At 39.1% G+C, this 66,158-nt stretch overlaps 2 protein-coding genes across 4 annotated transcripts; both read right to left on the bottom strand.

Moving 5' to 3' along the window:
• Positions 1-28,842: 28,842 nt before the first annotated feature.
• Positions 28,843-35,810, bottom strand: atf2 (activating transcription factor 2). 2 transcript variants are annotated; one of them, XR_008321956.1, is made up of 7 exons: positions 35,774-35,810; positions 35,081-35,153; positions 33,377-33,473; positions 33,172-33,290; positions 32,932-33,057; positions 30,972-31,086; positions 28,843-28,935 (listed from the first exon to the last, which is right to left on the bottom strand). XR_008321956.1 is itself a non-coding variant. In XM_053328996.1 (6 exons), exons 2-6 carry the CDS (start codon positions 35,126-35,128, stop codon positions 32,279-32,281), a joined length of 573 nt encoding a protein of 190 aa, XP_053184971.1. In that variant the 5' UTR covers positions 35,129-35,153; positions 35,774-35,810. The 2 variants fall into 2 exon arrangements, 1 of the variants encoding a protein (XP_053184971.1); XM_053328996.1 differs by lacking the exons at positions 28,843-28,935; positions 30,972-31,086 and adding an exon at positions 32,279-32,461.
• Positions 35,811-37,561: 1,751 nt separating this feature from the next.
• atp5mc3a (ATP synthase membrane subunit c locus 3a) lies at positions 37,562-40,247 on the bottom strand. Of its 2 annotated transcripts, none has more exons than XM_053328997.1 (5): positions 40,197-40,247; positions 39,910-40,008; positions 38,839-38,913; positions 38,247-38,437; positions 37,562-38,122 (listed from the first exon to the last, which is right to left on the bottom strand). In XM_053328997.1, the coding sequence occupies exons 2-5, from the start codon at positions 39,946-39,948 to the stop codon at positions 38,008-38,010; spliced, it is 420 nt and encodes a 139-aa protein (XP_053184972.1). In that variant the 5' UTR covers positions 39,949-40,008; positions 40,197-40,247; the 3' UTR covers positions 37,562-38,007. The 2 variants fall into 2 exon arrangements, with proteins under 2 accessions (XP_053184972.1, XP_053184973.1); XM_053328998.1 differs by having other exon boundaries at positions 40,125-40,219.
• Between the last annotated feature and the right edge of the window lie 25,911 nt (positions 40,248-66,158).

Below are 66,158 nucleotides of genomic sequence, written 5' to 3'. Positions count from 1 at the left end.
CCATGTGTGAAACTTTCTGAGGCAAAGGCAGTTTTTTAAATATCACCACTGATTTTCTCCAAACACTGCAAAAGGTAAATAAATAACAATTCTGTATATAAATGACGAGATCTGCAAGCACACTTGTGAAGGTGTGCTAATGCTTTATAGAGCATGGAAAGCTCCCTGTGTGGAATAAGAGCACAGAATACCACACACTGTTCTCATAATCGTAGATGGATAGAGGTCAGCTATATTTTTTCTCTCTTATATAACTGTACCTCCTCTGCATATCTGCATGTCCCTGTAGCATTCTGAAGGGGAGAGGTTTAATGATCAGCTTTAACATCATCTACTATCCTTAAGCACACTTTGAAAAAAATGGGGGGAGGGGGTTCTCCTGGAAAAAAATCAGTATATACATATATGTCCTCTAGTCATATACTGGATTACATAATACATCTCCTTCTCCTCTTTCATTATGGTTGAATAAACACAGAAGGTACCAGTTTCAAGAATTTCAACATATGGTTCAGATCTAGAGAAGTATCATGTGGACTTGACAAATGACCCATTTGGGGAAGGTGTCACCATTTCAATGCCCCTTTGCAGAAAGAAACGGTTATCTGGGTGTGGTGTGGATTGACTGACTTGCACAGAGCCCTGATCTCAACCCCATCTTGCACCTTTGTGATTAATCTCTATTTCTTGACCACCCCCCCCACGTCACAATAGTGGAGCAGGTGGACCCAAATGCAAAGACCAAAGCGTGTGCACACAAACAAAATAAATAAATGAATGAATGAATAAAAGCAGAAACACAGAGACAAGTAGAACAAGACAACTTGATAAAGAAAAAGAAAACTGAACTTAAATACGCAAGGGATAATTACAAACGTGGCCCAAGTGAGTTGAAACAAGACACAGGTGAAACACATGAGGTAATCAACCAAGGAAGTAAGGATGAGAGAAACTCAGGCCCTGTTTATACGTACAGTACCTGGTTATTTTTAAAAATGGAGACATTAACCATTGTTTGCACCCTCTGTTTAGACGCAAACGGAGAATTCACCGCTGAAAACGATGCTTTTTAAAAACTCCGGCCAGAGTTGAGATTTTTGAAAACTCAGTTTGCACGTTTGCATGTAAATTGTAAACAGAGAAAAACGGTACTACGAAGCTGGATTTTCTCTTATCGAGGTAACTTCAGGATTAACCCTGGGTTTTCCGTACTACGACACTGGTTCACTTCTTACCGGGGTAAATCACCATGGCAACTTATGCTGAACGGCTAACCTGCTCCGGAGCAGGTTATGTTCTGGATAATGTTCTGGATCCAGCTTCGTAGTACAGGCCTCTGCTTCGTAGTACCGTTTATCATGATTGCGAATGTCTGGGCAAATCAACCCAGGTAACGGAGAGATATCCCGGGTATGTTAATCCAGTTTCGTAGTACAGGCCTCTGGGGAGCCGGAAACTGCTCCTGGGTTAAATGCGACATTGTTTACAATCTACAGTCTATGTTTACAATCTATGGTGATCATGGACGCATGCAGAATAGCAGTCGCAATCCCTTTGTATTTGTTTGGATTTGCAAATACAAGTGCTGTACTATGTGGAGGAATGAAGTGACGTTGTTGCTGCTATGTTGTTGTTGCTATGCAGGATTCTGATTGGCTAACGAGGGCTTGAGCTGCTCTTGACGGCATATATACACGTGTTAGTGTAAACGGAAACTTTTCTGAAAACAGACTGGTGTGCACGCAGTTTTTTTTTTTGTAAACGGAGAGGATGAAATGTCCGTTTATGAAAATAGCAGAGCACGTGTGAACGTAGTCCTAATGAGAAAATTTCAAAATAGAAACAGGAACTAAACAAACACAAACATATTGTCCTGACAGGATGTAACACACCATGTTTACAGAATCAAACAGTATGCATGGAGACCTCATTATATGCTTCTTACAGTACATAAAGAATATGTTTGTACTGTATGTACTTTTTAGTAGAAAAATGTCCTGCTCCTCTACTTCTATTTTTCTGTGTTTGGGGACAGGTGGCCCAGAGTCACATTTTGGCAGCAGGGCATGACTCTCTGATCAGTAATCTGCTCACTGTCTGCTCTGGCTGAAGAGGACACAAACCTGTGGAGTGTTGGCCATATTGCATCTGATTATGTTTCACTCGCTGCAGAAGAACATCTGTTTAGAGTGCCAGGTTCCCATGAGAACAATGTTTCTGAGTCGGTGGACTTCCTTTATACGCTGATGGTTGTCTCACCAGCTGAAATTAGCTGACGGTTCCCATGAGGAGGCAATGTTAATAGATATTTTAGAGGTGCTGATGTATGAATAATTTGATTAGTGTGCTTCATACTAGACTACACTGAAACATACTGTACTATAAAGCAACAGGGTGAGAGCCATACAACAGAAAAATGTATCTCACCTTTGTAAATAATGTCAAGAAGAAATAATAAAACTCAATACTGGAATAACAAAATGAGACATGATAATGTAATCACAAGAGGGTTCTTCAAAACTGTGGCACAGTAGCTTCAAGCCATAATCATCCATGAAAATATGCAGGGCTCTGCTTGTGCGACAGATTTAGAAATGGCAATGTGAACACCTCTGCACTAAATGACAGACTAAGTTAAAGAAACAGGGAGACAGTTGAGTAAAAATAGCAGCTCATTCTAGTCATAGAAATGCGTCATGCTCCCCCAAAACCTTTTGAGTGCTAATGACTCATCTCCTGTCAGACTGAGATAGCCCTGCAGCAAATTTCAGCAAAGTGCATCCTCAGTATGTTCAGTGCAATAATTGTTTTGCCTACTTCTGTATAATGTAGCTTTCCTCCTCAATGTTTGGTAAGAGGACCACTAAAATGAGTTAAATATTTCAGATTGGTTTGTCAGTTCTGGTTAAAAATAAGAATTAAAACAGTTCTGTGGTTCTGGCAGTATTAGGTCCTTCTTTTATGACTATTTTCAGTTTCTGGCTATTGTCAAATTAGTCAGTGTTATTGTAAAAAAACTGTCTGATGTTAAATACAAGTTTTGTATTTCCCTCTTTTCCTCTCTATTCAAAGTCATGCATGGATACTGAACCTTTCTGATCCTGAGCCGAGATCTTTAGCTTTGAGTATCTGCTTATACAAAGTCTTATACATATTTCCACTAGCATTTTGTGTATTTTCTTCAACATAATGCAGCTGTAAACTGTGCAAATACAAAACATCAGAAAAAAATAAGCTTGACTTTCACACATCTGTCTCATGATCTGTCTCGTGTTGAGAGGTACACAACAGTATGTTGAATGTGTATGTTTCTTCAGATTTCCTGAAAAGGATATTGAAAGCAACAACAAAAAAGTAGATGGATAGATACAGTAGATAACAAAATAAGATCATTATGGTTCAGAATGGATTATTGCTTTAGAAACCTGTACTTTTAAAGCATTATATTAACATCCAAACCAGATATAATTGGCACACAGCTAAACAGCTTGCTTCACTAAATATACAGCACGACTCTTTGCTAAGCTCACAGCTGTAAATTGAAGCCTGTATGTGTGATTCTTATGATCAGTTTATAGTTTTCACACTTTCCATTTAATTACAGACCAAAACAGCTCAGTTTTTCATCCTCCAATCATTTAATACAAGACATTTTTAGTTTCCACGCTTGATTGTGTGCTGCATGTGGGAGTTACAGTATGAACTGTAAAAAGAAAATCAGATTGGTCCCTTGCCTCGAGTTACTTCGAGCTCAGTTTATCACAACTTGGATCTTATTTTTATAACATTATTACACTCAACATTTATTTGAGCTCTGAGAACATCGCTAAAAAATAATCAGCAGATAGATAATCATCCCGGTCATAAACAAGCTTATTTTAAACTGTAAAATTATTACTCAAATGGTTGTAAACTTCCATCCAAGTTTATAGACTGGCCTCCTGGTTAAACTTTGACTCACAATACTTAACATAATGGATGTGCTCCCTTTTTAGTTTTCCCTCCAAATGCAGTGGCTAAACTGTTGGCTTGTGTAAAACCAGCCTGCCATTCTCCCTAATTGACTCTGTTTTAATGTTGATGCCGTGTTTCCAGATCCCAGCAATTAACTCTGTGATTACAATGATTTTGTAACAGATAGCAAAAGAAGACACATTGTTAGTGGTAACAAAGTCAAGATAACTGCAGGATTGTATATGTTGGCAGCTGGCATAAGGCAAAATGACTGACACTGATTGCCGCATTAACAGCAAAACAGCAGATAGAAATGTATGTATATGTATTTGTCTGTCCAATCCAAAGCATTTGGCTCGGGGCAGTTTTCAAATCAGCAGGCCATGAATATCAAATAATTCAAAATTACGCAGAACACGGCGCCTGGTGGACATCTGGTCGACCAGTGTCTGCTGCCTGCTGGTTAGCATATCAAAGACAGACAGTGACAGAGGACAATTTTAAAGGAGAAACTGAAAAACAGGAGCAAAAATTTAGAATTATTGTCTTGTATTCTCTGTGGTCCATATAAAACCACATTCACCTTACATAATATCCAGAATAAGACATTACACAAGCAGTGGGCTAATGAATGTAAGCTGCCAGGATTTTCAAACAGAGTTGTTCTTTGTTTGCTGAGGTTGAACCCCCCCCCACCACCACCACCACCACCACTATTATCCAACCTTGTTTATGAGTTCTCTGCGCTGTAAGATATAACACACACAGCAGAAGAGAGGGAAAGTTTGCTGCAGAGGTAATTCAGCTGCAAAGATCGCCCTGAACCATTCTCTGTTCTTTGAATTTATTTCAAAGCGATGTGAAATGGTCACTTTCTACCTAATCTCTTCCTGCGCCGTTAAGCAAGGACAATCTCGCTCATTGTGACACGCTGGCTTGCTTGCCTCTGGCTGGTTGTACGCTACATTTTCCTCCAGAGGCCTGTTCCTTTGAGAGTCAGAGCTCATTTACCATCCTTTGTATGATCAGACAAGTACACAACCTGAGTTCAAACTCATGATGGATCAGTGTTAAAGGTCTGTGTACATAAGCCTGAGTCTCTGAGTAAATGAACAAGTTTGACCCCAACTATCTTTATCTCATAGTTCTGTACAGTGCCTCTTTCAAGTGGATTAATGCCTTCATTATATGAATCCAAAAAAATAACTCAGCTCAAAGTTTACATAAGCAGACAAAAACACCAGCATTCATTTGAGAAAACAACAAAAACAAAATCTCAACAGAAGATCCTATAGGAGCTTTCGATCATATCACATGATTTCCATCAGAAGAAGGATTTTGCCCCGTTGTCATACTTACAGATATTGGAACTCTCATCCATATTGGATTAAAAAGTCATGGGCTGTGTCAAAAATCACTCCCTTATTCACTAATTCACTACTCTTTATATAATAGACACTAAATAGTTTGCTCAATAGTGAGGAGTTAATCAAGATTTCAGACACTAATTGTGCATCATCAGCTGTAGAGTCGTGTGTTTTCACATCTTTAAAATGTGGAGCACTGCATTGTGGGATTGTAGCAGAAAGTATTACACATGTCATGGAGACTGCTTTTTTTGTTCCATTGTTGAATATTTGAGGGCTCTATATATTGGATATATTTACACACTCAGCATTCGAACACTCAAATGGCGGAGGGTAAATATAGTGCACTATGTAGTAAATGGAGGTTGTTTTCGGACACAGCCAACGTCCAGGCTTTTTAGAGCTCAAAACAGCTTCTGCTGGTGTAAATATTTATGTGATATGTCTGAAATCTCCAGGACAGCTACTTAATGGACCTTGTGTTAAAATTGTTTCCTGTTTCCAAGATTAAGAATCAAATTTGAGCCTCAACTATAAGGTAATGCATGTTCAAACATACAGCCAGTAACGGCTAAGAAAGGCACAATTTCTGTCCAACGCACAAACTTACAAGTGAGGCAGTCCTGGTCCTGGTGGAGAGCTACTGACTTGGAAGCAGTGATGTGGAAACCACTTTTCATTTTGCATCTCAGTGCCTCCTCTTTCTGATCGTTCAGGCGAGCCTCTTCTCATATCCTCATGATGAGCAGAATAGACCAACACTGATCGCATTCAGATTATTTACCAACCAGCCAGTCGGAGAGCTCAGGATCCTGAACTGATTATTAATAGGTCAAATGAATAAAACAGGATTACAGTAGATAAAAAAACAAGTGTGTGTATGTGTGCCAAATAAAGATATAACAGATATTGTTTTTTCATCTACTGCTGTGTGAAGTGTTCAGACCTTATTACACCATGTATCAGGAGAGCTGCGGCACACAATGCACAGTTCACCGAGCAGGAAGGCTTATAATTTGGATTGAATGATTGTGGATAAAGTCGCCCTAATTCCACATTATTGCCTCCCTGACCAGGGAATAGTGGAGAGCTGCAATTTTAGATTCTGGTTTATTTGCACAGAGACATTTAGTCCAAAGTACGTTTTTGTCTGTATTGAACTATGGTGATGTCATTTATATGTTTGCATCTCTTTTCATCTTCCATCTTTTTTTGAAAAAACTGGATCTAGTTTATCATGCATTTAACTAGTTTTTTTGTTTGTTTTTCTTTTCTTTTGGATTGTTTTGTGTTTTGTTTTGAATGTGTGTATGGTCTTGTATTATATGTTTGTTTGGTTTTTTGGGGTTTTTTTTGTGACAGCAGAAAGTTGTGATCATATGTTGCTCTCTTGATGAGTATTTGTTTTGTTGTCTCAAAATGAAAATTAAAAAGAAAGTTAAACAAAAAAACTGTACATGCACGTCATGCTAACTTATATGAAACTTACATAAGGGTTCAATGGACTTCATTGTGTTTGAGGAGAAAAACTCATGTGTTTATTTTTATTGCAAAAGCTTTACTGGGTGAACTACCACACTACATATCCAGTTTAGTGAAACAGTTCTCAGTAGTTACAACAGTAGATCATCAGGAAAAATTCCCCTTATGATCCCAGAGGTGTGTAAATCTGTCTTCTGATTTTACACCCCACAAGCTTGGAATTAGCTGCAAGGAAAAATGTGCCTCAAATCTGTACCCTCTCTTGATATGTTTAAAAATATGACAAGATCTTTTGTTACAGAACAATGTTATTGCTTTGAACAAGCACCATTATTTAACATGGATATTTTAAGCTCCTGATCCCTGTATAATTTTGTGTGTTTGTTTTGTTATGGTATGTTTTTTGTGACGTTATTTGCCCTCATATGTACTGATATATAACACCATTTTTTCTGCAGCCATCTTGACAAGGACCTGCCTGGCAGAAAATATATTAAATATGACCATTCTGCTCAAATAAAGGGCAAGCAAACATGCAATAAAATGGGGATATAACCACGTCTGAACCGATCAATATGTCATGGCTTACATGTGCCAGAGCTGCATGTTTACACACGTGCAGTAGGAACACATGCTAACAGGAGCCTAGGATATTATATATCCTAGAACATCTCAAGATTTATGTCACATTTTCTGATTATTATAAATTAAATTAGTCATCAGTACACACACTACACACCAATAGGAACTGATCACAACACAACCCCCCACCCGCACCTTCAGATCCGCCAGCAGCTCACTCCTCTGGGCCACCAGTACAAAGCTCCACACCTTGGGGGGATCAAACCTTCTGCTCTGCTGCACCACACACATGAAACTCCACCCACCTCTTTTGTATTGGTGTGGTGGCAGAAACTGACATATTTATCTCAAAACTAAGAAAAATAAAGTCTGTATAGTGAGGTACTTCTGGAGATAAGTGGGGAAATACTGTATGTTTAGAAGTGGGAAACACATATGGATTTATAGCATCAAAAAAATGCTAACATTGGTATAAGGTGACTTCAAAGCAGTTTAGAAATTCCTGAAAGCCTGTCTTAAAGCACAAACAGTAATTAGCCGTCACTTCATTTAATGGGGAGAATGCTAAAACAGTGATTAGCTTGTCTTTGTTGTCTTGATTAATTCATCTGCTGGTGTGAAAGCAAGCAGCTGCAAGTCTGCTAATCAGTGGCAACAATCATCACAACACAATCTTCACGACTGTCTGGTGTGAGAAAGAAAATATCACTATGCGCAACACTATCGATCATGATTTCAGGGCGTTCAAAGATTTAATTTTATACATATATATATGGCACTAAACTGTGATCATCTGTTTGTTGCATGCACATTTTAATTTGGGGTTTTATGCCAGGGTTTATGTTGTGCTTTAAGTACATTGCATTTCCCACAGAGAAAATGACTGGAGCACATATTCAGAATTCACTTCCTATTCAAAAATAAATGTTTGTGGAAAAAAAAGAACAGTGATGAAAATGGAAGATGTGCAGTGGGAATCACATCCATGTTTTCCCTGAAATCACTTGATACACTTCAAAGCTTAAGATGGGAGATTTCCTCAGAAAAGTGACATCTCTCTTTGGTGTCTACTGACAACAAAGAGACTGCTCATTTCACAGACTGTGAGAACTGTCTGAGGGTCCAACTGGTAAGCATCACTTAAATAAAACAAAAATGTGGCTTCTTGAATGTAATTTTGCATGTGAAATGCATGATTTTAGACTCTTTATAGTGGCCAATTGAATTAACAAAGCTGAGACAATTAGCACAGTTACTGTCACCATCCTGAAAGAATCAATAAATGCAATCTCCATAACATGATGTCAAGTTGCGGTTCATAATTTAATAATTTAATACAACTGACATTTTCTGTGAATGCAGACATTTTGACATGCCACTGCAGGGAGAGCACATCTGTAATTAATAACAATGATAATGACTGCTTTCCCTTGAGATTTATCAGTTCTAAGGTCCTGGTTTTGTGTATTGAGACTCCCTGTCATGGATTACTGAGGCACTTAAATGGAACACAGTTGATGTTAATGTTATTAGCTACACCTGTGCTTGTGATGACAAATAAAAATGCCTGCTGTGAGTCAGATAACCACCAACCTTTAGAAAAATGATTAACATTAATTTCTCAATTAAACTCACCGTGTAACAAACCTCTGTAATAGAACAAAACGTCTCTAGTCCCCAAACAATATAAATCTTCTCGTCTGTGCTGTTGTTCTGTAAAATGTTGTGACTTTGAGGATCTGTGTGGTTGCTAATGCAGTGTGCTCAAGTCACGTTTTTAATTTACAGGAAGTCAGTTGGTAATGTAAGTACAACCCACAGTTGTAGTGAATCTGTTCTTATTTAAAGGCCCGATTCAACAAAATAGCAGCCAAAAAACACAAACATTTTTAATTTGTGCTCAGTAAAGCATTGATAAATAACACCTGGAAAGCTCTAAATTTTTCCAGAAACAGTTTTCCGTGCACAGAAATCACAATTGACAACTTCATCTATTTTGTTCTTTTTGTAGAACACAATTCTCAGTTTTTCTTGAGTCCTCTATGGGTAAGAGGGAAAATATTTTTATTTATTTATATACTTCATTGAACATTATTTGAACCCCAATTCACATCCCCACATGTTTCAAGTGTTTTATATCAAATATATAAATGCTCTAAGTATGATTAAGTGAGAAAATATCTTTCATTGTGATTTAGGGGAGGTGACACACCATTCATAGGTTTATATGAAACCTAGAAACAGATGATCAAATTATGTCTGCAAAAAACGATTTTCTTAAAAGTACAGAACCTCCTACACATGTTTCCAGATCCAACACTGACACCACTGACATCACCTTACTTATTAAGTGTTACTGGTGTGATTATGTCTTCTTCAAAACACCAACACAACAATGTGTTAGTCTATCTTTAAATGCTTTTTGACCCTGATCTCATTCCAAAGCATATTTTTTCTTAGACCACCAGACACAAATATTTAATTCCATGTGTTAAATACGCTGAGTGATGTCCTAAAACAATTGGGTATTGTAAACAGTGGATGTTTGTCATATGAAGACATTGAAATTGAGACTGTTCTCCTCACAGCTCGGTTTTTAGCTCCACGGGTTTGTCAACAGCTGGCACAGCAAAGCAGAGGGGTTTACATGTCTCTATAGGCCTGTCAGACACACAGGACCCTCGTTTCACCTCCATAATACAAGTTATGAGCATGAAGTAAGACAGACTCTAATAAAGCCAATAAAAGCGGTGACCTCACAGTCCCTGGTGTCATCTGATAAACCACAGTAATCACGCTCCCCTTCATGTGTGATGAGAAGTGCCCTCATTAGCTTGGCGCTGCTCTTAAACATTTGCTAGTTAAATCCTGGGTTAGCAGCCTCGTCTGTAATCCCATTAACTTCATCAAGCTCAGCTCAGACTTAACTGTTGGAGAAAATGGGAGTGAGACCATTCAGGGGCTCATGGAGACAGAACTAATTCTGTCAAATTGTGTGCATCTTGAACACATTTTCAAAGTACACATAAGGATTTAAAAAATCCACATCAGGGTGAAGCTGTTTTTAAACCCATTTAGTAGATTTATGGAAATCCCATTAAAGGGTGACTGACTTGAGAGGGTGACTGAGTTGAGTTAGTGCTGAAGAAACTAGAAGATACAGCTGTTGTGACAAAAAGGACATTTTTCCTGTCTCACAGAGGCACAATCATAGACTTTGAGAGGAGGATGTATAGATAGATTTCTGTTCATCTGATTTATTATAGTGATTGATGAAAAGAAAAAGATGTATTAGCCTCAAAAATACAAAAAATGAAAAATAAAAAAAGCAGAGGATATCTTGATTGATAACTCAGACTGACAGAAGAAAATGGGCGCTTTGCATATTGTATTTATTGGCATGGCGTGATATTCTCAATCCTACAAGGTCATTTCAGTGGAGGACTCTGAACAGCATTATGCTGAATCAAATTGGAGACGGCGGTCTCATACATTTATGGAGACTAAAGCATCATTTAGATCTCAGTGGCTTTCTGTTTGCAGTGAATCACTATTTTCTCTGAAACATGCAAAGCAGAGAGGAAAACAGTTTTGTCTTCCATTTAACCTTGAATTTTGTGTGCAGTGCGCTTTGATAATGAATAATCGAGTGAACAGAGCTGCTGGGTTATTTGTGGATGATTTTAAAGCTGCTTACTTTGCTCATCACATTAAAATTAGAAACTAAAACCTTACCTTTCTCCATATAATGCCAAAACAATTAATTGAATGAATACTGAGAAGAATTTATTTAACACTTCCTAAACAAAACCTTTATTTTGATCCAAAATCCACCACATGCGATAGCCATAGATACCCTATAATATAAGAAGGATAAAACATGTTCTGGTGCTTGAACTATTTTTACTTATTTTTTAACAACAAAGTCAATAAAAACTGAAGATTACATGTGAGAAAAATAAGGAATCTATCATGATTACCACAAGAGTGTTCTCAGGGCTGGCTCAATAAAACTCATTGTACAATATGGGCCACCATGAAATGATCGACGGGGTAATGAAGAAGCTAATGAGGGGGATCAAGATGGCTACAGAGCCAATAAATCAGCACAACTGTGCCTACAATGATACCGGAGCAATCAGCAACACTGGTCAGTGCACGGGAAGCTGAGGGGGGAGGGGTGGGATGAGGGACTCAAGGGGGGGAGGGGGACAGATGAGGGGGTCGACACTGTGCTGCAAGTCAATGTCAAGAGCATGTTGATGATGTTTTATGGCTTCTGAAAGAGCACCGCTTCATTTTGTATGCACAATGTGAAAAAAAGACCTTTCTTAAATACCATTATGGCATACTATTAATGAAAAACGTATTAATGAATGCACATAAATATGATAATTATTGCAATTAATAAGAATCCCTGTTGACATCACTCCAGATAAAATCAATCCTCAGATCCCAGCTGAAGTGTCTGACAATCAATAAGGCTTTGCACTGATCAGCAGTTACTGAAGAAGATTCCCGCATGTAAGCATGTTGAAGTGAAAGGTCAATCAACACTCCAGTTCAGAGACGCCTTAAGAGGCACTTTGACAGCACGTACTGAAATCATTTCAAAAGAAATCATCTCCACACTGCGATCAGAAGACAATTTCACTGCTGTTGTCGTCTGTGAATCAATGTTCATGCATTATGAAACAGAGACAAACATCAAGACAGTTTTACCTCCAAATACTCAACTGTCATGATCAAGCAAAGTAAAAAGACATCAGCTTTGGTCTCTCATCTTGAGCAAAAGAATAAAAGCAAGAGCACTGTAGGATAAGGCTTGTGATATTCTACATTGTTGTTATTGTCAATATATCTCATGAAAGGCCCAGAAATCAGTAATACATCAGTCTGTCTCTCAGTACTTTATGAATTCCTGATCCTAGCTGTGTCCCTCAGCCCAAAGCCCCTTGTTGGTATTGAAGATATAAATCTTTAACAATCTTATACTGTAGTTGCAAGTACTTCCCTAAAACAGCTTGGCACTTAAGTTTATCACAAACATTACTCAAACAAGAGTAAAGAACCGATCAATACACATTTGGTGCCTTGGTGCAGTGGTTCCCTCAGGGTTTTCATACCCACAAAGGATCACAAGATGAATCAAATGTGTCACAACATGATTTTCAGGTTTGGAAATATGAGACAACAAATTCTGCAACAAAAAGTTATTGTTATTTTTCAGACTGTCTCTAATCTTTTATTTCTTCTTGTGAAATACTTAAATAATAATAATAATAAAGTGAGCTTTAATGTACCCTGCAAATCCAGTTTAGGGCAAACCTGTAAGGCAAAAGCTGAAGTGTGACTGAGTCATTACATGCATGTACACAGTTAGACAATGAAAACTTCACCATATTGACAATATTTTAAACATGTGTTTAAAAAGTAAATCTTTTGAAGTTATCTACAATTTTTAGTTTTTCTTCATTTACTAGCACATCAGGTTCACAGGAGTCAGTCTTCTTAGAGAGATAGAGTCACCCAGTCAGTTTCCTAGTACTGTGATCATAACAAACAGCATCATCTGCATACATTCATGTTTGAACTTCAGGACCAGCTAAAGGCATGTCATTTATATAGGCAACAGCAAGGAGCCTAATATGGAACCTTATTTGCAAAGTTTCAAGCATTTTCTTGAATTACAGGGAATGTGTTCGAAAGACTTATATATATATATATATATAAGTATATATATATATATATAAGTATATATATATATTATCAATATTTCTGTATTATGTATAAAATTAAATGTATAGTGTGACAGTCATGAATCTACAAGAGAAAATATATTCCGACTGCAGCTCCCATCATGTCTAGCAAGTTTCAGCTCATTGTGTAGCTGCCTGGCTGCATCTTTACTTTCACGCTCTCATGGTGCCATTTTCAGCCACAGTAGGCAGCTGTTTTCAGAGAAAAAGCTCACAAAATTCCAGTAATCTACCTGCTCTGCACTAAACAGAAAACAGACACAGTTAGCAACTAGATTGTGAACGTAGTGGTGCATTTAGCAGCTAAAGCCAGATATTTCCCGTGGGAGTTAACAGACACAAAATCAGAGCTAAAAGAGAATAAATATTGGACAAATGACAAATAAATGATAATGTATATAAGACTGATGAGATGATAATGATAAGACTTTCAACTTAAAGATGATATGATGATATGTAAATGTTCATACAACTTGTTTTCTCTGCCCTGAAGTGGCCAAAAAAACGGAAATAACTCCCAGCCCATGATGGCGGGTCAGTGTTTTCATGGAAGCTCCCTCCAGTTCCCCCCATGTCACCCAGTGAGTAAGCCTCTCAAGGTTGAGCTGCTACCCCCTCTGAAGCCCACTGAAAGCCACCACTATTACTACTCACCACTAATACTACCTCGCCACTTCCATGTTTACATGTGATGTTGGAGGTGGGACCTGTGTGCCTTATTTGTGCATCCCTCTTGTACAGTATGTCTATCAGTGACAAGGGGGTTGGTGGAACTGCATCTGAATCCATCCTTCCAGTGGAAGGTCATCACCTCCTCATTCAAGTCAAGGGTCATTTGCCTGAGGGCTTTCCTCCCCCTCCTCACACTGACAGAGAGAAATGCCTTCATAGTTCTCAGGAAGTCTGACTGGTTAGTCGTCTGCCATGGCGGTCGGACTCAGGGGGCCACTCTGTCTGTGCAGTGGCTCACTCACTGGATTTGTTATACAACCTGCATAAGTTATGAGGTGGTGAATCTCCTCTTCAGGGTGCACTCCACTAAGGGCATTGCATCCTGTACGGCACTTTTTAGGGGTGTCTCAGGAGTCATACCTCAGGGATATGACTGCTAGTTCAGTGTCTGATTCAGTATGTGGTACAGTGTCTGGAGATGCCTCGTCTGCACAAGACTGAGGGGTTAGTAAGAGTCCAGCTTACTGGTACAAATATCTTTTCTCAGGTACCAAGGCGGACACTCATGGGGTAAACCAACAGCGAACCCTATGAGAGGGCTCCGCATGTACTCATAACTTGAGTTATATCCAGGTGACTACTATTTGTTACAGGTTTAGGCACATTTAACAAAAGTTTGTACATTTACCCAAGAACTGTACTTTCATATTTTATAATTTTCATCATCATCTTTTATTTTTTCCTACTTAATACTTGCACTGTGCTGTATTTCAGAGAGAAATATTTAACTTTTTACTTTTCAGTATACTAACTTGACGATTGCAGTTAGTCTTTGCAGATTTTATACACAAAATTATGAACTTAATAGGTATGGTCCATTAATATAGATTATAATATAAAGACTGTCCAGCACTATGTCATATTGCATGAATTGTCCACATTTTGGCAAAAAAAAAAAAAAATCTAATGTTTTGTTATGTTGATGAATGTGTAATGATAATCAAATCATTTAATATACAGTTCTGCAAACTGAGACTTTTTACTTTTGACAATAAATGCACATTTTAACGATATTCCTGCTGTAAGGACTTTTACTTGTAGAAGAGTTTATTTATGATGTGGTACTGCTACCTTTACTTAAGAGAATAATCTGGCCATTTTTCCCACCACCAGCAAACAGTAAATGCCTACTAGAGACTACTGCTGACTTTCACCAGCAAGTGTATCATCAGTAAATAGAGAGGAATGGGCCACAGTATTAATATCAATAAAAGAAAATTCACATGGAAAACAGAATTGATCTGCACATACAGTAATAGGCGTACTGGTCTGAATAGACCTTCATGAATACTAATGTCAGCAAGCACTAATGGAGGAGACGTCCTGGAGCCTCCAGACGCAGCGGGGAGAGCTCAGGGGAGGGATTGGCAGAGCTGAGCTTGCTCGATGCATGTGCACATGCCCACTGGGGATTTGCCTCCACCAGTGCACTTGGCGATAGCTGAGTTGATACACCCCTATAATGCTATTAAATAGATGCACATCCCTGGTGTCAGGGCCAGATGCCATGCCCAGTCACCCTCCAATCAAGACCAAAAGCAAACAGACAAAGTATGATAGTATGTGGAGGCTGCCAACTGAAAATAATTAGTGCTTATCAGTATTTGTAGAAAGAACATGTTATATCTCATCAAGAGTACAACGAATACCCAGACCATTTATGAAAGAAATATCCTTTTCCCTAAAATTTGAATAACAATAGAGGCTATCTTTGCTGGGTGCTGCAGGCAGCTTGCATTGTGTCCTGTGTTTGATTTGGGACACAACCTGTGTATTTACATAATCTGAATTAAATGTAAATCAAGCTGTTTCATCTCTGTCTCCCTGGATTTGAGGGGTTAAAGCGTGTGCTCGAAAACAGCACCCCTCAGCAGGGGGAAACAGTCTTCATTGTTGAAAAATCTGGAGTTAAAGGCCTGGAGCATCTTCTTTTCAGCAACCTCTGCATTTTTCAAATTTAACCCTGATGCCCCCTGAAGGTAAAAAGGAGTAGCCAGTTTGTATTTACGATACAATTCACGTAAATGAGGCAGTTTGGCATTAATCCTTGCCTAATTAAATGCCAGTCTGCTGAGGCAGACTGCTAAGGGCCAAAGCGTAATACCTGTCGAATTATGGGAACAGCTGGAGCAGCCTGCCTGTCAGCAGATCAGCCACACATTATTATCCTGCTCATTTACAGAGAGGCTAAAAGGAGACTCCCAACTATTACATTAGCCGTCTTTATTTCTGTTGCTATTCTTTCCCAATTAAGCTCTGCCGTATGTGAGGACTCCACATCCGTGTGTGACTCATAATTTTGTGACATATGAAGTCTGTTGCTTGGTGTTGTAATTGGAAACAGCAAGTTCACTGATGATGCTTGTCATTTCTTAAACAGTGTGGATCATGTTCAGCACACAGGACACTGCAGTCTGTCTGAAAGCCTCTCATCCTGCCGCAGCAGCCAGAAAATGGGGATACCTCGCTATGCATTCATTAAAGAAAACCTCATCAAATTAACATTAAAACCATTATGGAATGAATAATGAATAATGCAGAGCTGTTTGCCAGGGGGAATTTTATTAATCAAACAATCAAAATGAAAAGGCTATATGTGGAGGTGAAAAAGAATGGAAAAATATCACTGTGATGCTTTGCTTATTTTCTCCCCTTTGATTTAACTTCAAATATGCAGAGCCATACTGTAGCATCATTCAGTTTCCAGCTTTGTAAATATGCAGCAGCAAGCCAAAAGTGTTGTTATTCGTGAATGCTGTGACCTACATAGGAACATTTACAATTCTCCCCTCTGTGATCAGCAGCTAATCAAGCTTGCCCTAGTTAGGTCCTATTGGGGAGCGCGAGTGTGTTGGCAGGGAAAAATTCAGCCTCTGTAAAAAAAAATGTAAAAATTAATTTAAGAGGGAGAATATTATTGACATTGATAACTTCTTATAGAAAACATGTCAACTCAAAACAACTCTTTGTGGTTTCTTCTTTTTGAAACACTTGTTTGTGTTCCTCAATAAACCTAAATTGCTTCTTCTATGTGATTCCTCTTAATTCTTCTATATTTTCAATTATGTTAGTGTGAATAGAGTCAGTCATCGCCATTTTAGACTTAGGTTTGCATGTAACGCCACCTGGTGGATAATTTGAGCTGGTGCATTTCGGCTGTGGGTCATATTTAGATTAAATGACTTCTGTACAGGCTGATGTAATGGTGCATCTTCTATCAATCAAATGTTGGAGCAGCATTTGGGTTGTTGTTTTTTTTTAAGAATTAAATCTTTGAGCAGTTTATCCTTAAGAATTATTAATGTCCTCTAATAATCCTCTAACTCAGTAGTAATCCACATAAACACAATTTCCAGTTATAACATAATACACAGTACCGCTGTATGATAAACAGCCACTGAGTGATAAACACAGTTGGAGCATGAAAATGGCAGCACAGAGGATCTGTCAGTCTGTTGCTCCACTCATAATACTGTGAGTGGATAGATTTTGAAGCATTTCCAGGCTTCATATTCAAATCGGTTCATTTGAATGAATGACCTGAAACCTGAGACTAATGCAGACTCAACAAGTCACTTTCAGTCAGTGACTATTAAAGACAGCAATTGTTAAGAATGACCACACATCATCACATGGTGCACTCAGGTATCAGTTGAAACACTGACAGCTAAGAGGTTTGCAGACTGATGTTTTACCAGCAGGATCAAAGGTGATCCATTTCATCTATGCTTTGTGTGGATACGAGCAAACAAATGGCAGCTCAGAGAGAGTCATACAAGGCGATATATGAAAGAAACACAAGGCAATATAAAAAAAGAAACATAAACAGGATTGTCAGAGGAATAAAAATACATAAGATTACAGTTAAAGTACACGATATGAATGCAGAGACCCAAATTTAATTTAATAAACAAACAGTGGTCTTGGGTTTCATCCTTTGCAGCCTGCACAGTGTCTGCCAATTTGTACATACATACATTCATACAGTCTTTTCTAGGTTACTTTCATAACACAAAAACATGTAGGCCTATATTTAATTTTGAAATGAAAAAACAGTCATTACTTGTACTTGTTAAACTGGATACACTGATATTTCATTGGCAATGTGATCAACTCTTCCACAAGGTGGCAGAATACACCACAAAAAATGTTTTGTTCACCAGCAGCAGCAAAATCTCATTAGATGACGTATCATGGCCTCAGTGCCTACATTCATATATATATACATGAGTTTTAGGTCAAATGTTTCATATGGAAGCTAAACTAAAGCACTGTCCTGTCCAAATAGCTGGTATAACATAGTGAAGACTTGAACTCATTTCGATAAATGCAACATAATAAAATATTGCATTGTTGTTTTCACTTAATATTCTTCACAGATTTGTGTTCATTTTCTGGTGAGGTCAGACTGGAGAATCAAAAGGAAGCAAAGATGGATTTTAAAGAGATATTAAAAGGTTTATTACAACAACTTATCAATTCAAATTTTATACAGAACTTTCACAAGTTACAAGTACACATTCAACACAATATCACGCCCCTTTTAGCAATTAAGCCAAGGAAAACAAATAACCAAAGCTTTCATAAACTTAGAGCCACCACTCAAGTTGAAACAACTTGTTTAATGATATTTATCTGACTGAGACATTATCGAATTAACAGTTAAATTCTCGCAGAGAATTATTATCTCATGCAGATAGCACATAACAGTAAATAAATAAAAATATTTCAAGAAAACAATGTTAGCATCTTGTAAAACTACACAGTAGTAAGCCAGTACGGACTAAGAGAAAAGGCAAAATTGACTTCATGGCATGATTTGCTTCCTATGATTATTTCAATGAAGAAATGCTCACAATTCTTACAAGTAGTAGTGTTTCCTCTAATATACAACCTCTTCAGGTTACTTGCTGAACAGCGGAGCAGCATGTGTCACATCTGAATGCTTTAATTTTACATGACATGTCACTGAGAGGCCTATCGTAATGATTGAAAGAATCAGTTTGTAACTGCTAACAGAGTTCGTGTGATCAACAGGGCTCAGCTACAGGATCCAGACTATCCTATAAAAAACCAAAGTACATAACACCTAGAAAGATCACATACAATGTATCATTTTTGTTATTTACAATCTTTTCTAAAAATGTCATCTAGAATTGCAATTGATGAAAACAGCATTATGTCCCTAAGTGTTCTGCATAAAGCCATAAACAGTCACGTATAAAAGCAAAGACAGTACACAAAGCAAGATATTTCATCTACTGAGCAATTATGTTCATGAGACCCCTTAATCTGAGTAAACCGCCATCAAATCAAGCTAATTGGCTTTAAAAATGTACGGAAGTAATTCATAGAAAAACATTAATGGCACTGAATTAAGTCAACGTCACCATGATTGAGTAATGTAAAAAGTACTGCAATCACTGCTTCAGAAACAATCAGACTACAGATGGAATGTTAATGAAATAACACACATTTCTAAAAGACTATTTTACAGGCAGAGGTAAGCTCAAACATTCAAACTGCACGATGCAACTACAGCTGATCTCAATCACAGAAAAGTTGTCAAATTTAAAATCAGACTCAGCCATTTACATTTGTGTAATGTGACAGTATTCAAATCTACTTCTAAAAAGCTGCCAGTACTTTAACGTGTGGACTGTCGAACTCTAAACAGATAAATCAGTCATCTCTCAAAAAATGTGCAAAATTGAAAATGCAAATTATTAAAAAAAGTAACAGCTCTTTATGTCACGTCATCATAAAGATAGTGCTTCTTAAAAGTCATGAAAACAGAAACAAGCAAAACAAATCACAAAATGCGCCACAACACACTTTGGTAAGATCTCTAAACAATTCACGGATCAACCTGCAGGCTGATCGCTGTCAAATAAAAAAATATATAAGATTAATAAATAAGTCACACATAAATACAAAAACATTTTGTGTTTTACATCTTCACGTCACACTTAAAGTGCCTGTTCTTTTGTCTTCATCAATTCCAGAGAAAACATTGCATTTTTAAAAAGCATTGCCTATGGAGGACAAAATGGACCAAACAAATGAAGCAATAAAGAATAAATTAAAAAACGGTCCAAAGTGAAGCTGAGAGAGAATCCCTTTCCTCTGTCTGTGAGAGAGATTGAAGAGGCAACGGCGCTCCAGTGATGAAACCCGGCACAGTTTGGGATGATCAACTCCCCGAAGGCTGGGTGGCGCCCCTCCGTGGCAGGCTCTCCTCTGTGCTCTCGTTTGATGTGGTGGTGGCTGCTGCTGCGGCGCTGGACGGGGCGGAGACGGCCGGGGTTGTGGAGGAGGAGCTGACCCCGTTGGAGGTGCTGATGGAGCTGTGCTGGATGGCCTCGCTCTGGGGGCTGCCGGGGACAGACATCTCCTCGCAGCTCTCCTCTTTGTCAGAAACTGTATCGGAAAAGAAGAGAAAAAAGCAGCTGTAACGTTTTCTGTTTCCTGCTGTTGTTTTAATTACCAGCATTTACCTGCTGTAATCCAGAAAGGCTCAGGAAATGGTTCGTCACGTAATCGAATGTAAAACAGCTATTTGCATGTGGTGTGTGCAAATCATTTCATTAATCCCCATAATGCCACTTCTGCACCCCTTCCTTTAATTAAAGCTCCAATGTCAATTTAAACCCACATCATAAGGATACATTACATTCTGGGGCATGTGGCAGTGTTTCCCATCCCTAACTGCATTCTCATTTGTTTTTTGTTACCTTGCCAACTACTGCAGCGACAGATGATTACAGCACCTGATTTTAATGATGCTCACACTGGAGAGTAGGGAAGACTTGGAGTCGAAATGCCACCAGCTGTTAGGCAGTTGCATTGAATTAATTGGATCCTGATGGAAAAAAAAAAGACTCTACTCTCATGCTCTGTTTCATAAAGGAATAAGGAGCACAATGATAATTAATATTGCTAATGATATGAAGTCACTTGTTACGGCACTTTGTAATTAATGGTTGGGTTTTTGAGAAGGTAAAATATGGATTCCATAGCAATAAGATAAAACTGAAGTGTAATACAAATGTCTTCTTGACGAGATTTTGACCGTGTGATTTAGTGTAAGTGAATGTCAAAGCGCTAAACTCCCTTGCTGCTTTACTATGTAGAAGGTCAACCTCTGAATAAATCAGCTTGGTGGTTTTGTTCCATTTTCAAGTAAGCATTATTACTCCTAACGACATTAGGGGCTGGCTGGCTTGTACATCACAATACTCAAAAATTCTGCTTCCCCGGGGCTGCCGGAGCTTCTTTCTGCTCTCATGGTTTCTGAATTCGGCGTTCGCTGCAAGCAGATGGACAGCTCAGTGTGCCAACTGAAAGCATGTCCTGGCTTGTTTGCGGGGCAGTCTGGATAATGTCCTCCCACCTGCCATGGCTACGCCTGGGCAGGACGATGAAGGGTATTACCAGGTCTGGAGGGCAGTGTAGCCTTACGGGACATGTTAACACTGAGAAGCTTGATGAGACCGTTAGAAGAGTGAGGGCTGTGGATCAGTCAGAGTTAAATAGTGTGCTTTACTAATTAGTAAAACAGATCATTTCGTTCTCTTTTCACACCCACATTACCCATAACTTTGCTTTCCTACCAAACCTGTCCTCATGAGCTGAACTGATGTACTGGGGTATTTGGATGAGGTTATTTTTTTTTTTTCAAACAGGGTAAAAATGCTGCCAATGTCATCTTTTACAAAAGGTCCAGAAACACCAGAACAGAAATGAGAAAGATGACCAAATTCATCCACAGATCCTGCTAAAAACAATCCAGAAGACACCAAATGAGACTGGGCTCTGACAGCCCACTCTAGCCTGGAAACCATCAGTCCCATAATGCACATGACGCGTGTCAGTGGGCTGGTTAGTTATAAGGGATGCATAATGAACAGCCAAGCTTGGTGGACACCCCACAACGAGACCGCTCCAGAGTCTTGTCAAGCTTGCTGCTTTTATGAACTCATTTCAGAGGCAATCACTGTCAATACAAGTCAGTGGAGGCATTTAGAAACACAGTGGAGAAGTGGCTTGGAGCGCACTCGTTCTCATAACATACCGGCTCATCTGTGAGGGAAGGTGAGTTATGACCAGAAAATCAAAATGACAGAACCTCAGTCTTTGGAAACGAAGAAATATGGGTGATATAATTCTAAACGAGATCATGTGACCAACAAGCAGCAGCATGGAGATGACACCAAACAGGCTGACAAGAGAAAATTTAAATAAAGTGGATGCAAATGGTTTCCTCTATTATATTAAAATATTCATAAAGACTACATTTTTGTATGTATGCGTTACAAAATAACCCAAACATTTGGTTTCTGAGAATCCTTCCTGCAGCAAACACCTGACATTTAGCATCATCTAACAAATGTTCATTTCGGTGTCAAATGAGGAGAAAACAATTCGCTTGTTCGTGGATACCACCTGTGGCCCCTTGAAAAGATTCGGACATCACATCACACTGCCAGTGAGAATTTGTCTCAAACAACACCTGCTCATAAATATCTGAACTTTTGCAAAGTTTCTCAAAAACAAAGAAAAACAAAAAATGAAATCTCATATGTCAAAGGCTCTTTCTGTTTGGCCATAAGTAAGACGTGCTTCTGGTGGTTAGCTGGAGCTCATTTCCGAAGCGTTTCACTGGAAGCCTCGGGCTGAGAATAATGGAGCATTACTCACTGTGATAGCCAGATTTCTTCTGCATGGCGGTTACAGGGCAATCTTTATGAGCCAGAAGAAGCTGCTTCAGCTGAGCCACTTCGTTTCTCAGCAGGGTGACTTCATTCTTTGGGAGAGAGGAGACATACAGCAGCACTCAATAAAATGGTCACTCTGAAGCATGCAGTTGTGTCAGATAGGAGGACAAAGAGACAGCATGTGTATATGGTTCAAATCTGACAAAATGATGTTCTCCAAGTCAGATTTCAGTTAATTACAATAGGATTTAAATTATACTAAAATCTTATTGTTTAAAACTAGAGCCTGACGGATAGTCGGTTTTTAAAGGGGACATTGGTTTCAATATTTGAGAGTTACAAAAATACAATAACGATATAATGGCCAGTATAATTCATTTTTTTAAAATAACATATAAACATACATGTGCAAACATTTCTGTTAAGCATCCCCCTTTTTTCTTTAAAAGAAGTGGAACCAAAATATTACCTAAATGGGACACTTAACAGTTGAAATTAAATGTGTCAGCGCTCTCTGGTGGACAAACTGTGCAAAGGCAATATCTCAAAAACATCTTTACAATTTAAGCTTAAATCTGCAAGTGTCAGCTTCCTGATTTAATGGTCTAGCCCTAGCTTGAAGCCACAATTATAAATGTCCACATGTCAGCACAACATCCCAAAAACCTGCATGTATACAGTAAATTCTCATTAACGTATATACATCCAAAGTGCTTGAATGTGGCCCTCTCTACATGTACAGCTGTATCTTTTATCCAAAATGGGATTTCAAAGGTAATTATTAATGGTAAATAAGTAAGCCCACTTAGTGCAGAAAACCTCATATTTCCTCGCTGAAGAGTATCAACATAATGGATGAATTCAGAATAAAGAATGATGCACTTCATTTATTTACTTCATTTATGTTTTTCCTGCACAATAATTATAGACCTTCACCAGCTACTGACCAGCACATTTGTCAGAGGTGAGCTGTTCGGATTGTCACTGCAACTTTGTAGATGCTACTGAGATTTACAATATCGTGCCGTTACAGCTCCCAGGGGAGCTGAAGATTTCTGCATGTCGTAAAAGAGAGCCACATTACGCTGAAGGTGACTTTAACTGGATTTAGAGCGGCCAGGGGCCCGCGGAACACCCAATGGCAGATTTAAGCTCCTTCTCTTCTCCTTTAAAAGGACTATGGGTGGCATAATCTATTAGTCTAAAAGCAGCCAATTTATTTGATTCCATCTGTTTAGTCTTGCTGGTGTTGGCAGGGCTGAGCAATTGTGAGACAGATTTAAACACAGCTGGAAGAAGCGTATGTATGTAGCCAACGCGATTTTCACTGCACTTCCGCCATGACTGCTGCCATTTAAAGCAGATATAAACACAGGCGTTCCTTTAATACCGTCTCTCCAATACACAGTTTCACTGATTAGATGTGAAAAAATAGGTAACGACATCTTGGTTGACTTTTAACCCCAACCCACAGAGGGAAAAAAATGCATTCTCCTTTTTACTATACTGTATGTCAGTGCGGTTACTGATACAAAAACATTTACTCATCAGTAACAGTTCCAACAGTAACATTAAACTGCATCACACCTGGGATTTTATAGAGGGTCAAAACTGGACTTTTGAGAATTAAACTTGTTTGTAACTTTGTGAATTAATCGAAATTGAGCAAATGGGCCATGGGTGATGCTGGGAGCCCTGTGAGCTGCTTGGTCTGACACCTCATTAAAAAGCCAGTTAAGGATATGATGTTAAAATAATTGTGCATCATTAGAAGCAGTTTCACTGATCAGCTGGGCCATGTCAGCATGGGGCTTTTTACAAAAACTACACTGCTGATTAATGCCTTCATATAAAGCGTCCCTTTTATTCTCTGCCACATGTTGTTCCCTTCTTTGTAGTTAACTGCGATGCTCTTACTGTTTATAACCCCATTCACTCACCTATCCTTCCCCTTTCATCTACCTACATTTAAATAAAATCACAGACAGCGCACCTGTGACAAGTGGTGATAACTTGTTTTTGAACCCAATATTAACGACATGAACCCATTTTCTTCCACCGCTGTCTATCCCCTCCTCCAGCCTCCACATCTTACTCTGCTTTCATAGAAAAATAAGACAGTGAGCAAATAAACACCACATCTCATTTAATTGTCTGGAACACCGATGTGCCGCACCCCCGGCTCACACTTATCAACAGAGACAGCAGATACATGAACTGTTTCGAACTTGTCAGCATCAGATCCTAATTGCTTCCAGCTAAATGAAGGTTCAAAAAGACACCTTTCCCTAGGAGATTTTTGAGGCCATTCAGTAAACTGCTGAGACAGAAGCGAAGACACGCTTGTGTGCGGCTGACATCTGGAGGATACATCTTTATTGACAGGGACATATCGATGTAAGGGGCTCACACACCGCTGCTGTCACACGGCATCTCTTCTTAATGGGCTTTAATGACTTCATCACCACAGAAGGGAAAAGTCTGCATACACAAGCTTACACCCACAGCACACGATGATAAACAGACACAGTCATGCATACATACACAAACTGACACATATGAGCACAAAACCAGAGATAGATGAAGTTATGGTTGTCACATGCAGCGGATGAGGGAAAGAGGTAAAGAGCACCTGAAGCTGTCCGTTCATGGAGTTGAGGTCCTCAGCCTTTTTCTCCAAGGACTGGACCCACACTTTCCTCTTCTGCCTACAGCGAGATGCTGCAGCCCTGTTACGCTCCAGGAACTTGCGCCGCTTCTCATCAGGGTCTTCACTTGTGGTTCTGCGCCGCCGACCCCCTGTGCTTGGAGGGTTTGGGGCAGGGGGCACAGGGGAAGCCTGTAAGGCATAATAATAATAATACAGAAAAATAACTAGCAGAACTAAAACCACCACTGCATCTGTAATCTACTGCTGACATCACTGTGCAGCACTGAGTTGTTGTGGTTACATACACACAATACTCCAGCTACAGTCACTAATCCCATTATTTTCTCAGTTTAGTTCCATTTACATGCAGAGCAGGAAAATACTTTCACCTACTGACCCATTTTTAAGTGTTTGTTTACACTTAACGTGAGGTCATCTTAATGTGCTAAAAACAACTCCACATTATGCTGCTTTGCTTAAATTGTTCAGCTATTACTGAAAAAGCTAACTAGCACACTGATGTATCTACTCTATCCGACATTGTTTGAAAAGTTTTATACAGCATAGTGCTGAAATTATACATACGTTTTTATGATACCTTTCCTAGAAACAAAAACATTGTTTTTCTATGGAATCCTTTTTTCATTTTAATCAGATATATAAATGTATCCAAACAAAAGGAGTCAAACTTTATTATCTGATGATGAAGTATCTGATCTGATGATTAGCAATCATTATCATCTCACCATTCAATGAAAGCTTTTTAGGACTTGATAGTTTTTGATACTTGACATTGGTATAGCTACGAAAAGAGTACTAATGTTCAATACTGCTGTAAATAGAACACCTACATGCACAGTGAATGTGGTGCTTTGATCTTGATAACATGTTCTGATAAGCAAAAAATAAATAAAATTCTTCATGCACATGTAGCCACAGATTACAAACAAAAAAACATCTCTTCCATGGATGGCTGGTGGAATACTTGTCCTAACACTGTATGTGTGAATACTTACAGGTGTCTCTGTGGTGGAGGTGGCTGGCTGCTGGAGGGAATGGGGAGAAGGTTCCTCAGTTGTGGGCAGGTGAGGAATGGGACCTGGAGTCAGGGCCGCAGCCACAGCTGGGGCTGGAGTTGGGGTCGGGGGTGGGGCTGGAGAAGCAGGAGCTGCAGTGTGAGTTACAGCGCTGCTCTGGACTTCACCACCATCTCCATTGGTTACCTGAGGAAGCTGCTGGCTTAACGTGGCTTTCAGTTTCTGGGAAGAAAATCACCATGAGGGAAAACAGTTGGAAAAATTAGATTCAAAATTCACATAGCACATGCTTTACACTGTACTGTCAATTTTAAATGTTATTATGATATTGGAAGTAATAGTTGATGTCATTAACTGACACTAAAATCACAATAAAAGAACCTAAATAGTTTATTTACATTGATTACTAAAAACTCAAAATAGTACAAATAATCTAAAATTGAAACCAGGTCATCCAAAACTAATTTAAACAACACTTAAATTAGACACATGCCTACTCAGCCTAGCTCTAGCATGTGCAACACAAGTATTACAGATTGTAAATGAGCAAGCAGTGTTTGACTTCATTTTACAAACAAATCATCAAGTAGCAGAAGTGCTTAGCATCTTTAAACAGCTGTGGGAATTTTAAATGAAATGAGAAACCCAACACATTTCAAAACACAACTCTACTGCCTATAAGAATACAAAGGAAGAGGAAGAAAGAGGTGCCTAAAGATGGCTGACAACACCATACCTACTATGAGTATTTAGCAGTTAGTGAACAGACTGTAACATCTTGCTTCAATGAAACTACTGTTTAGCACAGCAGCAGATTACAAGAAAAGAGAAGCAGTAATACTGATGTTTGCTAAGGACATATCCACCCTCTACGTGTACTGTGGCATTCCTTTTGTCCCACAATTTGAAACAATAAAACTCAAATACAATAGGATTCTAAAGTTTAAAAAATAAATTACCTGGAAAAAAAGAAATCCTGAAACAGCAAAGAAAGTTAAACATTTTTTTACAAATAGAATTAAAATAAACAGGGCAAAAAAAGAACAGTCAACACACTCCTCTGATTTATTTTGCATAAACTTAGGCTGAAATCTTATCTGATACCAAAGCCGAGGGACATCCACAGCACATGATGGAACCTAAACCATCCAAAAATGGTTTAGGTTCACACTATGAACACTATGGCTCCATATGATATACAAATCCATTCAAAGAAACTACTTCTTTACAGATTGGTGTCCATGATTCACAGGCCAATTCCTCTAGCATCAAACACTGAGCAAACAAGGTTAAAGTGAATGAGCCTTTTCGAAGCAATAACAAAGTGACAGGGAATACATTTACATGAGGAAACTGAGGACCGCGTTATTCTAACAACTACCTTTGCCAGACCAATCTATCTACCAAATTAGTTTATCGTGTAATACCCTTCCAGAAGCTCTTCTGGCAGAAACAAGATATTATTCTCTTGGAATGGCCCATAGAAAGAGGGAAAAGCCAGTCAGATTCATATTTCATCTCTGCCATGGAAACCTCATCAGTGTAATAACCCTCCATCTCATGGGTGTTATTCAACCATCTGCTACTATATTACTTATCTTTATTTTGCAACTAATTAACAGCATAATCTTCTAAATTCAGCAAGTTAATTATCATTATTGTGGTCTTTGCAGCATCATCAGTCCTTGTAAAGTGCCGTCTCTGTGCCCCCTGAGATCCAGGGTGGGGGCGGGGAGGAGGCAGGTTGAGTGGGGGTCTGTTTTCTTGACGCGGGCTCATTAGGTGTTTGCTGATGAGCTGAGTGCAGTGGGAGGCACCGGGAGTAAGAGGGGGGATGCAGGTCAGGCAGGATTCTGCTGAACAAAAGGTTCCATGCAGGGTGAGGCCGACTTAATGTGCCTCGCTGAGCGTGTGCCAGGATGCCCCCAGCTGGCTCTCGCTGGTAGCCCCCCTCTGGTTGGCCCCGGTGACGGCGTGCTGAGCACGGTGCTGTCTCCGTGTTTGTCATCTCCGTACCCCATGATCCCCAACAACCAACCCCCTCTCCCTCCTCCTTCTCCTCCTCCTCGCCAGTCAGGATCAATCCTTCCCTCCCAACACACACACCTCCTGTCCGCAGTTTATCTGTTAATTTCCTCAGGCGTAGCATGCTGCGAACACTTACAGGTTCTGTGGTCTGTGCTTCATCACGTTGCCACTGATCTCCCTCACAACACTTCATATCCCTGCCCTTCAACTATTTCTTTTTACACTGAAGGAATTTCTTACACGACTGCTGTGATTATGTTCTCGCCACAGAAAATATTTTGGTTCGTTTTGACCACCCAGATGCAAAATTCTGCCTTAATAGCAGTAGGATTATTCTAAATAATCAAAAACTAATAGCCTTTCAGTCCTTTATATGGGAAAATATGGATATAAAGTCCATTGATGAAGGGGTGATTAGTAATTAAAATCTAAGAACACACTATACCGAATACTATATAGCCAGTCTTTCTGTAGCGCCCTCATCTGATCAAAGAAATCAGACAACATTTTATGAAAAGAAGAGTTAATAAATACCAGCTTTGCCTCTGATTGGGCGGGCTGTGGCTGTGGGGAAGGAGGTCCTGGGATCCCGGGGACATTAGGCACTACGGTGACGGGTCTGACAAGCTGACGGCAGAGACATAGAGACAGATCAGCACAGAGAAAATTAGTCGTCACCAGTAAAAAGGCAGGCAATACTCTCTGTAACACAAACACACACCCACCCATGGCAGGCTCTCAGAGTCTCCTCATATCTCAGTCTCATTAGGCTGGATGGCCTGTTATTTTGTGGAAGCAGCACCACATGGAGATGCAGTGTGCACGCTAATGAACCTCTGCCTGCCTGCGTGAGAGCATATGGGAAGCTGAAGAGAGGATGGAGAGACACGAGTCTCAAGGCCAGAGCCAGGCCTCCTCTCACAGCCGACAATGAGACAGAGGGAGGTGGGGAGAGCTAGAGAGGGAGGAAAAGGGGGGGGGGTGAAAGGGATGCCCACCGGTGGCTTATGTTCTCATCTACTTTTGCCCTCCTTTACTTGTCAACGGCTTTCCCAATCCCCACAGACTGGGAAGATAGAGGCTTTCTCCCTGCTGTGTCGCTATCAGGAGATGATCATCGCCTGTTCAGTGTTCCACACAGACAATCAGGACTACAGTGAACAAGACAAGCTTCCACATCGGGGAGTTCAAAAGATATTAACAAGACCTTCACATATGTATTTACAATATGAGTCACTGTCATGAGTTGCATTTATAATTAGAAAGCAAAACACTTTAGTACTGTCATCTGTCTGCTCTGCCAGAAATCAAGAGTGTTGATTGTAGCTGTACAAGGACAGATATGTTTTCTTTCCTTTTTTTCCTTCTTTAAAAAAACAAAAAAAAAATTCTTTATTGCCAATTTTCAGCATACACAGACACTGAAATGAAATTGCATTTGATCTGCAGTTGACCCATCCTATACACTAGGAGCAGTGGGCAGCCGCGGTGCAGCACACAGGGTACAAACCCCAGTTCTTCTGGTCAGAGGCACTAACAGGGGTATTAACTCTAACAAACATGACTACGATGGTGGGAGGAACCCGGAGCATCCGGCAGAATCCAACACAAACAGAAGGAGAACATGCAATCTGCACACAGAAAGGAGACCTGGGACAGTCAGGGTTTGAACCCAGGCAACAGTGCTCAACACTGAGCGTCCTTGATGCCCCTGATAGCAGTCAAGTATCCTGGACCAGTGCCTGCTGTGCTTCAGCCAACTCCTGTGTCTTTGCCACAGAGACACACAGTTGGTCTCTAAAGTCTATTATTTCACTCAAGCTCTACAGATTTGAACTGACTGCCAAATCTGCAGTGCCAAAGTTGTAAATACTCCCTCTGTCCAAGTAGAGCAAAGAGAATATGTGGCATTAATGTATCACTATCGCCCGAATGTTACTTGAAAGGAACATACCGATGTAAACAGCTGTGTGTAAACTTGCATAATGCAAGTAAACAGCGTTCTTTCCATGGAAATGATGCACTGAGTGTTAAATGCATCATCTGTATGCATAGAGGCGATATTTCACACAAAATTCACATGTAATTTTTCTACACAGCAGATTAAAAAAGTCATCTAAAATTACTCACCTTGAGAAAACAACTGCTTTAGTTTCTTCAAATCTTTGAAAACAGCAGTTCAAACAAACAATTCCATGTCAAGGTCCATTTAATAGTTGTTCTGGAGCTTTTTGGCATGATTGAAAGCTCCAGAACAACTGTTAAATGGACCTTGAGATTATTTTGTCAACTGCAGTTTTCAAGGTTAAGAACAAACCCTTAACGAACAAACTCTGATGTCAACATGGACAATATAAATCATTAAAGTACTAAAATAAAAAGGAAATCTAAACATTCATAAGAAGATCATGTGCTATGATCAAAAGCCACAGAACAACTAATGAAGTGACATTAAGGTGAGAAATACTTTGTTACTAATTTTGTTATCAATGACATCCCACATTTGTTAGGACAGTTAAATGTGGCTGCATGTAATAATTCTCTGATCGTATCAATCAGTCACCAACATATTAGAAGAAGCAACAATAAAAGGCTGATTCAAAAAATGTAAATGTATTTAAATTACAGATACACTGATAACAACATACAACCAGAACACTCACAGGGATTGTAGTTGGAATATGTACACTTGAGCTTGTAATAGACGCAGGTATTGTGACTGGCATGGTCTGACCGTTAGGCAGCTGTAAGAGCACAGGGAAGGTGCCAGACACTGGGCTGAAGGAGGAAAGAAAGAAAACCAAGTAAGTAAAATATTGATCAATTGATTTGAATTGATATGATAAAACACACAAAACAGAATCTGTTACAAACTGATGACAATGGTGGCAACTAATAAACAATATTTGGTCATTTTCAGGCAACAACTGATGGAAGAAAAGCATTGAACCAAACAGATGCAACTCAAAAAAGACTTAAATAATACCCCAACAGGTCCAAGCAACATTATAAGGAGAACATGTTTCATTGTCACAGACCCCATAAGTGACATCAGTTTTGTCCACATATGAACCTTTGCTTCCCATATGATTCCTTCATTGGTTAAACACACCAAATCATCTCTGTCAGGCTTCTAAAACAATTATTTAAAACACTGGTTGTCTTTACTTACAGTGAGTGAACTTCTATTTCAAGTTGTGGTGGGTACATAACTTCTTCTAATTGTTTTCAAATTCAATCAGTATTATTACTACTACAAAGTCTTTCTTATCATACTTTTGACTGTAATTATCAATTAACCAGCTTAACTGCTCCTGGACGCCACACAACATAGATTAAGAATTATAACATTATGATGCAAGTCCATGACTCACTGCATAGATAATTATTTAGACAGATCTCAAATCCAATTTAACTCCCCTTTAATTTATGAAACTTTTATTGCTGAGATAAGCACAGAGATGAGAAGTTTTTTTTTTCTGACCCATGATCATTTCACGATAATACAATTATTTAATTAGAATTCAACAACTACAGCTTCCATGAGGTTTTCATTTTGTGCCTCAATGGAAAATGTAGATGTTGTACTTTAAAATAATAACTGTTGTATCTGTTAAAATGACAAGGAGCTCAGGACTAAATATATTACAGTGTAAAGGCTCAATACAGCCTTTATACTTACTGAACACACTATGACAGGGATGATTATGTGTAAATATTCATTGGTTTTTTCCACCACTCAGAAACGTATTAGGAACTGTTTGAGCAATGCTGATGTCGTTTTTGAAGACGGGACTCATGAGATCTACAGCCAGAAACAAAAAAATCCCACAGAAAGCAAATCAATCAAAAACAAAACAAGCGCATGCCTCACGAAGACAAAACTGCACACAAATAATAAGAATAATACTAAAAAAGAAACTATGACTTGATAAAACTATGATTCTCAAAAATTGATGTTTTGAGTTACTTACACTATAGGCCTATTAGTGGATGGGACTTGGGTAATAACAGAGCTAGATGTTGGCGATGGGAGAGCTTGCTGTATTACAACATTAGCCTCTGAGGTTGCTAGAAGTACATTGGGAACTTGGAGGGATGCAGGATGGACTATAGTGGATGCTGGCAGTGAGGCTGGCTGCAAAGATAAGTCCTGAAAACATCATACAAGGTCTTAGCTGCATGAAGTGTTTAATGAACACCAGACTCTTAAGTAAATTACTTTGAATGATAAAATGTACCGAGATTTCACTCTTTATTTCCTTAATAGGAGAAATTAAAGAGTTACAGAAATAAAGACAATTGGATTAGTTCAAATCTATTTAATATCACTCACAAATTTCTTTGGATAATCATTTTGTGCAGTACTCATAATATTTTTCACAGAATAAGACACAAGTATCATCTTTGGAAGTTGAGACAAAGTCAAACTGAAACAACCAAAGTAATCCAACCAGTTATTAAATGAATATTACATGTAATGGATTTACATATTCAAGTTGTAATTAGAGTAAATTACCAATCCTAGAAGCAGAAGAACACACTTTATTCATTTTGATAACAACCCTGTGACCTCTGTGATAAGCACAAATACCAGAAACCAGTTTATTTCTAGGAGTTTACCTTGTCGTCGTTTGTAGTTGATTCAGGATGAGGCAGCGGGCTATCTCGATGCGCCTCCAGAGGTGTGGGTTCTTCCGTTTTGTTGCGTATGATAGGTGTGGCGAGAGGTGACAAATCCAGTGGTAACTGCAGAAAAATAAGAATAAATCAGCTTGTTAGAAGAAGTCAGAGAGAGAATAGCAGAAGTGAGATGATCTGCTAAAGAGTTTAGTTTAGAGAGAGTTTACCAACAGGAACAACCTTTTTAATGTCATCTTCTGTCGCTTTTTTGAAGTCATGGTCAAACGGGCTCGCAAGTTCATTGAAGAGTCCGACCTCCTCGCAGTTCTTCAAAAAGCGGGTGGGTGTAGGGGTTTGGTCTGCAATGGACGAAAAAACCTTTAGCACACACACTGGTTGAAGAGTATCAATTATATCAAAATTTCTCAACTTCAAGTGCTCTTACCAGCGATAATGACACTGTCATTCCTCGCTGGGCCAAACTTCAGGGTCATCTCATGTTTGTGTTTGTGGACAGCCAAGTGGTCTTCATTTGTAAATCTCTATGGAAGGTCAAAAAAGAACACAGACATGATAATGGGAAAGTTTAAACATCTACACAGCTCCATTTATTCAATGAGAGTAGAGTAAATATTAGAAACACGTCTTGGTGTAACACAATATACCGGTACTTTAACAGTGCCACAATCTACAGCCCTCTAAATAACATACAATGTTAGCAAACACCTTTACACTATTTAGGGCAAGGAAAATGAATTAATACAATATGTCTTCACCAAAGTGCAATTACTGGTAGAGAGGAGATAAAGCTTTTAGAGCACCATGTTGGGAAACCCTGAGGCACACAACTGTTTTAAATAAATTATAAAATTGTCAAAAAAATATACTGGATGTATATTGAGCAGTAAAAATGGTAAAATATGAAAATTAACTCTTTGCTTTCAAAAATTAACTCCTTGCCTTCAAATTTATCTTAGATGGTTGAGGGGTGGCTGCTTGGACGTATGCACTTCAATATATATCAAATCTGGGTTTTGGGCTTGTCTGCAACTCTCCAGACCCCCAAAAAGGTCCAATGTCTCAGTTGCTTTTTAGTAATGTGATCATTTGTATATTTGTTTGGGAATCTGCAACACCAAAATACAATATCAAATGGTGACGACATTATTACAATTAATCTTATGGTAAATGGTAAATGGACTGTACTTATATAGCACCTTTCTAGTCTTTATGACCACTCAAAGCGCTTTACATTACATCTCATTCACCCATTCACACACATTCATACACTGATGGCAGGGGCTACCACGCAGGGTGCCAACCTGCTCATCAGGGGAAAGTTAACTGTTCATTGTCATTCATACACCGTTGGCGTAGCAACGGGAGCAATTTAGGGTTAAGTGTCTTGCCCTAGGACACATCGACATGTGGACTGGAGGAGCCGGGAATCGAACTGCTAATCTTCCAATTGGAGGACAAAATGTAGTTAACAAACGCACAGTTTTAGTTTATATTGTGCCCACATGGTGCATTTTCCTATATAAAGTTGTTTCATCACTTCATCATTTACATACTATGACACACTGAGAGCCAGGAGCTACGTAGTAAGGCTGGGCAATATATTGATATTATATTGATATATTGATGACACTAGATATCGTCTTAAATTTTGGTTATCACAATATTATGATGTGGCATAAGTGTTGTCTTTATCTGGTTTTAAAGTCTGCATTACAGTAAAGTGATGTCATTTTCTGTAGTTAGCAGACAATTGTACTTCTTCTATTATTTGCCTTTACCCACTTAGCCATTAGATCCACATTGCTGTTGATTATTTATCAAAAAGCTCATTGTGTAAATATTTTGCGAAAGCACCTACAGTCATCTCAACAATATTGCCAAAATATCAATATCGAGTTATTTTGTCAAAAATATTGTAACATTTGATTTTTTCCATATCGCCCAGCCCCACCAGTACAGGGGTACTGGCTGGTAGAATACAATGCAGCTGCACTGGACTTCAGGGTAGACTTGGATGCAACAGGGGACCCAAAACATGATCATCCATCCATCGGCCTGTGTGTGCAGCTTTACATAGTGAAATAATGGCATAACAAAGTGACATTTTTGGAGAGCAGAGTTGACTTACCTGTCCACACCCAGGAGCAGTGCATTGGAAAGGTTTATCATCACTCATATTAAGAAATTCCAGTAATGTCTCCCTGAAATGAAACAGAGAAAAGAGATTAACAGTTGTACAAATAATGTCTTTTTAAGATGTACAGTCAACATTGTGGCTATGGGTAAACTACATGTTAGGAAATGGACAGAGGTGTTGTCTAAAAATGTAAATATCTCTTAAGGTGAAAGTTCTGAAGAAAGACAACAAGAAATGTGGACAAAGCTTGTGGATGATGGGCGGCTGCTTTGGTTGTTTACACCTCAGTCCCCTCATAAAAGACGCTCAATTCTCTACTTACTTCTGTCCAAATACGCGACTGAAGTGAATATATCCCAAGGTATTAACTTCTACTGACTCTCTATGTTGTCAAGATAACCTCTCGTGAATAAAGAAGCGTATCACACAAAACCTAATAATGGTTTAAATTGCGGAGGGAGCTATCATCTGTTCCAGTCGTTTCCATGAAATAGCCTTAGCCCTGCGTTAACATACAACCCGTCGCCATGTTTGGACCTAAATATCACTGTCAACAGAGGGCAATTCAACATTTATTTCGAGTCCGTTTAATGGTAAAGGAGCACTAGTCCCTCACAGTGCCAGAAATGATGTCTTTTGCAGAAGCTTTGTACCCATTCGCACTCAGTTTAGGTGGACACTTACCCCTCAGCCACAACCCTTAGTCCAAAATCTCACGTACGTAGCAAAGTGTCGCGAGGGTAGCGTTGACTCTTCCGTAAACGTCTAATTGTGACGCTCCTCTTGTTTATTTTAATACATCTTTTTTTAATTGAAAGTCACTCATTCACAAGCAGTGTTGGGGAGTAACTAGTTGCATGTAAATTAATGTAACTGAAAAAAAAATGTGCAATTAAATTATAGTTATGAAAATGTTTACAATAATTACAAAGACAACAGATGTTTTTAAAATTTTGCTCAGGAGGGTTTTTTTTAAACATGTTACATACATACATATATTGCTGTTTTTAATTATTTGAAATCATTCTTTTAATAGTTTGTAAATAAATGATGCTTTGGGTTTAAATGTTGTCACAGTACCAATTAAGCCCATGCCAAACTTAAATATCTACCTACCAAAATCTACATGAATGAATGAATACATTTTCAAATGAGGGATAAATCTTGCTTTATAAGAAATTATCTCCTCCTACATCATGTCAGTATCCATGAAAAATACCTAAATAATTTTAAAAAAGTGATCAAATGTTAAGTTAAATTACTTTGATTAAGCGATTGAAATAGTTACAATAGTTATATTTTCCTCCATTTAGAGTTCATTCATGTTAATACCAAACATATGTACTTACTTTAGTGAGAGGAGCTTGCTCTCTCATTTATTAACAATATGGATGTATGGACGTATACGAAATAGCCCTTTATTCTTTTAAAGATGTTTGTCAAAAGGAAGGCAAAGATTTTTTAAATAAATCTTATTGTCTTTTTTTTGGCTAAGTCTTACATATATATATAAAGGTAAACATAATACTTCCAGGCTGAGTTGAGGAGGTACTTTGTCTCTAGTAGTGCTCTAGAATTATCTTTGTTTGGCTCTGTTATCCTTGTTTTGACTGCATCTTCCTGTTTATCTTCCTGAAGAGTTTTGTTTGTAAGCACATTGCGAGCCACTGGAATAATATAAGTGATGGGGGCCAAAATCCAGTGTCCATAGACTCATTTCGTGCAAAAATGCATTTAACTGTTTATTTCTGCACATATAGATGCTTGTGGATTTCGCCTATCACTTTCATAGTAAAATCATTATGAAGGCATCTTCTAATGACAAGTATGAACAAGAGGAATGATTACAAGATAAACCTGTTTCAATGTTCATTTTGGCACCCAACTGTTGTTTTAAGACAGACTTGAAAAACTGTGAACCCATCCTTTGAGACAAACCACAAAAACATACATAGCTAATTTTATGAAAAGTCCCCATTTTTAAAATATGTATCAACTAAATGTTCTTTCACAATCATGATTCTTGTTGATACAGTTTAGTGCACCTTGAATTTGCTGAATGACGAGCTGTAGATATTAACCTTTAATATTCATTGAAGTTTTCCTTTTATAATTTCAGTAACTACTACAGTTAATTTAAAAATGTAACCAGTACAAGTGTTGTAACACCCTTAACTAGTTTATTTAAATTTCTGTAATTTCTTCTAAATGAGCAAGTGTAGGGCTGTTACTATTGCAAGTTCCAACATGTACCAAAAATGGCTGGATTTTGTCTAAAAAATTAATTAAAAAAAGGAAACCTAAAGATATTTAACTTGAAATAGAAAACTGAGAAATCTATTTACTAACCAATTTACAGTCTAATTGATTATACCAAGTTAATTCCAATCCAAATAGCCATAGTTCTGATTCATGCAGGGAGTTTGATTCATGACATTCAAAAAAGTCAAAACTCATTTCTTTTTAGCTCAATTAAATTGTCTAGATTTATTCAACGCAATTTACAAAAGCAAGAATTTACTTGCTGCCTAATTACAGTACTATTTAACTGCAACTGAACCAGGAATTCCTTAAGGTGGACCCCAAAAAGCTTGCATGTGATGGTCTGAGAAATCAAGGCTGATTCATGGCAAGTCTGCGCAGCTTCACAGAAAAGATGACATTCATGAAAACCGACTGCTTCCTGTTGTGCTAACATGATATTCCAGACATAAAAGTTGCTGCCATTGTTAAATAGTCAAATACATGTATTTTAATCACGTAATTTCTTACATTTGTACAATACATGCTTTGCTATTGACAGTGTCTGAAAGACTTGAAAATGTACATTTCCATGACACCAACACGGAACAATTTTGGTAGCCACAATAAAATATGTAGTCACATCTGTAATGAAAGTATTGTATGACAGCAGAGTTTTACATAGCAAACAGGATAAGGAAAGCGACCATCAAACAGAACAGTCCCATGGCTTCAGACAGGGCAAATCCCAGGATGGCATAAGAGAACAGCTGCTGCTTCAGAGATGGGTTCCTGCAAAAAAAAGCAAACTGTCAGTACATTTATGAAAGGAGCAAAACACCAGAAGTGTGTCAACCCAAGTATTTTTTAAATATTTCAATATACATGCAGGTTTTGTGACAAAACTAAAGCGAACCTAGCATAGCCAATGATGAGACTGCCGAACACGGTCCCAATTCCAGCACCAGATCCAGCCACTCCGACTGTGGCGGCTCCAGCACCAATAAACTTGGCAGCGGTGTCAATGTCCCTGCTGACAGCACTGGTCTGGAAACTCCTCAGTGCAACCTGGGTGAGGAGGCTCTGTGGCATCACAGCAACAGTGTTCTGTAACAAAAAACAAACAAAGACTGAACATTCGCCTTTTAATCACTCAATTAGCATAACGATGCAATTAACTTCCACACAAAACAGTGCTGAAAAACTATTTCACTGACAAATAAACTTAAACACAATCGCCAAACATCAGTTTATTTTCTTTTTCTTCATTTCAAATTCATTACTTGAATTTCATACTCTTGAAATCAAGACAGGGTTAGATTTGTTTGTTTTCTGTTTCTAATTTGAAAATGTCAAATTGGGGTCTAAAATGTTATGGATATTTGCCATTATATTTTACATTCTATGGTGTATATGCCTATAGTGCCAATTATCCAACATAGATCTAAATAATCTGGTAACTAAAACGGTATGTTGACATGTGCAGTCCCACAAGAAAGGCTTCTTACCTCTGTTTTGACATCAGGCCTGGACAGCACAGAGGCAGACAGGGGTCTGTAAAGAGCCCGGGAACCAGCACGGACCTGCAGTGACAGAACAGACAAAAGCAGTACAGATTTAGCTCCCTATGAGACACAAGCTCAATATAAACATCTAACTTATTGTTTGCAACAATTACAAAATAACAATTAATTGTTATTAGATGTAGTTGTGTACAAATGGATACAAGAAGCATACAGATGACACTCCCTTTTCCTGCCTGCCTTCTAGTTTAGGCTTCAGGACTGCAATGGAAATAAATCATGTAACTATATTTTGACATCTTGATGAGTTTTAGCACTTGTATTTTAATTTACCGAATAAAGGAAATCAATCATCTTCAAGCAAAAGGCTGCACACACAAGAGCAGGTGAAAGACACCTTCAGAGTCTCTTTGACAATCACTCACTGTCATTCACTGCAGTGTATACATTGTGACCTGTGGCATAGACTGTGACTACTGTCAAAACTCACTTGAAATTAGCTAAAAGGTTTCATTTAATACTATGCAGTACCCGCAAGCTACAGATTACCCTGATAAGATTACTAATGAGCACATCTAGTTGTTAAGAAATATGACCTTGGAAAATGACTGAGAGCCCAGCCTGCATGTATTAAGACACTACCAATACCCTGATAAGCTTAATAATAATGTCTGTATTAATTGCACAGGCCTGCACGAGAGTAAGTACAGAACTGAGTATTAACATCGGCTAACAGACACTTGCAATGACCTTAACTAATGGCTATCATTGGAAATGTCCTGCAGGAGCTACAACAATGGCACACCGGCAGCTTATTTAAGACACCTTAAATGCATCATGTACATTTTCAGTAGAGCTGCAATACCAGCGTAAAAATGCCTGCATGTTCGTGTGTGCTTTAGCATTAGCTGGGTAGCCCGTAGGCCTAGTCTGCAGATACCCTTGCCAGTCAGCAGCAGTCAAGTTCAACCAGAGGCCCACTCGGATTTAACGAAGATTTTAAGAGAGCAGGACTAAAATTCACAGCACAGAAACAGCAGTAAGAAGTCCACTCACCAGAGCCGGCGTGGAGACGAACTTTGCACAGGCGTACATTTTCTACTTTAGGTAGTTTTAACCGGTTCGGTCAATTCTGGTTGAAGCCCGGGTCTCTCTCTGCGGAGGGAAGACCACACAAAATTAAGGTCAAACGGGTGTTAAAACGCTCCACATAGAAAATAAAGTCATTCACATGTACATTAACATCCATTCTCCATGCTGCCTTCACTTACGCGCTGCCAAAATGAAGTTTAACAGAGGATGAAAAAGGATTTGTAGAGAAAGATGTCTCCTAGTATACTCACCGACTGCAGAGGTCGAACCACAGTGAACGAATGCGCATGCGCAATGTGATGAATGTAGACTGGCCCGGATGATGACAGCGGAAGGTCATTTCACAGAAACTTTATTTAAAAAAAACAACCAGAATTAGTTTTTAAATCAGGTCAAAATATACACAAGTTAAACTAATACTTTATTTATTTATTTTTAAAGCAAAAGAAAAAATATATGTAAAATGTATTCTAGGTGAAAAGAGCTGCTACAGATTTAAATTTCAAATATTAAATAGAATAGTGAGATGTAATGTGTAAAACATTGACCAGGAGTAATAATGAATAAGTTAAATTAATGGTAAATGGTAAGTTAAATAAAGTTATTAATAATTTTCATGATACTAATACTTCTACTACTACTAATAATAATAATAATAATAAAAGTTGTGTTAATGTAGTGTGCCACCATCAAAGATCACAGAAGAGATTATTACATTAATATAGAGTGTAATGTCCATGACGGGGGATAGAGCATGTGTCAGTGGGATCTAAGGACAGTGGCAGGTGGGAAGAAACTATTTTTGTGGTGTGATGTTTTGGTCTTGACAGACCTCAGCCTCTTGCTGGAGGGGAGCATTTCAAGAAGTTTATGTCCAGGGTGGAAGGGGTCAGCCTCCGTTGAACACTGCTTGCCTCAGTGTCGTGAAGGCATGTAGGTCTAGGAGGGACAGCGGATTGCAGGCGATCACCTTTTTGGCACAGTGGATGATATGCTACAGTCTGCCCTTGTACTTGGCAGTTGCAGAAGTGTGCCAGATGGTGATGGAGGAGGTGAGGATGAACTCGATGATGTTGGTGTAGAAGTGCACCATCACTGACTTTGGCAGGTTGAACTTCTTCAGCTGACACAGTAAATACATCCCCTGCTTATAGCTTTCTTAGTGAGGGAGCTGACTTTCTGCTCCCATTTAAAGTCCTGGCTGATGATGGTGCCCAGAAAGCATAAGGAGTCCACAGTGTCGACTGGGGAGTCACACATAGTGATGGCAGTGGGTGGGGCTGCATTCCCTCAAAAATCCACAAGCAGCTCCACTTTCTTTAAAATGTTGAGCTCCAATATTAATAAAATATAAACCACCAAACTCTGTTACAGACATTAACAAAATGTAACATTTCCATTTTGGTTATAAAAAAGCAAACTTAACAAACTACTCAGTCCAGCACTAGGCATGATTAGAAAGCCATTGCTGCACTGCCCCCACCAGTGGTTTGCCTAACAACTAATCTGTTTAAAGTCTGTGTAAAGTAAGAATAAATATATGTTCTGAGTTAGACATACCACAGAAAATTGTGTTGTTAACCACCCTGCCAATGTTAACCACCCTGTGAAATTAGGCTTCAAAGTTATGTAAAAATCAGCCTCTTTCTCTGCTCCCAAACACTGTGGGCGTGCCCGCCGAGTTCGCTGAAACCCCTCCCCCTACCAAGTGTCACTTGTCAATCAAAGTCACCACCTCTACTCGAAACATGGACGCTATGTCTGAGAGCTTTCTGCTGCTAACTCAGCTGCTAGCCCAGCGGCTAACTCAGCTAACTGGCTAACTGTAGACTGCAGTAGAAGTAGTGTGCGCTGAATGTATTTATACCTCTACAGCAGCAGGGGCGGGTTTATGCCAGTCAGACCCACCCACTAAATCCTGAACACTGAAATCTTGAAACACAGTTTGTGAAGCCTAGCTCCACAATTCAAATCTAAATGGTTGAAATGCTTTTCACACCTTTTTTAGAAATACATTTATGACCTATTTAATGTGTTTAGAAGAAAAAGTCTGAATTCACTTTACACGGTCTTTAACAAAAAGTCTGCATTTCGATAAGGAGGCTGCCTCTGCTACATCTGAGGCTGTGGGGTCTCTGCTCCCTGCCTGTCCTCATTATCCTCCCCATCCATAACAATCTGTGGTGGGGTTGTCAGTGGAGTGGTATTGGGTGAGATGGGATGGCTTGCTGTGGCAGTAGGTTGCCAAACAGTCTCCATCATCTGCCACCGGAACACACAACTTCACCTGTTATACAGACAACTGCTTCACACTTCACAAGGGCCCATCAACTGGGTGGTGAGTTTAGGTGAGGTGCCCTTCATTCTGGCTTGACAGTAGACCCACATCTTCTCTCCTGCCAAAAAGGAGAGACAGCAGGTATTGAATGTCCACTTTCCGCCGTCCCCATACATCCACCTGGTACTGTCTAGCAAAGTAATTTGCTTCATCCAAGAGATGACGGAGGTCCGGCAGGTACTCAAGCCAAAGCCCCTGGGGCAGTTCGGTGCTGGGGGTCAAAGGTGTCCTCAGCTTCCGTCCAAACATAATAGCAGCTGGTATACATCTGGTACTCTCCTGCACTGCTGACTGGTACACCCACAGCACCATGGGCATGTGGTGGTCCAAATCGCACTGGTGTTGTGAGATAACAATCGCTAGATGGGTGGTGAGCATTCAATCATTCTTACTATGGAGGGGTGTTCTCCTGGAGCCCCGCAACGGAAGCTGCTCAGCTGTTGTTATTGCACTCAGGTACAGCACACAACTCAGGTCACTAAGTCAAGTAGTCTGTGGCCACAACAACATAGCAGTTCCTGGAATTGTTGGTAGAGAATTGCCTGAGAATGTCCACCCTGACCTGCACCATGAGCCCCCGCTTGGTACTGCTGCAGTGGGGCACAGCAGCATCTGGTCAGTCCTTTACGGACAGTGCAGGCATCACAGAAGTGCACAAACAGTTCAGTGTCCTGTGTGCAACCTGCTTAGTAGAACCACTGGCATTGTCTGTTCAGGGTCTTAGCCATTAGGTAGAAGATATGGTTGCACTCTTCCTGGCTTTGATAGTGTCTGCAGTCCACCCCCTGATACACTGCCCACCTGGTCTGCTAGGCTCCTTAAAGCTGAGCAGCCAGGTGAGGGAGGCATGCTCATTCCAGAAGATAAAACATGGGTTGTAGATAGGGGCAGAAGTGGTGGAGTGCCAGGACCACTGCCAAGAACTTGTGACATCAGCTGCTGCTGCTGCTCCATTTCTTTTAACATTGTTATGCCACCTATGGGTGAAAACCACCTGACTCTGACATGTCTAAAAAGACACATAATGGAAAAATGGCACAATGCCTCAGTCTCAATCAGGAGATTGGGAGCAACTGTAAGCAATTGCATTTTTGTCATCTTCTACTGACTATACTTAGTGCCACCCTTAACTGGGACTGAACTCATAACCTTTGGATCTAAAAGGGGCACTAAAGTAGCAACATCCTTAAACACTGGATTATGTGGATATACTACCTGATGACAAAAGATTACTCTTTTTTAATCTGCATATCTATCTACATCATGTGACACATTCAGATAAGCTCACATGGTTTCTAGACAATTTCATTTGGAGGCAAAGGTTTTTTTAATGTGTATGACAACAAAAGTATCTATCGATCTATATCTTATGCATATGTTTCTGCAGTATGTAATACTGTTTTGTATGTATTGTTTATGTGTGTTTGTGAGACAGAGCCAGTGTTGATAGTGTTCAATCAGCCTCCATCAGGGGATGGGAAGCACATTAATTTTTGTCTGGGTTTGTGTCATCTTCAACTCCACTAAGTGCTGCCCTTAACAGGGATCAAACCCATAACTTTCAAAAAGGGACATTTATTAGGCATTATCATAAACCACTGGACTACCTGGGTAAATTGCTATCTTTAGGCAAAACGTTACTATTTCTGCAAGGAGAAACTGGTTCACCCCTTTATGATAGCTCATATTATTTGTATGTTTGACATGTGGCACAGCAGTAACAGTAAGCTCAGAAGATAAGATCAGATTTTTATAATTAGTTTTTTAATTGCATAACACATAAGGATTGCAGCTCTGACATTCTTTTAAAAAGGGCACTGGAGTCGCCCTGCATAATGGTACATAATGATGATGTTAACCAACTTTACAGGGCAGAGTTATGAGGAGCACAGCCCTGATTGATTTCAGCAATCACACAATAATAAAAAAGTGAGAAGAACAAAGTGTTCTGTACCTGGAGCAATCACACAATAAGTGGAAGAGTTAATAATAAAATAGATCGGTTCATGACCAGTCACCCACTAGGGGCCTTTGGGTAAAAATATGTTAGCACCTATTGATCCCTGGTGGTAATAGTCTGCACTTTAATATAAAACTATTTTGATGGACCGGTGATAACTGGAATGGAAATTAATTCACTGATACTGATCATCTAGAAAAACTGCATAACTGGGTGATCGAGAGAGGGAGCATTCATATGGAGAGAAAAAGGTAAAACAAACTAAACCCTCTGGCAATCATTCAGTGTATTTCTGTTTAAATACACTGGTGACTGCAGCTTCTGCTAACAGTGAGACACAGCTGTAACCCTGTGTCCAACATAGTAACAAGCAGTAGTACAGTATTAAGTAATAAGCAAGAGAACAACTGCTCTGACCGGGGTATTATTTCACAACAAATAATGATGCACAATGAATCTGGGGCCCTTAGTGTTGTGGGACTGTGAGGGCAGTTGCTCACTTTGCCCAGTCTCTGTTTGTAGAAATTCTAGTGGGGACCCCAAAGTTTCCAAAGATTTTAAATATGTCAAGTCTTGGGTTTGAATACATCACAACTTTAATTAAGACCTGGAACAACCAAATGCAGAATGTATGATATTAATGATACACATTATGAAGAAAACTTAATAACTATTAATGCTAAATATCTAAACATTCTAATTAGCAATGGCATGGGAATAATCTATTGTCTTGTTTCTCTTAAGCATAAGGATGCCTGTAGAGAAGTTCAATATTTAAAATTATAATTATTTCTGTACAAAAGAACTGATAAAATCTTTTGTTGAAGTTGTCATCTCAGCATTAAGATTAAGATATGTTGCTACTCAGAAACATTAGATCTTCCTAACTGTGTAAAAGAGGGGTCTCTTCACACATCACCTTCACAACTGCACATTCTTGGCTGTAACATTCCTGTATATTATGGAAAACCAGGAAATAATGGATATTTAGAGAATTGTCCAGGTCTGTCTTGAAATAACACTCAGGTACCCAAATGAACATTGAAACAGGTTTTGTTTTTCTTGCTGTAATCATTCCTTTTGTTCATTCTGACCATTAGAAGATGCCTTCATAATACACTTACAATGTAAGTGATCAGGGACAAAATCCACTGTCCTCCTTCTGTACAAAAATCTATTTAAAAGTGTGTCTGAAGCTAATATGAAGCTTCTGATAAATTAATCAAATCAAGTAGGTATCTTTCAACATTAAAGTCTTTTAGTGTACTTTTTCTGTTAGTATACTTCTACCGCAGCTCAGCAAGGAACCACTGTCTGAGGAAACACAAAGATGGAATTTGATGCTAAAAAGACTGTAAAAGTTATATCCACTTCATATGATTAACTCAGACTGCTGACGCCTCATGTAAGCTTCAGATAAACTTTTAAATGCATTTTTGCACTAAATGACTGTGTGGACACTGTGAATTTTGGCTCCTATCACTTACACTGAAAGGACACTTACACTTACATTTGAAGGAGATCTTTCTGCACCATTTCATTTCATTAGGAAATAATGGCAATTTTAATGAGATTTAACAAAAACAAAGTTTATGAAAGACCACATGCTTCCCTTTCCTTTACTTCTTTGAGTTGTGCACAGGGACAGCAAGGATCACAGTGTCACCGCTTCCAGGAAATAAAAAGCGCTTTCCTTATTGGGAGAATTATTTGACATAGACTAATGAAGATGATAGCATTGCTTTAAAACATCAAATTTTAAATGCTAATAAGGACTGTATAGCAAATACACAGCATGTAATAACCCTTTTTTATTAGTCTAGATCTTATGGTTGCAGACAGCATTAGTTTTCTCCCTCACTGTTACAAAGCTTCCTGCTGCTGTCCACTACCATCACCTGTTGTGGTGTGAATTTAACACTCTGTCCAGAGGGACTGATGGCTCAGGGCCCTGTCTGTGCATCTTGCAGGCTGATGGTGGAGCTGTAGGCTACCGACACCAGGCGGATTTGTAATCGTGATGAATGACTCCACAGCAGCTGGTCTGTGATGGAAAGGTAATGAGCACAGGGAGTCTGTCTTTGCTGCATGCTGGCTTTAAGGGAAGAATTTCCCAGTGGCTCCTCAGGTATGATCTTTTCAGTTTTACAGCGAACATGAAGCCAGAGATTCCTGACCTCATGAGCATTGAGTAGAATCAGCTGGTAGATCAAAAATGTCCCAGAAATGTTGAAGAGCTGTTCAGTTTTATTCTGTCCTATATTATCATGTTCTGTTTTATCCATTTATTATTTGTTGTGTTTTTTATTGTCATGTTCTTTTTTGCTCAATTCCAGTCTGATTCTATTCAAATTTGGACATATTCTATCCTATTCTGTTTAACTCTCTAGTATTCTCTTATGTTGTATTGTATTATGTTGTATTCTATCATGTTATGTTCTATTCTACTATTTTTGCTCTGGTCTGTCATATTCTATAATGTTCTGTACTATTCTGTTCTGTTCTGTTCTACTTCATCATGATCTGTTTTGTTCTAACCTGCTCCAATTCTATGTGTTTGGAAATATTGTATCCTGTTTTGTTTAACTGTGCTCTTTTCTATTCTCCTATGTTTTGTTGTCATGTTCTATTCTGTGTTATTCTATCCTGATCTGTTCTATTCTATTTTGTTGTGTCTATTCTATTCTTTTCCATCGTGTTCTTTTCCATGAACACAATCTGTTCTATATTTGAGCTTCTTCACTTCACGGGGTTGCGTATAGTTTCCTTTCAAAGGCCCATATCCCTTGTTCACATTTATAATAATGTGTTAACAATAACCTAAAAATGATCAAAAACCAAACATTTGCATCATAAAAAAATCAATATAATCTGTTTAGACTGTGTCTTGTGAAATGTAATTATTGTCTGATTCGGTCACATTCGTGTTATTGCAAAATTCATGCACAGCCTGAGACTCACTGTACAAGTCAAATGTTTGGACACACCTGAGATAGGAGTGTCCAAAATTTTGACTGGTACTCTAAACAGCTGGAGCATCACTTGCAAACAGGTTGCAACAAAAAGGTAATTCCTGTAGAACACCAGTAGAGGGTGCAATAAGGTCTAATGTGCTTGCTGCCTTTTGTTGCAGGGGTCATGGTAACTCCACAAAAGAAATGAGAAGCAGATTTCTCACTACATTGTTTTAATATTCACTGACTGATTAATCAGAACAATACAGATTTTTCTTCTTCACAAAACACATAAATAATCATTCTATAGATAGGTAGAATACTTTTATCTCATAACTGTACCTCATTTCTAAACTTCTTAATCATCTTTTTAATTACATTCATGCAGAAGCAAAAGCAAAGCAAATGTGACATAACTCTCTTTAAATGTGTGCCGCTAATATTATATTTGTGTAAATTCAAATCTACAATGTAGAAATGTAGTGTAAAGCCCAAGTAAAGCAGCCACTTATAGGTCAGAGCTAACCATATGATAAAACATGAAGATTTACAATGAATTAATTGCAAGACAGCACATATCAAAGTGGCCGTTAACTACCTGGGGTCAATGTCATACTGTGTAATTAATCGGGCAGCGGCTGTGTGGTCCTACATGGCTGTGGAAGGTGGAGAGAGCAGCCGATCTCACGCACCACCACCCCCCTTTACCCACCTTTTACTTCCTCCCATTCAGAGGACGCACGCACTCGCTGTCTGAGTTCCTGCATAGAACACTCTGAGACATTCCATTTGCATGCCCGCCCCATCAAGCTGGATGCACTCAGACTGGTAATAAAAGGCATTGACCCCCTTAACCTTTATGAATTACAATTTGTGCCTGCAGCACGTCCTGTCAGAGGCCTCAGAAAAGCAGGCACCTCAGCCGGGGTGTGTGCGTGTTGTTTTGCAGTTGTTAAGGAGAGGGGAAAAGGTTTTTACAGCTCCTCGTCGGAGCTCCTGACAAGCAGGGAGGAGGCGGTCTGACAGCAGAAGCAGGGTAGGGAGGGACTGCAGCGCTGCTGATGGCTCCATGCTAATCTCCATCCCTGGATGCTGCACGAAACTACTGAGGCTCTTTTCTTTGTCAAGACCAGGGATACATAGCCTGTAGGGCTGCAGTTCATCTGTGTTATACCTCTGATTTCTTACTCTCCCGTACTTCATGAAGTCACTTCTTTTTTAGGTATTAATTGAAGCAAATAATAGATTAAACCACAAAGCCTCTAATGGAAACATCTGGTTGGTTTATATTACAAGTCATCTGTATAATAGATTGAAACTTGTCTGAATCTGTTAGCAGAGAAGATAAATCAGGAAAATGATGCTAACTACAAGGTTAAAACACTTGTTGTTAATTGTTTTTAGAAAGATAAATGTCAAGGACTGAACAATGGGACATTATTGTTATCCACATTATTCTTTTTTTTTGTAGTTGCAGTTGTCAATTTCGATATTCTATCTTTGCATGCATGCCAGCAAAATTGGCCATCTTTTGATCTTTCCATTTACTTATTTAGTCGGTTCAGATTCAATTATTCAGAAAGTCTCAAATTAAATATATGCAGCATCACCACAAGACAATTCACTGACACAAAACAGACACAGACACACCAATTAAACATAGAATTTAAAATCCATCAAACGAATGAGTGTCACTGGCATCAGTTTGGTTTGCAGTTCATTCCAGTGGTTTTATGCATAGTTCTGGAAACCATCCTATCCATAATAAGAGCTGTATATAAATTAGTTAGAACTTAAACAATCTTTTCTTTAGCTCCAGTGGATCCAGCGGCTACATTTTTAGCTTCATGGATGAACAAATCCTGGTTAACACACAACCTTCCCACAACAAAAACCAGACTGTTGATGCAGTGGTAGTTGTGGTTCTTATGAGAGTTAAAAGTTTGAGCCCACACTTGAATATATATCATAGTAGATTCAGAGGTGACTTTTTGGTGCTCTGCCAATTAATGGCAGTACTTAAAGTGATGGTTCGGCGTAATTTCAACCTAGCGTCATATGCACCATGAGGTCTATCTAAACACCACCTCAGCCGTTCTTTTTCATTTGGTCGGGTTAGAGCCATCAGCCGAATGGCTTAGTACAGGCGCTAACAGGACCACCAGTGTATCTTGTAAATTACCCCACTAATAATGCCTGGATTGTTATCAAACTTCTACAGTAGTATAAATAGGGTCTTTACTCATAAATCGATGCATTGGAAAGTTTGTAAGTACACCAGGAGTTTATTAAAAGAAACACTTACCTGATGGCTTTTACTCTGCGGCTACAGCTAAAGCTGTAAACATCGTTGAAATATCGTGCGATCATGCACAGATCTTTAGATGTGCTGTGCGGGTGTCTCGCGAGACCACAAGGTATTTCAGTGATTGTGCGATATTTTGACGATGTTACAGAAGTTTGATAACAATCCAGGCATTATTAGTGGGGTAACTTACGAGATACACTAGTGGTCCCGTTAGCGCCTGTACTAAGCCATTTGGCTGATGGCTCTAACTCCACTATTTTCCAACCAAATGAAAATTAACGGCTGAGGTGGTGTTTAGATAGACCTCATAGTGCATATGACGCTAGGTCGAAATTACTCCGAACCATCACTTTAATCGTTATAACAAACCAAGATATGTACAGTGGACTTAAAACTTGTGGGTGCAATTTGCATCCTTTTCTAATACTGTAAAACAAAACGAAATTGTCTTATGATGATGGTATTAAGTAATGTTTTCTTTCTTTGTAAAAGATCTTAGTAAAATAAATCATAATATCAACTTAAATTGAAACTACATCCAGGTACTTGTTTTATGGAGCCGTACACAAACTAAAGCTCTGCGAAGATTCAGCTTTTACAAGTCTAAAGAAAAACATAATTCTTTAGTGTCTGTGGGTCACACAGAGAACCTGAGAACCCTTTTCATTTAGTGTGTCGACAGCCTTCAAGCCGTCGGTCCAATAATCCACACTAGGAGTCGACAGGCACTTCTCTCTTCCTTCTTACCTCACGAAATCATCCCCTAGAAATGCACTGCGTGTTCTTCATCTCTGAATGATTTAAAGGACATTAGCATTCACAAAATTGATTTTTCAACAAATCCATAATAACACTGATCTTTGTACTGCTGGTGAGCAGAGCAGCTGGAAGTGGAGAAGAAATGCTGAGAGTTGCAGTATTATTATTCTTTATTCTGACTTTTTAGATAAATCTGCAGCCCCTCTTTATCCACTGGATGCCCTATATGCTTTGAAATACTCAAGTGAACAGATTTGTATTAAATAATTCCTTATCAGGAGTACTATAATGCCCAAATTGTATTGTTGTGTCCTTTTGCTCTTTTAATCGTTGTTTATCTCTATTGTAAGGTGACCTTGAGTGTCCTGAAAGGCGCCTTAAATAAAATGTATTATTATTAAATTGTGCTTAAAAAAACAAAAAAAAACTGACATTGTGTTCTCACAAACACTGGCATGAACTGAGCTTTATTCCTCTTTCCTTCCTCTGTTTAACATCAGGAAATTCAGGCAGTGACTGTGTGAACAGGAGCGTGGCTGACAGGGGCAGCCGTGCGATGATTGGTTTACGGATCTGCACTTTCTCTAGTGACTTCAAGGTCACTAAGATTTACAATCAAATGGCTTATGACACTTTAGTAAAAGCCAGCGAAAGCTGATGACAGAATAAGAAAACAAGCAGGGCCACTTTAGAGGAATCTGCTTGACCTCATACTGTGCTCCATTACTAGGATGTGCTGTTGTCAGTTTTTTTTTTTTTTTACAACACCTAACAAAGATATGCATGTTAGTTTTAGCAGACAGAAGGTTGTTAAGGACGGCATATGGAGAACGGATTTGATAGACAGACAGTATATGGTGCACACTGTATTGTAGATTAGAAGAACAGTGCATTTCAAGCTCCAGTCAAACTGCAGTTACAGTCTACTACACAAAAGAGCAATTAAATATGATTTAAAGGCCAATCTGTAATGGCAGTGTGCTGCCCCCTATTGAAATATTATTGCCCTACTACTTACTGTTTTAGATGGTGTTTAGTGTGGTGTTCTGTCTAGTTTAGCTTATTTCAGCCATATGTGTGAAGAGTAACAGCTGATCATGTGTATACTTGAATTTGGAGGCTGTCAGAACTTTTTGTTCTTTTGTACAACAAGTCAAATCTGTATTTTAAAATAATGATAACATTTAATAATAACATGTATTATTTCCCATCTATACTGTATGTCACTCTTCAACCAATTTAAATACCCCCCCCCCCACAAAAAAAAAATAAAATAAATAAAAATGTAGTGTACAAGCAAAAAATAAATGTGAGCTTTGTTTTCAATCATTAACAAAATTACATTACAAACACTGAATGTGAAACCTGTTACAACATAAGCTGATATTCAAGGCATGTTTATTTAGCACTCATATGGAACGCTGTTGATTCTTTATGAGACGCATATGGCTGCTTTTTATTGTGCTCAATTAAATTGCTTTAAACTAGAATTAACTTTTTTGGAGAGGCAATCCATTACACAACATCTCCTTACTTAGAGCTGTTCACTGCACGGCTGCTGCAACCCGCTGCCTGTGCACGGCTCACCGATCAGGTTGTCAAATATGGGGCTGTCACAACAATATTTAGTGAAAGAGCCCTTCCTGCTTTTAATGGCCTGACCTACATCCCAGTTCAGAGAGCTAATACAGGCAGTCTGGTTAAGGTCCTGGAGCTGCACAATGTCACTCACAGATGCCCAACTCAGCAAGATCCGGAATGCTCAATTAGTTGCTTTTATAGGCCCCATTAATATGCATTAACTCTCTTTCCAATTCACAAGAACAGACAGACAGTCGCTGCTGGTGACTTATCAGCAAGGTAGCACAGATTTTTTAAAACTCTTTTCAGAACATAATGAATTTTGGCATCATACAAACCAATTAAAGAAGTAAACAAAGAGCAGAATCAATAAAAAGATTACTTAGATACATAGAACTACTTTTCTACTTGATGCTACTTTGTTCTACTCTGCTACATTTCAGGGAGAAATATTGTAACCTTAACTCCTTTACATTTATCTGACAGGTGTATTTACTACTTTACTTTGTCGATTAAGAATTGTTATGCACAAAACATGAAGATCATGTAACATTTTTACAGTTTAAACTACCTAATAGTGTATAAACTTATTCAAATTAGCTCCAACTCAAAGAACCACAACATACAAATGCTACTTATACACTAACATCAGCAATAATAATCCAATAATTTGATATTTAGTACTATAACACTCACATAGGCCATTTTTCCCCCTGCACTGAATACTTTTCCTTAAGATATTTTAAGCACATTTTGCTAGTAATACTGATGGACTTTTACTAAAAAGTAACATTTTCAGTGGGTGTCTAACAGTTTGGTGTATTGTTGCATTTACTTAAGTAAAAGTATTGAATACTTACTTCACCACTGTGAGAGTATTGGTCACAAAATATATATATGATGAGGATGTAGACCTTTAGGTTTAGTGAAAAAACAACGGGACAGCAGTCACAAAGATCATCACATTTACATATAATCCCTCAGCCACTCTCAGCTCTGCTCTCAAACCAAGACAACAGATAGCTCACCACGGAAACCTACACAATCTGGTACCACTCCTCCCACACAATAAACCAATCTGGCACACAGCAAGCTGAATCAATCATGGCACTTTATTATCCTGTCACTAGTCTGCTTCCTGCAAGTGTGTTTACCCTGTCCATGGCCCTGCGATTGTGGCTGTTCAGTGTACATTAAGACAGACATAATTGAGATTGTGGGCGGCCGAAAGTGCAGGGCTCAACCTGTTGTCGTTAATCTGTCATATTGTCAGGAGTCACGGCAGCGGTGACCTATAGGAGGCTCCACCTTGAAGGCACGGCTGATGGCGCTTTGTTCTTCGTGGCATGGGCCCTCACCTATTTTAAGTTTATTGGTTTGCCACCAACGGAGAACTCAAAGAAAGTGTGATGTGTTACCCAACCTCTGACTTCAATTTCTCTGCTCTGGTTCTAATCCAAGCAAGGTACTTTATGGTTAGGAGTGACTCTCTTAAAACTCATCACCTCTATGTTATTTGCAGGTATTCATGATTTGAGTGATTAAAGATCAGGTTTATTATGTGAAAGTGTTATCATGAAAAATAAGTCGGAAAAACTCAAAGGAGCAAACCGTCATGCCCAGCATAATGAAAGCTTAATATTTCTCTTTGTAATATGCTAAATTATACAGGCAATCAATTTGAATTAATTGGTAACCCTTCAGATTGTAGCAGTTTCTTTTTAAATTAGATTACTGATAGTTGTGCTGAAAATTCGCTATCACTTTGTATAAATTAAAGCTCTGGAAAAGCATTTACAAAATAACAAGATACAAATGAATGCACTCGTACTGTTGGAAAAGGTGCTTTTTACAATCACACAACATATTAGAAATAATAGCTAAATCTTGTCTCAGCGGCCTGTTATTAATTACCTGGCAAATAGGACCTGTCTGTTTTCAAACTGAGTTATAGTGGTGGCGAGAGATCACCAAAGAAAATTAAATAGCAATCAAAGTACATTTCTATCATCATAATTCTGATTGTCAGGATCACCTTTCCCAGGATGGCTCACAGCAGAATAACAAATCCTACTTTATTAAGTGGCTTCATTTGCCACTGTTCATGTTTCATATTTATGTTCTATTACAATTGTGTCATACATGCATGCTACATTCTAGTTATTTCTAGTCTGCAAACATGATTTATTACACATAGAAATATGAGAATGCTGCTATGGAACTGAATTTAATTGATAGTTGGCGAACACGTAGCTTCTAAAGAGTAATCTGAGGCATCCCCTGTGCAGAGCAGGATGCTATGTTTACGCCATGCTGACACAAAAAAGCAGCAATAACACGGAGCCCCTGGAAGGTTTTTATCACACCAAACGTGCCTTTTATCCAGCCTTGATGCTGCACTGCAAAATTTCACAAAGTGATGACTTAAATCTAAAAGAGGATGTAAGTATCTGGCTCTGTGTCTTCAGAACGTGGCTTCTTTTATAGCAGGAGGGGGGGTTATATCAGCCTGGAGACCCATAAGTTATGAAATGTCAGGATCCTATGCATTCTAATTGAGTGTGGAACAGTTAATGGCTGTGGAAATTCAGCCGCTTGACGTCTTATTCCCATGTGTGCTGTTCCACAGCCAAGCCCATGAGCCTCAATTAAATGACAAAATGGGCCCATTCTTGAAAATAACAACAATAAAAACACAGGCCTGTATAGCAGTTATATCGGGTCTCACCTTGAATCAACAATGGTCACAGCTTGCAAATGGCTTAACAGAGACATGATGAGGAGGGGGTGGGGGGTAAGCTATGTGAAATGTTTCTTGGAAGTTGAATATTGAATGAAGTAGTAAAGTGTACAAATATTGTGTAGGCAGTGTGTTATAATATGTTTTAGTATTAGCGAGAAATAGTTTACTTACTCAAACCTCAAACTGACAAAAGCAGGTAAAACTCGATCGGCCCACTGTACCCACAGGACTTTCACAAGTTTCTCAGACTCAGGCCTAGTTTTTCTACCAAACTAGATCATGTCCCAAAATACAGTATATCATATGTACGAAAGTCACCTATGTGTTACTGAGTAAAACTTTTAAAATCCAGAATCAATAATGCTTAAACCTTTTCCCCATTTTCAGCAGATGTCTGCAATCTATAAATACACATGGAGCATGTCCTATTAAATCCTGTGATATGGTGAGGGGCTAAATATTGACCCAATCCTGATTGGAGTAGATTTTTTTCACACCCTTGCTTATTGTTTTTATGACTCTTTGACTTTAACCCCTTTACTGCTTCACTGATTTCATGCAACAAACAATAGCTTTTCAATAATTCAATTTATAGCGCGCCATAAATGGAATTCAAAGGACAATGCTGTTGAAAATGAACCCGGACGATGCTTTTGGCTCCAGCAACACCCTGGTTGCCAGAGGAAAGAGAGAATATTTATTTTACGGTTGCCTCACATTCCCATTAAAACGAGGAGCTACATTTCCAAGCGTGTGGTGTAAATGTAATATACAGAGTTGAAAGAGACAGATGGTGGAGTGAAACTCTCAGGTGGCAACACTGTGCAATGGTACCACTGCAGCCAGTGCCAATGAAGAAATCCTCCCAACACCATCCCAGGCCAGATTACATCTATTAATACATGTTCATGTGCATCTATAATGCGCTTGTTCACATACATGTTCATGCAGACAGTCTGATTCTGACACACAAGTGGCCACATCCTGTTCATCATGTATTGTTTACGCCAAAACACTGAGAACTGATATGTGGAATAGATCTAAGACACGAGCACAGGGATGAATTACCATCCTATTTATTTATCCAGGCCTTTCTGTCAATCACAGCAATAATCAGTATAACTCATTCAGATTTTGAGAAAATGAAGGACGCTTTCCCTCCAATTTTCAATTTGGAAGTGGCAACTATGGCCATGATGAATGTCTGAATAGTCCATCTTCTTCCTCTCATTTCTCCTAACCTTTCCTGACAGCTTAGATATTGCCTACCTGGTAATTTGCTCTACAATAATTGTTACTGTGATTTTTCCCCCAGCTTTTAACAAGGACTCTTAACACCCTCTGTAGGTGACAAAATGCAATTACAAACACAAGCGCCCTATCGTGACTGGTCATCAGCAGCTGCCACCCCAATTCCCCAGCACCAACTGGTTCCATTAACGGAAAAAAACAAACATGCAGACAGATTCAGGAAACATTTGCGGCAAATAAAACTTTAATTAAAATATATGAAGTTGTTTTATTGATTAACAACATCAGTGATTAAAGTGTACGGCTGACACTCTCTTCCAGGCTTGCCGTTTTGTTCCCTCTCAGAGATCGTTTATTGTTGCTCTTCCCTGTTTATTGATAAGTGTGTTTGATGAATGCAGATGTGGCTGTTTAGAGAGCAGGTTTGCTGATGGAGCGATCATATTGTGCGAAACACCAAGCTCAAGCAAGAACAGCTGTTGCGGCTCAATCCGCTGGGACGCCATGTTTCACCACCACCCAGAGTGCACATGCAGGCGTGCTGCTGTAAAGCTGCAACCAAACACATTCACACTGCCCTAACAACTCTAAATGAATTTTATGACACATCACAAGAGCTCTCTCATCTCTGTCCAGCCCTAAAACCTTAATTATTGGACTAATTGCTATGGCTATGTTCATCTCTCTAGTAATCCTTTGGTGATTACATTTTGTGTTCAATACCAGGCTTATCCTTTAATTAAAAGGATTATTAACCTTTAAAGTGGAGCCATGAGGGATTAAACCCTTGAATGTTGGCGTCAAAAGCAATTGCTTTACAAAACGAGCTGAGAATGAGGTAAAAAAAAATGCATCATTTCAATCATAATCAGGAGACCCTTGGATAGTCAGATGGCTCATACAGTAGCTCGGCTACACGTTAGCCTTTTCAAGGAGCTGACTTACAACAGCAATAAGCCGTCATCCATATCTCTTCCCAATTAAAGTCCACAGAATGCTGACACATCACGCCTGGTGGGCTAACAATCAGTGCAAATAGATGGATAATGATACAGTTCGGACCAGAGAGAAACTAAACATGCTGAGAACAAGGTGAAAGGGCCAAAGAGTCAATGGTAAAAAACTAATTATAACACAGACAGTGAAATCTTTGCCATGCCAAGTCTTCAAGGCCTTTCACCCCAGGAGCAGGTGAGTTCAAAGTTCAAAGTCAGCCTAAGTGGAGCGTGATTGAAAATCATTGGGAATCTTAGACAAATAAGGGTACGCTTCGGACTATGAAGGGGTAGGAGGGATGATGACACCTCATTGATCTATCATGAGGCCTCATCATGAACACCTGTGTGAGAACCAGTACAGAGGAAAACAGGCTCTGATTAGTACATGAATACATGAATATAAAAGATGGATACCATCAGTGTCGCTGCTGCTGCCGTGGTCGTCCAATGCGGCATACTTTTAGCTGATCAATACCTGCCTTCATCAGTAATGTAACTTAACTATTTAACACCAATAAGGTAAAAATCAAGCTCAAGCAAGACACCGTGATGCTGAACCCCCCTCGGCAGAGTCAAGCATTTAGAATCAAGAGCTGTTTGCCCATGCCAAAGCCACGCTGCATTATCCAGAGCAAGTCTTCATTTGGATGTCCTAATTAGTTAATTAGTTGGTGGTTAAGGATGATATGAGCATCTCATCAATCTCTCTATCTCTAAAAATAAACACCCTGGGATGGCGGCGGTGAGTCATTAGAATACTGATGACTGTGGGAAGTGTCTGTGAGGATGAGGAGTCTGGTTGTGACACTCCATATTTCCACAAACTACCCGGCTCCATAAAGAAGACCAAGAGCCAGTGCTGCGAGCATTGTATGGATGGCAAACCAAGCATGACATAATGAGTTTACAGAAACTCTGAGGAGCTCAATTAATGTTTTTTCATGCGTAGCTTTTGGGATCCGTTTACTTGTTTATCATTGATGAAGGGAAAATGAGAATTAGACATGAGAATTAAAGTTGTTTTCATAATGTGCAGCTCTCAAATAAATAAAACAAGCTGGTTTTAAGATGGTGTTGGTTATGACTTTTGCATTTTTAGCTTTTGTTGAAGTGGTTAAGGAGCAACCTCCTTAGTTGTCATGTGAACTTTTAACAGTTACTTTGGGCAGAGTAACAGCAGTGAGACAGTTTGTTCTTCATTTCTGCAGTGGAGTATGTGAAGAAAAAAGCAGAAGACAGCAGAGAAGAGGAGGGAAGAATAGGTTAAAAATAGTTAGCATATGGCAGCACATGATTGAGTTTCCAGGGCTCTGAAAATTCACTCTAATTATTCAACGGTATCCCTCTGTCATCCTTCCCTATATGCATTCCTTTGCATGGAAGTACAAGTGACTCCAACTAATATACATAATTCTGCTACTTAATTGGCATGGATCGGGTGAAAGTGGGCTAGGAAAACTCCTTAGAGACTAATGGGGGCACATATCATTGGCTCCATCAGAACAGTAGTCCCATAGGTGATAGAAGTCAGCAAATATTTCATGAGCTGTACTATCAAAGTACCTCACCTCTCGAGTCCTGTGCACTATCCTGCAAAGAACACTTCCGAAACAGTTCTGCTGTCAGGTGTATTTATAGCAGGCGGGCCGATGACTGATGCTAATGCCATGAAAATTATGCAGTGCACTACTGCTGTCATAACAATATGTTAGACTTTAAACAGGAAGGTTAACTAAACTAGTCATTTAAGTTATAAGTGGGCCACTGGTGTATGTCTGCAGCCTTAGATATGGATTAAACCTGGTGCTGCAGTATCTCCAATTGGTTTTCATAGACGTGGTCCTGGATTTAGCTTAGTGTTGATTTAAATAAGAGGGGGAGATCTAGTTCAGGGCTAAATGGGTGATTAAATTAAATCACCATTGAGGAGGAGCCATAGGTTACCCCTGTACAGAAGGTGGATGAAATAATTTAAAGTGCCCCTAGCAAGGTAAATAGTCACAGAAATCATGATGAAATGTGTTAAAACTGCTTCATCCAGGAGGAAAAGTACACATTAAATTACTGACAGGGATGTATAGGCAATAATAAAAATGCTTAAATTAAAATCAAGATCTCTGTGACACCATTGCAACAAAATTATAATTGCACAGAGCCTTATGTGCACCATAAAGTTGGCAGATCTGGCCAGGCTGCTTCAGGTTTATAGAGATATTCAAAAGATGTTAGCATCCGCAAATACTTAAACATGGAGGTAGATCTGTGATAGTGAGAGCAGCTTTTTTGTTGGAGTCATTAGCACTGATAATTAGCTTTGTATGGTCAGGGAATAGGAGAATATTTTGTAGGACTAGGTGCACCCTGGGGTGTCAGCACTGTTCACTAAAGATGCTTCCGTATGTAATTACAGGAGGAAAATGCCGCCATACAAGAAATTTCAAGAATTCCTTCAGAATCGACAGAATGAGCAGTCCTGTAGCCCAGTACAGGTTTCCATGACTATAATATAAAACCAACTGTTCATAAAGGGCTTGATACTCATATGTGATTAAATGGTGTTGGTCGAATTGAATGAAGGTTGAGTGTGATCTGAGAATATGATCATTTTTGCATTCTCTTACTGTTTCACATCACTTATTTTTCAAGCTCTAAAGTATTTAACAATTATTTTTGTTTTTAAAGTAACATGTATGAAATGAACACTCTAAATACTGCAGCATTACTGGTCTTTCAGAAGATAGCAGTTTCTAGCTGTTTATCTGCGGCAATGAGCAGAGGGGCAGAACTGAATGTATTGATTATTGATACAGCTGGTACCACACATGTTGTGTTCATGTGTGCATCTTGATTGTTGTTAAAATTAGCTTATTTAAGCAAGTTTTGGGAAAGGTTGTCTGACTAGTATGAGTGACAGGAACACACTATAGACCCTAACCAGAATTGTTTCCAGTTTTGCTCCATGCTGACTCTTTAATATATATATTTATGTTAAATGCTTCTCTGTACTTAATATGGATGTTAGTTAATGCAATAGTTATATGTAATAGTTCAGTATTTTAAAAGTTGTTTGTGTTTTTAATCTTGTGGGGAAGTCATTTGTATATTCTAAAAACTTTTTGGTCGTTTGTTATTTAGCAGTGTACAGTTTCCAGTGTAACTAATCATATTCACTGTGAAAATAAAGATGTAGTTAAAAAGATTAGATTATTTAAGTGTTTCTCTTAAAAGCGCTAAGAATTGAGAAAAAATTTTGTAAAACAAATTGATTGTATTGAGTAGAATTGAAATAATATCACTCTACTGGAAGCTTTCACTGCCAAAATATCGTACACATTTATAGTCACTATCTCTAAAGTGTGTGCAGCATGCATGGAGCACAAGAATGCACCGACCATTTAATCAACATCAGCTTGGTGTATTCCTTTAGGACAAGGCCCTTTAACCTTTATAAAAATGAATTTAGACTGCCAGAAAATCTAAATAATTGGTCACTTCCTCCTCTCTGCTTGAACAAGCTACTCAGGGAGTTCAGCAACATTTTGAAACCAAAACCTAAACACTAAACATTAAAACAGCACCACAATAAAAGGTTCGCACTATATCAAAACAAATTGTGGCCACTAAAGGAATCAATTTTTGACATTTCACCTCTATCTATAGGGAGTTCAGTGACCCTGGCTTTTAAATTTACAGCTACGCCCAGTCAAAGTGTTTGTCAGCAACACATTTTGCTGAAAGTTTTAGTGTAACACATTGCAGATCATGACATATATGGATTTAATGGGCCCTTGAGCCACCCTTATATATCTCATGTCATTCACACAGGATAAACATCTTAGCTCTGAGTGTAATAACATGGGAGGAGATTTGTGGATCAGACCCCACATTTCTAATCTTAGATCTATTAAAGCGCTTCTGAATGAATCATCAAAGCTATTGATGTCACTGTGGGCTTGTTAGCTGGATCCTGGAGTCAATAACAATTTCTGATAGGGTTTGTAGGAATGGTCACAAACAGTAACTTTTTATGAACTGTTGGAATGTTTTCTATTGAAAAATATATATTTAGTGAACACGTAATTTTTGTATTCACATTTTGGTTTTTTTAAAGATTATGACATATTAGACTCCAGACACTCACACTTTTAAATGGAGACTGATAGTCAAATAATATTTTAAGCTTTAGTTCAATATCTTTTGTGTTGAGGTGAGCACTTAGAAGGCATGTCAGCATTCAGGAAACACACAGGACACCAACAAAGCTCAAAAAACAGCAAATATAATCCCAAACTCGCTGTCTTTCTCTTTCCAGGAACACAACCCTCTGGCCAGGTTTCATCTGAGAATCCGAGAGACGAGAACTACTCAAGCTGAGGATTCCCTCTAAGCAGCAGAGATGACTTTCTCCATCGCAGTGAGAGGCTGTTCTGTTAGCCCGGGGAGAGGGATCATGAGTACAATATTGACTTTAAATTACAGCAATAGCTGCTGCTCATGCTGTCTCAGGACCATGCTGCGGATCAAACACAAAGATCAGGCCTGGATTAGGAGAAAGCCACTGACAAGCACTGAGCCACCTCTCTGCTGCGGCAGCACGCACACTAAAACAGCACCTCCCAAATCTCACACTAAGCTCTCCACCGCCTCCCGACATGTAACACACAGACCTTACAGTCATCTCATTTGGATTTCAAAGCCCAAATTGATTACAAACAAAATTATCTTAACACGAGGGTTAAGGCAGCTTGCTCGTGTGTGGAGACTTTGTTGGGACAGATCTATTCTGAGGAGGATGGCAGCATTTCCTCCCTGATGGTGAAGACTCTAACGTTTGCTCACAGGATACAGCCGTGTTCTTGCAACGCCTTGTAACTGGGCTTTTATTTTCCTTTTCCTGGCAGTTAAACACAAATAACAGCATGGATGATGTGCTGGGATTCATTGTCTGTGCTCAGGGAGGAGTGCAGGATATGACTGGTGTGATAAATGATCATGCCTTGTGCCTGGCGTGACAAAGGAACTGCGGCACAATCTGCATGTGCTCCATCCTTTCGCCATCATTAGGTGTAATTGGGACTCATGGCGAGGCGTGTTCTTTTTCCACTGTGGAAGTATCTGGGAATAAAGCAGCTACTCCTAATAGGACAAGCAACAGAAGGGAGACAACGTCCAGGCCACTGCTACAAGCACTCATACGGTGTCCTAATATCACAGCGCTGGCCTAAATGGAAGCTCAACAGATATGTGCATGTGTCAAATCTCAGCTAAACTCTAATGTCAGACCAGCTCTATTGTCATGTCAAACTACCCTTTCTGATGCTGACCTTCAAGTGAGCATTCGCAGGGTTCATTATTGGCATCTGTCTGAGGAAGTCGGAGCATGTTCCATCACTGTAACGCAGCACAGAGGCAAAAGAACAAAGCAAAAGATAAAAACATAACACCCAGTCAAGCGTTGATTACGGTGCTGCTCATTAGGTGTAATGGGGATGCATGTGGAATCCACAGCGTTGTGTAACGAGGTTAAAAACAGACTCATGAATCCTAGTATTCATGCAACCTTTTTTTCTGCAGCACTATTATTCATCATTAAGACAAGAATTTCCAAACACAGCTGAGAGCATATACAGCAAGGAGAACTAAATTGATTGAGTAATAATGAATATGGAAGGGTTAAGGAGCTAGCAAGTTGACTCTGTTTGTCAACCAAATACTCCAAAAATATCCTCCAGAATGTGTACTCTTTAAACTCAGCAGAGTGAGTTCAAGCAGCAGCAGCAGAAACACAAAGTCTTTGTTCATGACCTCAGTCTGTGTATCCTTTCCCCTCCTTTGAATCAAAGCCCCCCACACCATCTTTAGCATTTAGAATTAATTGCACAGTTATCCTCAAATTAATTCCTAACTGTTTTACAACACACAGAGAGAAAAGGGCAAACCAATTATTATTCTGTTTTCACCTTACAGAGGGGGATATTATGCAAATGATCTTCTCTACATGATAAGGAAAAGGGGCTTTATTTTCCTCAGCAGATGCTACCTAGACAGTCTAGCATTCTGTGGGGGACAGGAAGTGGGGATGCTGGGAAGATCTGATCGCTCCACCTGGCTTCCTACTGACTCCATATCCAAGCAATAATAGAAAACACACTGATTAATTATTTATTTTTTAAAAATCACTTTTTTTCCCGACATTTTGTCCTGGACATCTAAGGTTAAAAGGAATGTTCCAAGTGCTGTCTGGAACTATTTTACAACTTCTGCACTTACGAGCTAGAGGTGTTTCTTGATGGAAGACAAAGTCCCTTGGCTTTGCAGACCTGCAAAATGTTTTATTTGCTACTTTCCCAGGCAGAGAATGCATACTAAGTCCCAGTAAGTAAGCCTGTGAGCCAGACATCAAGATGTGGCTGACAGGATGGCAATGGGCAATGCTGGGTTTTCAGAGAGGACAGGGGGCATCTCACCTCCCTCAGCTGCTCCGCACTTCTGACCACAGCGAGTGTTTATTAATCTGAGACCTTGAGACCTCTGAGAAGTTGCTAAATGAAAACTAAACCACAGATGCGCAGCATTCCCAACTTCTTAACAGTCAAGAGCCATAATGCTTTGCAACGAGCTGATTCAAATCATCCTCTTCCAAGGTGGAACAAACAAATGCTTTAATGAGCTGTAATGATGAGTTAAGGTCAAAGCGCTTATCATCTTTACAAATCAGGAGAAGATGTGCTCATGGAAATAAGCTCCCATGAGTATCCATCATCACCTCAAAAAACTGCATGCGGCTCCAGGTGCTTGAGCAAATTGGGCTTTCGATGTGGAATGGATCAAACAGCGGCTCAATATTTATTATTCTCTCTGACTGGGATCTGCAGCAGTCCTTTGAGTGGGTGAGGGTAATTGTGTACCTCATTGTGAGCGTGTTTGGGCCAAACTTAATCATGATGTCAGGTTGTTAATAAAAGGTTATTAAAGGAACAAAGATCCAGGTTTTACATATGTTAGGCAGGGGAGGTCTCGGGAACTCCTGTCTCTGAGGTAAACATGGGCCTTCATGACAAATGATGCTCATGCTGAGATCAGATAGTTAACAAGAGATCCCCTTATTAACCAGGTCTGCATAGATAATTGGCACTTGAGCCTCACATTTTGAATCTGGCCTGAGCAGTGTCATTTATCAAGGGCCCAAGCATGCTGTCAGTGCTCCATAATAAGCTTCAGTAACTGATGAATCAAGATTAAGCAGATAGATGGAGGATGAAGGAGGAGAAAATGGGCCACAGCCACATTGCAGGGGGCTTAGCTTGACATTCATAACATTAAAGTGGCGTTATTCCTTACAGGGAAGGATCCAGGGTGCATTAGAAGCTGTAGTTGTAAAATAGCTCAAACATTATGATAAAGAGTCTTACTGTAGATTGCAACACTTTGCTCTAATCTGCATAACGTGCGCAAGCTGTTCAACCTGGAGAAGAAGAATTTGCGATTTGTTGGATTGGTAGAACATTTCGTTTTTTCGTTAGAACATTTCAGACATTTTTCCATCTGAGCTTTAAAAATATGTTATAGTGTTACAAAAAAAATCACCACAAAGCTGTCAGTGTTTAATAATCACATGTTTAAGTCTTTTTTCAAGCAAAAATGACAAATATTCTCTGATTTCAGATTTGTGTGAGGGTTCTGCTGCTGTTATTCCTGATAGTAAACTGAAGATTTGGGGGTTGTGTTCTGTTGATTGGACAGAACCAGCACTTCGAAAACTTCACTTTAGGCTCTGAGAAGTTACAATGGACTTTCACTGTCATCTGATTTTTTATTTTTTTTAATACAAAACAATTACCTGGTTAGTCAGTTAATCAAGATAAAATAATAATCCTTGGTTGCAGCCCTAAATCAAAATAGCTTTAATTTGTCAAACATAAATATGATTCATAAGAGACATTAATAGATCTCATGTTTAGCTCGGTTTAGTAATAACTATTGTTCATACTTTGAGTAAATTGTTGCAGTTATATAATGTAATTGGCATTAACTAAACAATGCATAAGCAAATTATTCTTATTACTGCAAGTATATTGATCAAAAGAATAATAGCACTTCCTCATCAGAGGAGCATAATTAGGTGAATTCTTTTCAAATTCAATGAGAAACAGTTTCTGTTTTTGTTTCTTTTTCAGTTTTCATAGCCTATTAATATGATTATAGTGTGTGTGTGTGTGTGTGTGTGTGTGTGTGTGTGTGTGTGTGTGTGTGTGTGTGTGTGTGTGTGTGTGTGTGTGTGTGTGTGTTCACCGTCTTTCCTTCCATCTCACTGGTATATAAGTGTAGATAATTACAGATGATGGGCCGGTGATCAGCTGCAGGTATGGGAGCCACCTCAGGCCTCGCCCAGCCTTGCACCTCCAGCACTCCCCTGCTCTGTCAGGCATGTTTGGCAGCGACTCCTTTCCCTAAGTCTCCAGCTGTCCAGTGGGGTGCGCCAAGTCACAGCAGGAGTGCCTGCCTCTCCATCTATGGCCCATCTCGTTCTAGGAGTGTGAGATATGTGTGTGTGTGTGTGTATTTGGGGGGTGGGTGGGGGGGTTGTCTGTTCTCGCATTACTCACTAGCAGACGGAGCACGCTGCCAGCACCCAGCATGTCCGCCCACACGCCCCTGCCCTGCCGGTTAGACCTCACGGTTGGAGGAGATGATGGAGAGAATCTGGGCTCCAGGAGGGGGGTGGATCCAGAGGAATCTGAGAGACAGAGAAAAGACAGAGAGAAGCCTAGAAGCTTACCTCCATCCCACAGGCCGATCCTCGGACGCCCGACCTGATATGGTAGTCTGAAGTCTCCTTGTTGGGGTTCTTTGGGGGGAAGCAGGAGGGATTTTTCTGTGAAATGACAGCTAAATGATTTGTTTGCTTTTTGTTTTATCACTTCCCCTTACTTATTACTGACAGGCATGTTTCTTTGCACAGTAGCTTTATGTTGATTTGGATGCTGACAGTAATATTTCAGTTCATTACTGTTTATAATACCTCTGATGAATTTAGATTTAGCAGTCTGACTGACTTTTCAATAGTAATTAATGCAACATATTTACAAAGCCTATTAACAAATTGGACTAATAAAAATGGATTAATTATTGGATTATTGGATTAATAAAAATGATAAGAAAAGAAACTGGATTGCTGGAAGCATCACTGTGTGCTTAGTCTTTGTCTGCAGCATTAGCAGAATAAGGGCTTGCAGGATACAAAGAAAACAAGACTGAATTTATCTCCATGTGTTTATTAAGAAAAAAAAATGAGATAAGAATGCAGATAAGAACACCAAT

This window comes from Scomber japonicus, chromosome 11 (assembly GCF_027409825.1).
Source record: "Scomber japonicus isolate fScoJap1 chromosome 11, fScoJap1.pri, whole genome shotgun sequence".
In the NCBI taxonomy this organism is placed as follows: Eukaryota; Metazoa; Chordata; class Actinopteri; order Scombriformes; family Scombridae; genus Scomber; species Scomber japonicus.
The sequence above is the reverse complement of the archived record's forward strand: the minus strand, read 5'-3'. Positions and strand labels throughout refer to the sequence as shown.

What these genes read in the sequence shown, in the direction of transcription:
- atf2 (XM_053328996.1), bottom strand. Translation starts at nt 35,128, where the DNA reads ATGAGTGATGATAAACCTTTCCAATGCACTGCTCCTGGGTGTGGACAG. An exon ending in TGACAGTGTCATTATCGCTG is followed by an intron (nt 33,291 to 33,376) that starts GTAAGAGCACTT and finishes CGTCCATTGCAG; the next exon opens with ACCAAACCCCTACACCCACC. An exon ending in CAACTACAAACGACGACAAG is followed by an intron (nt 32,462 to 32,931) that starts GTAAACTCCTAG and finishes TGATGTTTTCAG; the next exon opens with GACTTATCTTTGCAGCCAGC.
- atp5mc3a (XM_053328997.1), bottom strand. Translation starts at nt 39,948, where the DNA reads ATGTACGCCTGTGCAAAGTTCGTCTCCACGCCGGCTCTG. An exon ending in TCGTCTCCACGCCGGCTCTG is followed by an intron (nt 38,914 to 39,909) that starts GTGAGTGGACTT and finishes CTGTCACTGCAG; the next exon opens with GTCCGTGCTGGTTCCCGGGC. An exon ending in GGCCTGATGTCAAAACAGAG is followed by an intron (nt 38,438 to 38,838) that starts GTAAGAAGCCTT and finishes TTTTTGTTACAG; the next exon opens with AACACTGTTGCTGTGATGCC.